The sequence below is a fragment of the Microcebus murinus genome, chromosome 28 (assembly GCF_040939455.1).
Source record: "Microcebus murinus isolate Inina chromosome 28, M.murinus_Inina_mat1.0, whole genome shotgun sequence".
Lineage (NCBI taxonomy): Eukaryota > Metazoa > Chordata > Mammalia > Primates > Cheirogaleidae > Microcebus > Microcebus murinus.
The window spans coordinates 11498071-11569756 of record NC_134131.1 but is presented as its reverse complement, the minus strand read 5'-3'; the positions used below and the strand labels follow the sequence as shown (position 1 = coordinate 11569756).

At 48.9% G+C, this 71686-nt stretch overlaps 1 protein-coding gene across 1 annotated transcript; it reads right to left on the bottom strand.

Annotated features, from left to right (window-relative positions):
* Positions 1-44616: 44616 nt before the first annotated feature.
* EDEM1 (ER degradation enhancing alpha-mannosidase like protein 1) lies at positions 44617-71466 on the bottom strand. The gene is made up of 12 exons (XM_012761161.3): positions 70808-71466; positions 64963-65035; positions 60473-60576; positions 59092-59263; positions 57910-58093; positions 55098-55272; positions 53360-53480; positions 52343-52513; positions 50059-50132; positions 49079-49175; positions 46564-46755; positions 44617-44916 (listed from the first exon to the last, which is right to left on the bottom strand). The coding sequence occupies exons 1-12, from the start codon at positions 71323-71325 to the stop codon at positions 44827-44829; spliced, it is 1971 nt and encodes a 656-aa protein (XP_012616615.3). The 5' UTR covers positions 71326-71466; the 3' UTR covers positions 44617-44826.
* Between the last annotated feature and the right edge of the window lie 220 nt (positions 71467-71686).

The window sequence follows — 71686 nt, the reverse complement described above, 5'->3', positions numbered from 1 at the left end:
ATCCCAAAAGTGGTCACGGGGATTTCCCGTTGTATAAGTATTTTTGCAAACATTGGTTACTACCATTAAAAATCAAGATATTGGCCGGGCGCTGTGGCTCACGCCTGTAATCCTAGCTCTTGGGAGGCCGAGGCGGGCGGATTGCTCAAGGTCAGGAGTTCAAAGCCAGCCTGAGCAAGAGCGAGACCCTGTCTCTACTATAAATAGAAAGAAATTAATTGGCCAACTGATATATATATATAAAAAATTAGCCGGGCATGGTGGCGCATGCCTGTAGTCCCAGCTACCCGGGAGGCTGAGGCAGAAGGATCACTCGAGCCCAGGAGTTTGAGGTTGCTGTGAGCTAGGCTGATGCCACGGCACTCACTCTAGCCTGGGCAACAAAGCGAGACTCTGTCTCAAAAAAAAAAAAAACAAAACAAAAACAAAAATCAAGATATTTCATATAAAACAGAGACTTACAGGTCTTGTTTAAATATCTGGGGAGCTGGCAGAACTGGACTCACATGAAGTTTCTGCATGGCAGCACTAACTAGATTCTTACCTTTGGAAGTATGGATTAGGGAATCCACATTGCAGCATCCCCTGGGAGCTGGCTGGAAATGCAGAATCTCAGGCCCTGCCAGAGACTCAAATCCCACAGCCAAGATGCCCACGTCACTCGCACGCACATTACAGTCTAAGGCAGGGGTCCTCAAACTTTTTAAACAGGGGGCCAGTTCACTGTCCCTCAGACCGTTGGAGAGAGCGGCGCATGTTCCACACATGCGCACCGCATGTTCCACGCATGCGCACTGCGGGCCTGGGACGCGTAGGCTGCTGAGCAGGACAGGCAGCGGCGGCAAAGACACCCGGAGGGCCAGATAAATATCCTCGGCGGGCCGCATGTGGCCCGCGGGCCGTAGTTTGAGGACGTCTGGTCTAAGGGGCCCTGAGCTAGACCAAGACCAGACCTTCAGATGGAAATGTGCTCTCTAGACTGGTACAGTCCCTGCCAGTCTGTCTTCCTTCACACCTGGTCTTCTTAACCAATCCTCTAATACTAACACACTCTTCCTACCGTCACTTCCCTAATCATTCCTCTTTGTTTTTTGTTTGTTTGTTTGTTTGTTTCGTTTTTTGTTTTTTTTTGAGACAGAGTCTCACTCTGTTGCCCAGGCTACAGTGCCATGGCATCAGCCTAGCTCACAGCAACCTCCAAATCCCGGGCTCAAGCCATCCTCCTGCCTCAGCCTCCCGAGTAGCTGGGACTACAGGCATGCGCCACCATGCCCGGCTAATTTTTTGCATATATATTTTTAGTTGGTCAATTAATTTCTTTCTATTTTTAGTAGAGATGGGGTCTTGCTCTTGCTCAGGCTGGTTTCTAACTCCTGACCTTGAGCGATCCTCCCGCCTCGGCCTCCCAGAGTGCTAGGATGACAGGCGTGAGCCACCGCACCCGGCCTCCTAATCATTCCTCTTGCCTCAGGTGCCCTTTCCTTAGGACAGCACACCTGACACACAGCAAGGGTTTGACAAGCGATTCATTCATTCATCCCTTCATTCATTCACATCTGAAAGCATGTATGCAGACTCAATGTGCATTCCTAATCTTGGGACTCTCCAATGTCACCGTTGTTTGCATCTGTACTCCTAGCACCCGGCACAGTGCCCGGCATAGAGCAGGCATTCTAGAAGGAAAGTATGAATGTAGGAGCAAATCAGCCAATGGGTAGTAGGAATGTCCGATAAAGCCAGAACTTCAAGTGGCAAATATTTATTACCCTCCAGGTACTATGCTGGGCCCTGGGGTAAAAGATAAATAAGACAGCATCTCTACTATCAAGGAGTTCCCAATATATCTGGAGAAGCTGATAAATAAGCCATGATTGCATCACAACAGAACTAGAATAGAAGTTTAACAATTATCGATTGCTTTAATAAGCCTGCATAACAAACAACCATAAAACCTCGGTGGCATGCGACATTTATTTCTGCACAAATGCATTCATGCATTTATGCATTTCTGCATTCATGCATTCACACATTCACACATTCATGCATTTATGCATTTCTGCATTCATGCATCGGGGTGGTCAGCCAGGTGGCTTTGCTGCTCTGGCTGGGCTTGACTGCGTATCTGGGAGCAGACTGGAGGGCAGATGTTGAAGGGCGTCTCGGCTGGAAGGAGTGGCTTGCCTCTGTCTCTCTCATGCTCCAACAGACCAGCCCGGGCACTTTCACGGTGATGGCAGAAGTATAATTTTTTTTTTTTACTAATGTTTACATTTTACTTTTCTAAGATAAAAAAATCATTTTCCCAAGGAAATAATACCATTTGCACGTGATTTTAAGGCCAGAGAGGCTACATCTGTCTTGCGCTTCGGGTTAGTTTTACAGCACGTGAACGGCCAGCCCTCCCTCTCTTTGCCCAGCAATACTTCCGGGCGACGCCTTTGCTCCAAACTCCAGGGCCGGCTGCAGACCCTCGTGAGACGATGCCAAAGTGCCGCCTGGCTGCCGCGCCGGGCTTCGTGAGACCAGCACCAGCTGGAACTGCGCCCCGAGGGCTCCTCCCCGGAATGTGGAGGGTGCCGTGATGTCATCGTGCCTCGACTAAGAACCAGCTTTTCAAGCCTTCCTTGGCATCATTTCTGCTGACCTCTCATTGCCCAAAGAAAGCCACATGCTGACTTCAGAAGCAAGGAGCAAGCAAAAGGAGCCCTCCTTGATGGCAGGAGTTTCAAAGTCGCATGGCAAAGGGCGCAGAGAGAGGAAAGGAGGAAGAACCAGGCCATTTTTGCAATGTACCATAACAGGCAAGAAAAAAGAAAAAAAAAAAGTGCTGTAGGCAGAAGCTTAAAATCAAAAATCTAAGCACAGGAAAGTGATTTGGGGAAGTTTTTCCATTCCACAATTCCAAGATCACTTTTTCTCAAAACTACCTAACCCAGAAAGACCACTGCCATTCAAAGCCATGATATAATATACAAAAATAACAAATAAAATTTACCGAGCTTTTTCAATGTACCAGGACTTGTGCTAGGCCCTCCACATGCACTAGCTCCTCTCCCCTTCCCCTAACAAGCCTGAGACGTGTATCATTACCCTGGTTACAGAGGAAGAAACTAAAGATAAGAGAAATTTGGAATTTGCTCAAGGCTGCACAGCCGGGATCAAGCACTCTCTTGCTGTCCTCACCACACCACATAAATTAAAGTTGTGCCCATACCTTGTCTTCCTTACTGAGAGAGTTCTATGTAATAGTTTTCACAGATAGATCATTTTTGGCCAAAGGTAGAGTCCAAAGAATTAAAATCTCAGTAAGTGAACCACACCAGGAGTAAATTACAGCACAGGTCAGCCATGAAATTGCAGTTGTGTATTTCTGGGGCCATTGTATGCTAACAGACAAGACCTATTTGTTTTCCTTTTCCTGCAGTATTGAATTTTGAAATTGATTCCTTGGTTCAAAAAGTTCTGATGCCATTTGTGTAATGTCAGTTGCAAAACAAATTCAAGTAGTCCTGAAGGAGCTAATAATCATGTGTCAACAAAAGATGAGGGCTGCGTTTTTCATTCTATGAATAATGCATTTTAATGAAACCACTTCACTCCTCACGTTTAAAAACTGTAGCCTAATCTTCCTTCCTACCACATTATTTTGTTCTGGGTGGTCATTTGCCGGCCTTCACTGGCAACTTCGAGATGCAGGGATGAGAAAAGTCAAACAGATATGAGCATTCAGGGTCACCTGGTGCTCATTCGCCATCGGAGAAAATTCTCCATCCTAAAAGATCAGATGCTCAGCTTGGCACAACCCATCTTCTTGCCCTGCTAAAATACACAATTTTCCATTTGTTCCAGGTGTTGGCTCCTATCGATGTCTGGCATGGGGTAAAAAGCCCAAAAACTAAAATGAAGTCTTGCCTCAGCAATCTTGTCAGAATTCTCCAGTGGAGCTTCTCAAATGGCCCACTTTTCAAAGTGACATAACAAGCAATGAGCCGTTTAGTGATTTACCTGGAAATACAAAGCCCAGGCTGTTTATCCTTAAGAATTTCCATAAGGTTAAAATAAAATAATATAAAAACAGCAAAGAGAGAAAAGAACTTTGCTCTTATGATCCACATCAAGGACGGCAAAAGACTTCAACCCAGTCTAAAGTCTCCAAGTAGTGGAGGGCGCTATGTGGAGAATGTTGATGTCACATCTGAACGCGATGGGGAAAGTGCGGCAATCAATTAGCAATGTCTGCCTTGTTACACAAAGGGGAGAGGCAGTCTGTGTGCTTTGCTGGCTTCGTGCTTCCAAAAGTCACAGATGTTTAAAAGTTCACCTAGAGTTATTCAGTATGTTTTACTGTGTGGAAGGACAATTTTATATGTATCTTTTAAAGCCCAGACTAATGGATGGCACTGAAGAATTAAGGTAGATGTCAGGGTCTTCCCACAGTGGGTCACCACTCAGCAAAGTGATCTCGGGCTTTTTTCCAGACAACCTCATAAAAAACCAATAACATACTTCCATATTTATTGTTCATGCCCAAGTTCTATAAAACTGGCTTTACACAATTGGACTTCTCTTTAAAAACAGTTGTTCTTTCCTATTCTCACCTTATCGTTGAGAAATTAAGTGTCATAAAATAACTACATAACCATGTCTTTCTGCAGCTCCACAATCAAATTAGTGGCTTTTTACTAAGCAAGAGGTCAGCCAACACTGAGAGCCGTGTTCGATAAAAGCACGACTCCAAAGACTGCATCAGATCATTAGGTAGAAATTAACTGCCTTTTGTGTCTGGTATCTCATTAAAGCCCAAAAATAATTGTTGTCCCTACTAGTTAGCACTTATTCCAGCATCTCCTCTCATCACCTTGCAGGGCCTGGGTAAGAGAAACAACCTTATTGATCACTGCCAGCAGAGACCTGGGAACAAACGGTGTTTTGTTCATTAAACGAAGGTAGGCATGCTTGATGAGGTGCTGGCCATTGGAACCAAACAGTTCTCGTTTTAACCAAAGTCTGTAAACAGGATGAAATCAGAAGCCTCCAATTTCTTTCTCTTTTCTCTCTTCTTTTCTATTCTTTCTTGTCCTGTTTTTGTTGTGTTTTCTTTCTTTCTTTCTTTCTTTCTTTCTTTCTTTCTTTCTTTCTTTCTTTCTTTCTTTCTTTCTTTCTTTCTTTCTTTCTTTCTTTCTTTCTTTTTTTGAGACAGTCTCGCTCTGTTGCCCAGGCTAGAGTGAGTGCTGTGGTGTCAGCCTCACTCACAGCAACCTCCAACTCCTGGGTTCAGACGATCCTCCTGCCTCAGCCTCCTGAGTAGCTGGGACTACAGGCATGCACGACCATGCCTGGCTAATTTTTTTTATATATGTATATATATATATTTAGTTAGCCAATTAATTTATTTGTATTTATAGTAGAGACGAGGTCTCATTCTTGCCCAGGCTGGTCTCGAATTCCTGACCTTGAGTAATCCACCTGCTTTGGCCTTCCAGAGTGCTAGGATTACAGGTATGAGCCACCGCGCCCGGCCTATTTTCTTTCTTTTTTACTCATCTTAACTCTCCTTGCCCTTTGTTTCCTTCCAGTTTTTCTTTCTTCCTTCCTTTCTTTCTGCTCTCTCTTTTTCACTTCTTTCCTTTAATCCTTTCCTTTCTCTTCCTCTTAACCTTCCCTCTTATCATTCTTTTTCCTTCTGTACCAAAACTACCCACTGCCCGCCATGCACACTCTGAGCTCCATATATACCGAGAGTCCTTTTGCACACGGTCACACGTGGTACACAATACTGTCGCCAGATCTTTTTCAGAGAGGGAATGCTGCTGCTGGTTGGGGAAGAGCTAGAGGAAGGAGGAAGAGGAAGAGGAAGCAGAGGACACAGTGGACTACTCAGCCTTGCCCCTAAGCATGTGGTAGCACCATGGCTAAAACAGCGCAAAAGAAAAGTCTGGTTTCCACAGTCCTAAAACTTTATCCAAAATTATATCATAAACTGTAGCACAAGGATGATTTAGAAGGAAAATAATTTTAATATTCTAGTTCATATTTTTATGGGATTTGGGGAAAATATTGTACCATATGTTGGCCTGATTAGTGGGTGAATCTTACCTTATGTAGCACCTTGAGCTACTCTCCTTGGAAAATAAACCAGTGGAGCTGGGCGTGGTGACACATGCCTGTAGTCCCAGCTATGGGGAGGCTGAGGCGGGAGGATGCCTTGAGCCCAGGAGTTGGAGGCTGCAGTGAGCTCTGAGCCAGCCACTGCACGCCAGCCTGGGCAACACAGCAAGACCACTTCTATGAAAATAAACAAACAAAGAAACAGAAAATTTTTCAAAGGAGAGAAAGAAAACCCAGCAGACAGAGGACTAAGAGGCTCATTCGGCCTTGGTTTCTAACCAGTGGTTGGTCATGGCTCAAAGCCTCCACGCAGAAAACTCACGGGAGCCCACACAACACATCAGCACCCGTTTCCGACAGATTCCTCTTTCGTCTTTTCCTGCTGAGTTCTCGGCCCCTGTAAGCCACATGTGACTTCCCTGAGAGAAAGATTAGGATAAAAATCTGAATCTTAGGCCGGGCACAGGGGTTCACGCCTGTCATCTGGGAGCACTCTGGGAGGCCAAGGCGGGAGGATGGCTCAAGGTGAGGAGTTTGAGACCAGCCTGAGCAAGAGCGGGACTCCGTCTCTACTAAAAAAAAAAATAGAAAGAAACTAATTGGCCAACTAATATATATAGAAAAACTTAGCTGGGGATGGTGGCACATGCCTGTAGTCCCAGCTACTCGGGAGACTGAGGCAGAAGAATCATTTGAGCCCAGGAGTTGGAGGTTGCTCTGAGCGAGGCTGAAGCCACGGCACTCACTCTAGCCCCGGCAACAGAGTGAGACTCTGTCTCAAAAAAATTAAAAAAAATAAAAGATCACCTTTATTAATATCAAGAGCTAGGCCGGGCGCTGTGGCTCACGCCTGTAATCCTAGCTCTTGGGAGGCCGAGGCGGGCGGATTGCTCAAGGTCAGGAGTTCAAAACCAGCCTGAGCAAGAGCGAGACCCCGTCTCTACTATAAATAGAAAGAAATCAATTGGCCAACTGATATATATATATAAAAAATTAGCCGGGCATGGTGGCGCATGCCTGTAGTCCCAGCTACTAGGGAGGCTGAGGCAGAAGGATCGCTCGAGCCCAGGAGTTTGAGGTTGCTGTGAATTAGGCTGACGCCATGGCACTCACTCTAGCCTGGACAACAAAGCGAGACTGTGTCTCAAAAAAAAAAAAAAAAAAAAAAATATCAAGAGCTTACCAGAAGATAAGATTTTTACATAAATTATCCCTTTCAATGTTGACAGCCATCTTCTGAGGTTAGAGCTCTTCCTCCCATTTAGCAGAAGTGGAAACTGAGGCCTAGATACGTGAGGTGGCCTACTCAGCCCACCCCAGGTCACACCGCCAGTAAGAGGCGGAACGGCTTGCTCGCTGTTCCCAGGGTGGGACCGTGTTTGGAGGTCGGGCCTCCAAGGCGGCATTGAGGTCAAGTGCAGCCCTAAGGGTGGGCCCTGCTCCAACTGCAGCGGCGTCTCTAGAAGAAGTGGCAGCCCAGGCAGATTAACAGTGTCTGGCTCCGTCTGCTAAAGTGAAACAGCACAGGCTCACACAACAGACATTGATTTTCTCACAGTGCGGAGGCTGGAAGTCCAAGGTCCTTGTGGCGGCAGGGCTGGTGTCTGGTGAGGGCTCTCCTTGGGCTGCAGACGGCCGCCCTCCTGCCGTGTGCTCACCCGGCCTGTCCTCCGCGCATGCACAGAGAGAGAGAGAGAGAGAGAGAGAGAGAGAGAGAGAGAGAGAGAGAGAGAGAGAGGGAGAGCGCTTTCTGGTGTCTCTTCTTCTTCTTATAAGGATCCTAAAACTGTAAGATCAGAATGCACCCTTATGAACTGACTTTTTTCTTCTTCTTCTTCTTCTTTTTTTTTTAAGAAAAAGTCTTGCTCTGTTGCCCGGGCTAGAGTGCCCTGGCATCAGCCTAGCTCACAGCAACCTCCAACTCCTGGGCTCAAGCGATCCTCCTGCCTCAGCCTCCCGGGTAGCTGGGACTACAGGCATGCGCCTCCATGCCCGGCTCATTTTTTTTTCTATATTTTTAGTTGGCCAATTAATTTCTTTCTATTTTTAGTAGAGACAGGGTCTCGCTCTTGCTCAGGCTGGTCTCGAACTCTTGAGCTCAAATGATCCTCCCACCTCAGCCTCCCAGAGTGCTACATGCATGAGCCACCATGCCCAGCCAATTACTTTCTGAAAGTCTTATATCCAAATATAGTCGTGTGGGGTTAGAGCTTCAAGAAACGGTCCACAGCAATCTCCCCATGGACTGTACGGATCGAAGAACACTACAGAACCTGTGGGACCCGAGCTGCAACTTAAAGAGTAAGGATGATTCTTGGAAAGAGAGGGAGGGCGTTCCAGTTTAGAAGAGTCCTTCCTCCAGCAGGGTGCCACAGTCAAACCTCTTTGAGGCCTTTCCTGCCCTGAACTGGGGCATGCAGCTGGGAGAGTATAAGGGCCGCGCATGTCAAAGAGGACACAAGTGCGTAAGATGTAAGAGAGACCAATTAACAGAGAAGAAACTTATGTCTTTAAACACCGTGCTTATCTAGATCAGGTGGAAACGCAGAGGTTTCTGGTTGTTTCTATTGCTCATAAATGTATTCAGTGAGAGAAAAAATATTTATAATAATCATTTTATGGAAATTCTAATCTTAGTGGGAGAGAGAGAAAAAGGGAAGGGGAGAGGTTGAGAAAGCTGAAGGTTCGTTTAGGCATTCACTTATTACATGCACAGAGCATCTGCTGTGTGCCAGGAGTTATTTTGGTTGTTGAGGAGACAGCCGTGCGGAAAGCAGCCAAAGCCCCCACCGTCGGTGAAGAAAGAGCGAGAATAAATAAACATGCAAATACGCAGCATGTCAGTTGTGCAGGGTGTCGTGAAGAGGAAAAGCGGAATAAGGAGGAGAGAGTACAAGGCTCCCCTTCATGAAGGGCGATCTTAGAAAGCGGAGACGGGAAGGAAGTCAGAGAACAAAGCACGCCCGGAGGCCTGGGGTTCCAGACAGAAGGAACAGCAGGTGCAAAGGCCCCAAGGTGAGGCTGACGGCAGCTTGTCGGAGGAGCAGCGTGTGGGGCAGAAGTCTAAGCGGGACCACGTGGTCTCCACCACCCTTGGGTTATTCCCGTAATTACCGTGTTTCCCCAAAAATAAGCCCTACCCATCAAATAAGCCCCGGCAGGATGTCTAAGCACTTGCGCCATAGAAGCCCCACCCCGAAAATCAGCCCTAGTGCCGGGCGTGGCTGCGCAGCATCTGCACAACCCGTGCGTGTCGTCGTGGAGCGGGAAAGAACACGAGCAGCCCTTCTCCTCCGCCCCGTGACAGCTCTAGTGCTCGGCAGGAGAGATCGGGGCCGGTGGCTCTAAAGGAAACAGAGTCGCAAGACATTCAGGATGGGATTCAGGGTTTGGAGAGTGAGGATGATGTTCCAGAAGAAGACGACTTCACTCTATTGGAATCAATGTAGATGGTTGTACCGTCCTTAAAAAAATAACACATCCCCTGAAAATAAGCCCTAGGGTGTCTTGTTGAGGAACAATAAACATAATACCCTGTCTTATTTTCGGGGAAACATGGCATGTAGGTTAAAGGAATTTTTAAGCTGTAATTAAGATTACTAATCAGGTAACCTTTAGTTAGCAATATTATCTACGTGGGCCTAACCTAGTCACTTGAGTCCTTTAAAAACAGAGAACTTCCTCTGCCTGGCAGCAAAAGGGGAAGTCCAAGAGATTCAAAGCATGAAAAGGCTCCAATGCACCCGTGCTGGCTGGAAGATGCAGGCCCCACATGGTAAGGAATGTGGGTGGCCCCCGAGACCCGAGAGTGGCCTTCAGCTGACAGCCAGCAAGCAATGGGGGGACCTCAGTCCTACAACCATAGGGAACGGAATCCCGCCAACAGCTTGACTGAATCCGGCAGTGGAGCTTCCCCCCACCCCACCGCCGAGCCCCCGAGATCCGAGCCCGGCCCAGCTACACCTTCATGTCAGCCTTGTCAGACCCCAAGCAGAGAATCTGCCTGTGCTTTCAACCTACAACACCGTGAGATAATAAAAAATGGGCATTGTTTTGAGATGGCATGCTTGTAGTGATTTATGCAGTAACAGAAGGCTAACAGGAAGAGCAGGAATAACCCCACAGGGCAGGAGTGGCGTGAGCAAGAGGGGCTGTTGAGCTGAAATCAGAGACAGCCAGAGGCCGGGTCATGCGGGCCTTCATGTGCCAGGGTGAGGCCACTGGGTTTTCGGCTGAATGAGTGGGAAGCCGCTGCGGGGTGTGAGCAGAGAAAACACAGGCTGTATTTGCTCCAGAGAGCTCAGCCCTGATGGATGAGCCGATAGCCAGAGAAAACAGACGCACTGATGGAGTTCCCGATGACCTCCAGAGGCACTGGTACATACTCGATTATAAAATATTCAGAAGGTGCCTGCAAAGCAGATGGAGGTGGAGAGATGGAGCATATCAAATGCAGCATTAAAGAAACGTTAGCAGCTTAGAGAGAAGAGCAAATCCATCACGAGAGGTCACATTAAGGCAGTCTGAAGTGCAATCGTGCAACTCCCACATTTGGTACAAAAAAAAAAAAAAGAACGCTTTGTGTAGAGTATCTGTGCTTTGCAGTCAGCCCGGGGAGTCCGGAAGCTTCCCCCATGCCATCCTGGCAAAAGGGGAACGTGTGATTAAACCTGGTGATTAGCAGTGGCCAGGAATGTAATTGCTAATAGTCGGAGACTCAGCGGGCGACTTTTGTTGGCTTTGCCAGAAACTGCCTCCCAGAGGGAGTCGGGAGATTGGGAAGTTGACAAGGGAGCCCCACGGTGGGAAAAATTAAGCCGGAGACCCAGGAGATAATGGCAGCAGCAGAGCGAGAGGCGGAGCCACCCCGCCCCCGCACAGAGTCAGAAATACCGCAGGTATAATTAACCCGACTCCAGAATTTAGCACCGTTTTGTAATAAGAAGCGTTCCTTGCAGGCCCGAGCATTCTGTTGCCTTGGCAGAAACCCTGTCTCTTGACATTTGAGAGGTTTCTGTCCCATTTTCAAAGAACAGCCCTGCTGAAGATGCCTTTAAAAGTGTGCTCTGCGTCTGCAGATGCCTGAGTCCTCCTCCTCTGGCCGGGCGGCCTGCTTGTCCTGGCAGACTCTGCTACACTCCGCCACCTGCCTTCTGTGCAGTGGGGGCCCCCGCCTCCATTTCCACCTGCACACTTGGGGTGGAGCCGACTGTAGGAGGGTGCCCCGCAGGAAACAGCCACGGTCTCCACGGCAGACGGTGCTTAGGGAGGGCAACTCGCGTGGCCCTTGCGGGCTTTGGTCCTGGTCCCTGGGAATGGCTGGGCTCCTGGCTCAAGTTGACCCGCTTGGGCGTGAGACTGGTGATGTCTGCTTCTTTTTCCTTTTACTCGTTTCTAACGGGTTTTATCCCAACTACAAGTTTAGAGCCCCTCCTAACTCCCACACTCAACTCCTACCTTCCACTTCCACCGTGGCCAGCGCTGTCTGGCCTCTCCTGGCTTCCTGCTGGCTCTCTCCCCAGATGCGTGGCCAGAGCCTAAGGCTGTGATCTGTAAAATGGGAACACGCGGCTGGTCTCAAAGGGTGGCCGCGATGCGCGGAAGATCACACATCACCCGCGCCAGCGCGCGGCCAGTGCGGATGAGCCGCGGCCGCTCCTCACGGGAAGGCGGGAGGGCGGGCGGGGGGACCAGTGCGAACGCGGGGAGCGTGTGCTGGCCAGAGGGGCTTGGCTGTGGGGACAGGGTTCCAGAATTCTCTTTCCACACAAGAGGCGCTGCGCTGGGCATCGAGCCCCACTGTCACGGCATCGATTCGGCCGCGTAGTCATGGAACCGCAGGACCTGGCGCTTGGGAGTTTGCTTCCAGCCATCTGCAGGTGGGGTGCTACGTTTGAAAATTCTCGTGGTGGGAAACTCACTTTGGTCCACGTTAGCCTTCCCGTCGCAGTGATGGCGACCAGGATCCGCCAGTAAATACGTCCTGCACACGCGCTGCGGGCCAGGCGCTAGGTACACCGCAGGACGCAGAACAGAGCCCCTGCCATCAGACACAATAAATATGTGCGTGACACAAAGACACATTAGTGACTACAGTCAAAGTGACCATGTGAGTAACGGGAAGGAATCTTTTTCAGATAAGGGGATCAAAGAAGTTCTCCTTAAGAAGGGGACGTTTGGGCCGGGCGCGGTGGCTCACGCCTGTCATCCTAGCACTCTGGGGGGGCGAGGCGGGAGGATCGCTGAAAGTCAGGAGTTAGAAACCAGCTTGAGCAAGAGCGAGACCCCATCTCTACTAGAGAATAGTAGAAATAGAAAGAAATAGTAGAAATAGTAGAATAGAAATAAATTAATTGGCCAACTAAAAATATATAGAAAAAATTAGCCAGGCACAGTGGTGCATGCCTGTAGTCCCAGCTACTCGGGAGGCTGAGGCAGGAGGATCGCTTGAGCCCAGGAGTTTGAGGTTGCTGTGAGCGAGGCTGACGCCACGGCACTCACTCTAGCCCGGGCAACAGAGTGAGACTCTGCCTCAACAACAACAAAAAAGAATCTGACGAGGAAGACATAATAAATATGTGCGTGACACAAAGACACATTAGTGACTACAGTCAAAGTGACCATGTGAGTAACGGGAAGGAATCTTTTTCAGACAAGGGCATCAAAGAAGTCCTCCTTGAGAAGGGGACGTTTGGCCTGAGATCTGGGGAATGGGAACAAGCGAGGCAGGCAGAGGCGGGAGTGAGGCAGGGGGCGGGCCCTGATCGGGGAACGACCGAGCTCCCTACCGCGTTTCGAGGCTCCACACCGGCCCCTGTACCTGTTGTCTCACCCAACCCACAACTCCACAAAGGGGGGCACGACTCTTCCTGGAGGTCCCCAAGGCCCACAAACCTGAAGCAGACCACCCGAGGCCAGAGGCAACTGCCTAGTGATGAGCCTAATGCGGATCGGCCTCTGGCCTGGTTCTGATCACCCACGGAGGAACCGGAACCTCCAAGAACCAAGAAGACAGGCCTTCCCGGCCAGGGGCAGGGCCGGCAGCCAGCACGATTGGTCACAAGTGACTCTCTTAAAGAGGATTACACCACCAGCCTCCGTGTTCTGCGGGACGGGACGGTGTTTGCGCCAGGCGCTGTACCCCTGCACGAGCATCCTTCCTGTCTGCACCTGCCCTCACGGTACCCTGCAGGGCCCCTACTACGCCCCCCGGGTTGTACGCGGGGAAAGGGTCACACCCTCCCTTCCCCGTGCTCCCTTCTCCCCATGCAGAAGCCAGATTTTCAATCTGGAAAATACTGATTCCAAAGGGAAGTGATGAGGGCGATTGCAAGACTTTAAGCCAGGGGGCCCCAAACTTTTTTAAACCGGGGCCAGCTCACTGTCCCTCAGACCGCTGGAGAGTGCGCACTGCGGGCCCGGGACGCGCCGGCTGCTGAGCAGGACAGGCAGCGGGGCAAAGACACCCGGCGGGCCGATGAATGTCCTGGGTGGGCCGTCGTTCGAGGACGCCTGCTTTAAGCCATGGCTCGCGAGCACTGGTGGAGCCTGATTGAACCTAGAGGAGAGGGGCAGCGGGGAGGAGGAGGAGACTGTCCCTGCGCATGTGGAGGCTGGGCGACATTTGCTCTGTGCGGCCTCAGGAAGCAGAACTGGAGTCAGCGGGTGCAGGTGCCCCGCCCAGATCTGCCCGCACCTGGCGGGTCCGCCCCGCCCTGTGTAGGGGCTGCCGCCGCCTGCCCGCTGCACCCTCTTCTAGAGGACTCCCACTGGGGAGGGGCCACGGGCATCGGAAGGTTCGCATTTTCCTTCTTTTTTCTTTTTTCTTTTTTCTTTTTTTTTTTTTTTTTTTGAGACAAGAGTCTCATTCTGTCACCCGGGCTAGAGTGAGTGCCGTGGCATCAGCCTCGCTCACAGCAACCTCCAACTCCTGGGCTCAAGCGATCCTCCTGCCTCAGCCTCCCGAGTAGCTGGGACTACAGGCATGCACCGCCAATGCCCAGCTCATTTTTTCTATATATTTTTAGTTGGCCAATTAATTTCTTTCTATTTTCTTAGTAGAGACAGGGTCTCGCTCTTGCTCCTGACCTTGAGCGATCCTCCCGCCCCGGCCTCCCAGAGTGCTAGGATGACAGGCGTGCGGCACTTCACCCGGCCTCCAGCCACTTTATCAGGCCTGAGTGTCGGCACCTGTCGCGACTGTCTGAAAATACCAGCCCCGCCCTAGACAGCTCGTGTTAACAATAACCAAAGAGCAAAACGACTGCAGTTTGAAGACAAAATGAATTCCACGGTATTCTCATTGTCCCCAAGCAGACAAGTCACAGAACAAACCGAGAAAGGACACACCTCACGCAGCACCCAGCAAACAGAGTCTCGCAGTTCTTCTCTGTTAATACTTCATTCGTTCCTTGGGGGCTTCCCTCACTCGCGCAATCTCCAGGTCACTTACGTCCACTCTCTTTTGCACGCTTCTCTTTCGCCTCCTTGATTCCATCAACAAAAATTGCAGGCTTGGCCGGGCGCGGGGGCTCACACCTGTCATCCTAGCACTCTGGGAGGCCGAGGCGGGCGGATTGCTCGAGGTCCGGAGTTCAAAACCAGCCTGAGCAAGAGCAAGACCCCGTCTCTACTATAAATAGAAAGAAATTAATTGGCCAACTAATATATATAGAAAAAATTAGCCGGGCGTGGTGGCTCGTGCCTGTAGTCCCAGCTACTCGGGAGGCTGAGGCAGGAGGATCGCTTGAGCCCAGGAGTCTGAGGTTGCTGTGAGCGAGGCTGACGCCAAGGCACTCACTCTAGCCTGGGCAACAAAGTGAGACTCTGTCTCAAAAAAAAAAAAAAAAAAAAAAATAGAAAAGAAAAAAGAAAGTTGCAGGCAGAAGCAGGATGAGTGCAGCTGTAGCCAAAAGCAGCAGCGAAAGACACCAAGATCAAACATTTATGCCGCAGCGAGCTGGCTAACTGATTGTAATAGCAAAGGATAATAAATCATTTGAGAAAAGGGAGGAAAAGGCGATCAATTGAATAGTGTAATTTGCCTTTCATCAGGTTGCTATTGCGATCCTGATTTCCTTTTTGTTCACCTAACAACGATCGTTTATGATTTTTCTTTTCTTTCATTTAAAAACACCTTCTTTCCTCCCCCAGGCAGCTGGGCTGTGCAGCGCCGTTAGGGGAGCTTTGTGAAGCAGGCCTCCAATTCCATAGTTTGCACCCGGGAAAGCGAGCATGTGGCGTCCACTGTGGCCCCATGTCTGGTTTCCAGAGCTCCCGCTGCGGTTACATGATTAAGACATTGATCGAACTCAGAGCGACTGGAACATTTCAAAGAACAGCCGTGTGCAAATTACAGATTTCGGTAAAGGGGACTTATGAAAAATTAACAGCAGCCAACTGGCCCATATTTCTCACTCCTTCCCGCCCCGACAGGCCCGCACGGGCAGCAGGTAATCAGGTAAAGGTAGACAACAGAAGAAAAGGGGTCATGAACAATTCGACACCTCTGTACCATGAAGGTTTTGTAAACTCTACCGTTTATTAAGCATTAGTGATAAAGAGCTGTCAAATCGTTCATTATCATTTTTAAATAGTGCCATCCGTCTTGTATTTTTTTTTAATTGTATTATGCGCTTCTATTACAAAATCTTCCTGGCAAAAGTCTGCGAATGAGGTCACGCTTACAAGATAAATCACTCTACAATTTATCATCAGCCTATTAATTTCTAATGAAGAAAACCTGATTATTACAGAAAACTTAGTACTTACCGAGTTTGGTCCCTCCATTTTTTTTAATTTATTGATGACAGTTATTGGGATATAATTTACATACCGTGAGACACACCCAGTTAAAATGTACAATTCAGTGGTTTTTCATATATTCACAGAGTGGATATTCTTTTGAGTAACCACGATTCTATTATTTTGAATTGTTCTTTTTTTGAGGGAAAGCCTTAGAGAAAAATCAGAAAGCACTTTTAGGCCAGGCACAGTGGCTCATGCCTGTAATCCTAGCACTCTGGGAGGCCGAGGCGGGCAGATTGCTGGAGGTCAGGAGTTCGAAACCAGCCTGAGCAAGAGCGAGACCCTGTCTCTACTAAAAATAGAAAGAAATTAAATGGCCAACTAATATATATATAGAAAAAATTAGCCGGGCATGGTGGCGCATGCCTGTAGTCCCAGCTACTGGGGAGGCTGAGGCAGGAGGATTGCTTGAGCCCAGGAGTTTGAGGCTGCTGTGAGCGAGGCTGACGCCACGGCACTCACTCTAGTCTGGGGAACAAAGCGAGACTCTGTCTCAAAAAAAAAAAAAAAGAAAGAACTTTTAACCTCATAAACGTTGAACTCAAAGAATCAACCACTACTTTTCTTCCGTCCCACGGCTTCTTTCTTTATAAATTCTCATCTTTACTTTTGGAAGAAATTCATTCCACCAGTTGAAGGGTTCTAACCCTAATATCAGCACGGAAGAAATTTTATTGGGTTACAGCTACGCCGTCACTTCGGAAAGCATGGTTGGATCTTTGCTGTTACAAAGGCTTTATTTCCCGTTTTTCCTTCCAGTCGTTTCTGGGCACAACTCATTGCAGACTGATCTTTACGACTTCACATTCGCTCAAGGCAAGTGATTTATTGGGAGCGGCACCGACATAAATTCATAGAGGAAAAATCTTTATAAAATATCAGCGAAGCAAGGTTCACTTTTCACACTTCACGATGCAGTGCATGCCAACAACACACACACACACACACACACACACACAGTCTTTCATAGGGTCTCCGGGTCTGATTCTGTTCCTTTTGTTTTTGGGTTTTCAGTTTGTTTGGGGTTTTTTCCCTTTTAGAAGAGGAGATAATGAAACGTGAGCGCTTACACCCATTGAATTCCTGTCCATAACTGCACTTCCCGCAGGAGCTCTGAGCCTGTGGGAGGGCCGGGCCCAGGAACCCGCATTGCAAACAAACTCCCCGGGTGACCCGGACGTTGCAGAGCCACGGCTACTGCCGCGTCCCGAAGGCTGGGCTCCGCGGAGAGTGGGGGCTTCCTGCTGGCAATGACAGCCCCCACCCAAGCACGTACCTTGCACAAGCACACACGCCCCACATGCCACACACACGCACACACGCCCCACATACCACACACACGCACACACGCCCCACATACCACACACACGCACACACGCCACATACCACACACACGCACACACGCCCCACATACCACACACACGCACACACACGCCACATATCACACACACGCACACACACGCCACATACCACACACACGCACACACGCCCCACATACCACACACACGCACACACGCCCCACATACCACACACACGCACACACGCCCCACATACCACACACACGCACACACCCCCCACATACCACACACACGCACACACGCCCCACATACCACACACACGCACACACGCCACACATACCACACACACGCACACACGCCCCACATACCACACACACGCACACACGCCCCACATACCACACACACGCACACACGCCCCACATACCACATACACGCACACACACGCCCCACATACCACACACACGCACACACGCCCCACATGCCACACACACGCACACACGCCCCACATACCACATACACGCACACACACGCCCCACATACCACACACACGCACACACGCCCCACATACCACACACACGCACACACACGCCCCACATACCACACACACGCACACACACCCCACATACCACACACACGCACACACACGCCCCACATACCACATACACGCACACACACGCCCCACATACCACACACACGCACACACACCCCACATACCACACACACACACGCACGCACGCACACACACACACACACACACACACACGCCCCACTCACAAACCCCACGTGCACACACACCCAGACACGCCGGCCACACACCGCACGCTCCCCACACTGGCTGAATCCGGCAACACAGATAGCAAATAAAGTACAGGGTACTCACTGTCATCCCAGCACTCTGGGAAGCCGAGATGGGAGGATTGCCCAAGGTCAGGAGTTCAAAACCAGCCTGAGCAAGAGCGAGACCCCGTCTCTACTATAAATAGAAAGAAATTAATTGGCCAACTAATATATATAGAAAAAATTAGCCGGGCATGGTGGCGCATGCCTGTAGGCCCAGCTACTCGGGAGGCTGAGGCAGGAGGATTGCTTGAGCCCAGGAGTTGGAGGTTGCTGTGAGCGAGGCTGATGCCACGGCACTCACTCTAGCCTGGGCAACAAGGCAAGACTCTGTATGCATATATATACACATACATATATATGTATATGTATACATATATAAACAAACAAACCAACCAGAAATGGGCGATCCCAGCGTGAAACGTGCATGCCGCCCGCCAACATTCTTGGGAGCTGGCAAAGCCCCAAGGGCCAGCCGGCGTGCACAGAGAGGGAGCCCGGCCAGGCCCCTCTGTGCGGAAAGACCCCTGCTGTGGCCGTGGATCAGAGTCGCAGGAGCATGTTCATGCCACCTGCTCGGGCACTATTCGTGGTGGAGCCCGCAGGAACAGCTGAGCCGCTCTGGGCCCTGCTTAACTTTCTGGGGGTTGGGGAGCAGCTCCAGACCTGTCACAGTCTTGAGTTGTTGATTTCTGCCCCCAACACTCCATGCAGGAGTCCTCAAACTTTCTAAACGGGGGGGCCAGTTCGCCGTCCCTCAGACCATTGGAGAGTGCGCACTGCGGGCCTGGGACGCGTCAGGTGCTAAGCAGGACAGGCAGTGGCGGCAAAAACACCCGGTGGGCCGGATGAACGTCCTCGGCGGGCAGCACGTGGCCCGAGGGCCATAGTTTGAGGACGCCTGACTCAGAGCCTCCAAACTGATAAAATAACCAGGGAACCCGGCCTTCCATAAGGCAAGGAATTTCCGGAGGCCTGCATTATAGACCAGCGCTGTCCAAGAGCACTTTACGTCCCATATGACAGCCACACGTGTCTACTGAGCACTCGTGATGCGGCTGATGCCACTGAGAAAGGGGAACTTTTAATTCTACGTAATTTTAATTAACATACATCTAAATAGCCACTGTGCAACTTTGGTCGACTGACTTCATTTCTCCAGCCGTCAGTTTTACTTCCTACAGACCTCCCAGATCAATCTGCTTCTCTCCCTCTGTGCCAGCACCCCAATCCTCTCGCGCCAGCCACTCAGACTGACTGCACGCTGGCACAGCCATAGTGTCCTCCTAACGAATTCTTGCTGATTGTGGATGGCGAGCACTTGTAAAAACAAAAACTGGATTAAAAAAATCTGTCGACGGCTTTCCAGTGGTCTCCAGATAAAGGCCACAGTCGCTCACACGGCCAATTTATGAGGCCTTGGTGGGTCGTCTCGGCCCTCCTACATTTCCAGCCTGAACCCTCACTATCACGCCCTGGCCCCTGGGCTCCAGCCTCTCTGTCCTTTCCCTGTTCCTTGAAGCTCCATGCTCCTCCTTTCTGCCCCAGGATCTTTGCACATTCTTCCTTTCCCATTTCTCCCATCCAAGTACTAACCAGGCCCGACCCTGCTTAGCTTCTGAGATCAGACGAGATGGGGCGCGTTCAGGGTGGTGTGGCCGTAGACTTCCTTTCCCATTTCTTTCCCTCTGGCATCCACTTCCTTCCTTTTGCCACTTTAACTCTGTTACCTCTTTTAGAAAATCAGCCTCGAGCATCACTTCTCCAGGGAAAACTCCAGTTTTGGTTTCCATCCTCAGTTACAAGGTATCTTAGGATTGTGCTTCACTCCTTCAGAGAACCGTCATCTGCCAGCTTCAAGTTCATTGCTTACCGAGCGAAGGGAGAGCACAATCTTATCAGAATCTTAGTAGCATCTCAGAGGTGGGTGGCAAAGTTGGAGTATTTAGGAGATTCGGGAGACTGGTTTAAGACAGTTCTTTCAACGCAAGGTCAGATGGGGCAAAGTTCACAATGCAGTCATTTAGGGCTGGTGACACAGCAAGGCAGGCTCTCAGAGCAGTCTTGAAAAGTCATTCGATGAGCCTAGTTAAGCAACCTGTTGTCCTGAGAAAGGGATATTTATCCAATTGAAAGCTGGTTGGGACGCCTCCAATATGGATAAATGGATTCTCCCAGACAGACATAAGGCTATGTGCAACACCAGCTTCTGGGCCATGAGTTTTCTGGAAAGGTAAACCATGTTAATGTGGACAGTCAATAGTAAAGTTTGTTAGTGAGGACAGTGAGCCGAGTGCTTGTGGATAAGAAACACAGTTCTCCTTTCCAGATGTGTGAGCCTCGTCGTTCTTCTGTTCACACCGGTTCTCAGCACCTACAAGAACATGTAACTGTACAGTTGGGTGGTTATTTGATTAATGTCTCTCTCTCCTTTTAGGCCGCAGACTCCACGAGAGCAGGGACAGTATCTGCTTCCTGAGTCACCTTTGTATCCCAACACTTAATCTAGCCCGATGTCTGGCAGTGAGTATTTGTTTAACAACTGTGAAATAAAAATAAAATCCTAAGCACCCCCCCCCAACTGGCTCAATGAACCCCCCCCTTGGCCGAGGGGATCCCAGGGAAACCTTACAACAGAGTTCCCCGCCGTGGCAGGACTGGAGGTCGGGCACGCCTCCTCACACCCCCTCGCTTGCTGGCCGCCATCAGGCTTTCTTCCCTAAGGGTCCGACGGGGCCAGCCCTCTGGGAAGACTCGCTCCACCACCGGTTCCAGCCGGCTTCCTGATGCTGCTGCTCCCTTTTCCAGTCTCAGCTCAAGGAATGACCAGCGTTCCTTCCTGACAAGGGACCGCTAGCCATGGAGTGGTTCTGGACGGTCCATGCGGGATGCGCAACGAGGATTTTTCGTGTCCTCTGCTCCTTTTGACATCAGAGGGCCAAAAACACCACCTTCAGATCACAGTGACTAACACTGCATGTGATCTGTACATGTGATCTGTACATGTGATCTGTACATGTGATCTGTACATGTGATCTGTACATGTGACCTGTACATGTGATCTGTACATGTGACCTGTGAAGGGGCATGAAGCTCGACTGCACACACACGCGTTTCCCCTTTCACAAACACTCACGGCTCCTCCTGTAGTTTGTTAGACATGGAGAGTCGGCCACCCAGCTCAACATCAACCCCTGTTCCCATTCACGGCCTTTCTTCCCAAGTACTTGCTCTCAGCTTCTGCCCAAGGCGACTGTGTCCCAGACTGTCAGAATGGCCACCCTGCAGGCTGCAACGCTTTACGAGAAATAACTCTCTCCTTTCCAAATGTGTGAACCTTTCTTCAGTTGACAGAATATAAGGAACATGAACTAAATGAATATAAGGAACTGACTGAGTATCAGGAAAGAGCGGACTTGTGAGGTTTTGCATAGGGTGAAGCAATTAATCATAGCATGATGCTGGGAGGAGGAAGAGGCGGCCACTTAAGGAAGGGGCAAAGGGGGTGGTACAGCATAGAGACCATGCTGCTTGGCTGACAAGGGTGTTTCTGGCTACGGAGACGCTCTCAAGCCCAGAGCTGCTCTGCCCTCTGTCTTCAGTTTCCACAGCTGCCTCTCTCTGTCCCTCACTCTTTCTTCCTGGGTATCTGGGCCCCCGCAGCACCCCCTTTCCCAACTCACCCCTTCCTCTGCCAAAACCTTAGACTGACCACATGCCATCCATCCCTGTAAACCAAAGTCACTACGGCCTTTCTCCCAGAAGCTTCTTCATCAGCAGCTTTGTTTCTTGTTATAGAATCAAAGGTTTCCCCCCTCATAAAGGGAACTCAGGCTGCCTCTTTCCCCAGCCTCAGGTAGGCAGAGGATCATTCCCCAAACCTGCAGTAAACCTATTCTGGGTCAAGCACAGTGGCTCATGCCTGTAATCCCAGCACTTTGGGATGCCAGGAATTTGAGACTAGCCTGGGCAGCGCAGCAAGACCCCATCTCCATGAAAATTTTTTAAAAATTATCTGGGTGTGGTGGCACACCTGCAGTCCCAGCTACTTGGGAGGCTGAGGTGGGAGGATCCCTAGAACCTAGGAGGTGGAGGCTGCAGTGAGTTATGATCACACCACTGCACTCTAGCCTGGGTGATGGAGTGACACCCTATCTCTAAAAGGAAAAAAACAGACTAAAACAACCTCTTCTGCTGGCCCAGGCATGGTGACTCACGCCTATAATCCTAGCACTCTGGGAGGCCGAGGTGGGCGGATTGCTCGAGGTCAGGAGTTCGAAACCAGCCTGAGCAAGAGTGAGACCCTGTCTCTACTATAAATAGAAAGAAATTAATTGGCCAACTAAATATATATATATATTTATAAATATATATATAAACATATATATATATATGTACATATATATATATATAAATGAGCCAGGCATGGTGACACCTGCCTGTAGTCCCAGCTCCTCAGGAGGCTGAGGCAGGAGGGTCACTTGAGCCCAGGAGTCTGAGGTTGCTGTGAGCGAGGCTGTCGCCACGGCACTCACTCTAGCCTGGGCAACAAAGCAAGACTCTGTCACAAAAAAAAAAAGTCTTCTGTGTGTGCGCAGGTACTTTTTGGCAAGGCTGAGATGTGGCAGAGAACTGGGCCGATGACACACCTGCAGAGAGCTCTGCTGACAAGCGTCCAGTGGTCAAAGTCTCTACAGGCCACACTGCAGTCCCCTGTGCCGGGGTGAGCACATGGCCTCAGAACCAGTGCTGGCAGGTTAGTCTTGGAATCCCCACGAGCTTACGGAGAGGCATCTACAGCAGGGCATTCTTGCCAACGTCCCACTGGCATCCTCCGCATTGCAGGTCACGGGAATCATGAGGCAGGCCTCTTCCACTTGTAAAAGACTGAAACCCAACTCAAAGAGGCTTAAGCAAAGGAGGAGCGTATCTGGTGCTAGATGGAGCTCAAACTCTGCCGGGGGAGGCTGTCTCTCTCTAGTTCCTCGGCCTTGCAAACTTCAGCCTCAGGAAATCTCCAGACTCCCTTGATCCTCTTCATGTCCAAACTCAAACAGGGCATTCCCTTTCTCATTCCTTGTCCATCTTAATCCCTCCAAATACGCTCTGAGTGGCCCTACCCAAGTCACGTACCTTCCCGTGGACCACCCACTGGTTCGCCGACCAACAGGGGCCCATTTCCACCCTTGTGCAGAGGTGTCTGGGCACTCCCGGCTGGCAGCCCCTCCCAAACCACAGAGGGTGTTGGGGAACAGACAAGAGTGGCCGACAAGCGACTGAGGTGCGGCCCAGGGACCAGCGGCATCAGCGGCACTCAGGAGCTCATTAGAAACCCGCACTCCCAGGCCGGGCGCGGTGGCTCACGCCTGTCATCCTAGCACTCTGGGAGGCCGAGGCGGGAGGATCACTCAAGGTCAGGAGTTTGAAACCAGCCTGAGCAAGAGCGAGACCCCGTCTCTACTATAAATAGAAAGAAATTAATTGACCAACTAAAAATATATATACAAAAAATGAGCCGGGCACGGTGGCACATGCCTGTAGTCTCAGCTACTCAGGAGGCTGAGGCAGGAGGATCGCTTGAACCCAGGAGTTTGAGGCTGCTGTGAGCTAGGCTGACGCCACCGCACTCACTCTAGCCTGGGGAACAAAGTGAGACTCTGTCCCCCCCCCAAAAAAAGAAAAGAAATGCAGACTGCAAGGCCCTGTCTCAGACCTACTGATTCAGAATCCCCTTGGATTGGAGCCCAGAATCTGTGTTTTAATAAGGCCCCCAGGTGACTGTGACCAATGCTGAAGTTTGAGCGCATTTCCACCCACCAGTCAGAAGTCCGAGTAGCAGCTGTCCAATGAGAAGTCGATTCTGTGCCGGGTGGTGGCTCATGCCTGTCATCCTAGCACTCTGGGAGGCAGAGGTGGGCTGATAGCTCAAAGTCGGGAGTTCGAAACCAGCCTGAGCGAGAGTGAGACGCCATCTCTACTAAAAATAGAAAGAAATTAATTGGCCAACTAACATATATAGAAAAAATTAGCCGGGCATGGTGGCGCATGCCTGTGGTCCCAGCTATGTGGGAGGCAGAGGCAGTAGGATCGCTTGAGTTCAGGAGTTTGAGGTTGCTGTGAGCGAGGCTGACGCCACAGCACTCACTCTAGCCTGGGCAACAAAGCGAGACTCTGTCTCAAAAAAAAAAGAAAAGAAAAAGAGAAGTCGATTCTGGACACAACGTAAGGAGTCTCAAAACAAGGATCATCCGGCACGTGTAACGGCCGTTCCATTATCTAGTCATCACTAAACGAACCCTACTATGTGTCAGGCACTGAGATTCTGCAGATGCAGAGACAGACGCAGAGCCGTCTTAGTAACGTAGAACCAAAGATGTCCAGTCTAGGGAGAGCTTTCTAAGTGCATTATCATATTCTGTCGGTGAGATTGCGAATTGGTGCAAGGCTCTGGAGGGCAATGGGGCGATATGTACCAGGAATCGTATCAAGCTCTGCTTCTAGGGAAACTGAAACTAAGACAGGGATGAAAGATGATGCCAGGCACTACTGAAACAGCTGGTCCTCCAGGATGTGTGCCCGGTGCTAGAACATTTGCTTGATTATGATTGCTGAAGGCCCAAACTATCCAACAACGGGGGTTACTGCAGCGTGGCAAAGAGTGCTTCCGTGGGGAGTACTTGTTACTGTTAAGTGAATTGGAATCGCAAACTCAGTTAGGAAAAACATGGAAGCCAGTTGCTCAGCAATGGTGCCCCTGTTCTTCTTATGAGTCCCAAGGTGGCAGACAAAGGTATTGATTGATTCCAGACCATTCTTGGATGGTTACCTCCAGTGGCTGCCAAGAGCATCATGTCAACCAGGGTTCTGGTCTTCACGTTCAGATCAGTTAAAAAAAAAAAAGAAAGAAAGAAAGAAAGGAAGGGGCAGAATCAGTTAGCAATGGTTCACTTCAGTGCAGGAGTGAAGCGCCAAGTCTACATGCGTTGAAGGAGCCATCTGTGGACTGGAGACGTGAGAACGAGGCTGACGCCTGGGAGAACAGCTACTTCCCAGCCCTGGGGCCTCAGGTAAATACTCAACTTCTCTCTCTCTTAGTGTATTCACTTCCCACGGCTCCTGTAACAAACTGTAACAAATCACCCCAAATTAGGTAGCTTAGAACAACGTACAAGTGTTCTCTTACAGTTCTGGAGGCCAGACTCCAGAAAAAAGTTACATCAGGCTAAAGCCAAGGCACTCGCAGGGCTGGTTTCTTCTGGAAGCTTGGAGGTAAGAGTTCCTTGCCTTGCCTTTTTCTGGCCCCAGTGGCTGCCTGAATTTCTGGCTCCTGGTTTCCGCCTGCATCTTGACGGAGCGTCACTCCAGTCTCTGTTCACACTGCCTTCCCCTCTTCTGTGCAAATCTCCGTCCGCCTCCCTCCCAGAACGGCACTTGTGATCACACTCAAAGACCACCCTGGCCGGGCGCAGTGGCTCACGCCTGTCATCCCAGCACTCTGGGAGGCCGAGGCGGGCAGATTGCTCGAGGTCAGGAGTTCAAAACCAGCCTGAACAAGAGCAAGATCCCGTCTCTACTATAAATAGAAAGAAATTAATTGGCTAACTAATATATATAGAAAAAATTAGCCAGGCATGGTGGCGCATGCCTGTAGTCCCAGCTACTCGGGAGGCTGAGGCAGGAGGATGGCTTGAGCCCAGGAGTTGGAGGTTGCTGTGAACGAGGCTGATGCCATGGCACTCACTCTAGCCTGGGCAGCAGAGTGAGACTCTGTCTCAAAAAAAAAAGACAACCCGGATGATCCAGGACGCCCTCCCCATCACAAGATCCTTAATCACATCTCCAAAGTCCATTTTGCGGCATAAACACTTGCAGACTCCAGAGAGTAGGACCCAGACTTCTCTGGTGCCATTAGTCGGCATGCCGTGCTCGGTTTACTCATCTGTGCAGTGGGAACGTGCCTGTCTGTGGTTGTTTTCATGATTATAGCACTCAAACATGAGTCCCTTCTTCTTCCCCATGGGATCACACTGTGTTCAAATCCTAGCTCCGCCACTGTGCAGTAAAGAATTTGGCCTTGCCCAGAGAGAGCTCTGGCCTTTGCTTCTTGGAAGTAATTTATGTCATACTTGAAAAGAGTATCTTTGTGCAAGTATGGCTGGGTGCGCTGGCTCACGGGTGTAATCCTGGCACTCCCGGAGGCCGAGATGGGCGGATCGTTTGAACTCAGGAGTTCAAGACCAGCCTGAGCAAGAGTGAGACCCCGTCTCTACTAAAAAAAAAAAAAAAATAGAAAGAAATTAATTGGACAAGTAAAAACATAGAAAAAATTAGCCGGGCATGGTGGTGCATGCCTGTAGTCCCAGCTACTCGGGAGGCTGAGGCAGGAGGATGGCGTGAGCCCAGGAGTTTGAGGTTGCTGTGAGCTAGGCTGATGCCAGGGCACTCTAGCCTGGACAACAGAGTGAGACTCTGTCTCAAAAAAAAAAAAAAAAAAAAATATATATATATATATATATATGAAACTATTCCCCAAACCTCTGCCGTTTGGCTGACTCTAGGCAACTACTGCATAGACTGCATGATTTGCATATTATTTGCTGGATCTGTGACCTTGGACAGGTCAACTTCCTGTGCCTCAGTGCGCCAACTTTGAAATGGGGACACCTGATAGGGTCTTTGTGAGGATTAAACGAGTTACTATATTAATAGATAAGCACTCGGAAGAGTGCCTGGGGCATACAGAGTATGCACTAGATCATGTATCCTTAAGGGGGGGGTGATGTCACCAAGGGGGCAAAAATGGTTCTTGGAGGCAAAAAGAACTCATTTTTTTTATGTATAAAGCACAGATACATGTACAGTGCATAAACAGGGATAGAGCATACCTGTGGCACTAACATTTGCCAGGCATGGCGGCACATACCTGTAGTCCCAGCTACAAAGGAGGCTGAAGCAAGAGGATCACTTGAGGCCAGGAGTTCAAGACCAGCCTGGGCAACATAGCAGGACCATGACTCTTAAAATAATAATAATAATAATAATTCATGAAAGGGGATTGAAGGGATTAGGAAAAAAATTCTAAAAAGGCTCAGGGAAGGGAGAATAATGACAAAAAGGCTGAGAAACTGCCCTCCGACTCTGTTAGACGGATGCTAACAGCGGTGATGGTGGTGACAGAGACCAACTGCTCCAAATGGCTGAAATACAGAAATGGTTATTTCTGCTACTTGGGCGGATTCCCAGTCTAAGGACTGGTCAGTCCCTGTTGTCTTTCTCCAGAACTCCCACCCCATCCTGCCTGTTCCCAGGCCGTCCGGGCTGCAACCTGGCTGGACCGCTCTCCGCTGGAGGAATGCTTCCTGCCTCCCCCAGCTCGAACCTCGTTCGTTTATACACAGCCAAGACCGGCCCTGCTCATCTCCACCCCTGTTTTGCATGTTATTAAAACCCAAATCGTTTAAATGTCTGGGCTGAGAGGATTTTACTTCTATCCTCATTGAAATCTGTTTTGAAATTGATGGATGTGTGTAGAAAAAAAAAAAAAAAAAGAAACCGTGCAATGTAAATTAGCCCCAGAATGACTGATTTTTGTGCAATTCTGAGAAAAGAGAACATGCTGCCCTAAGAAAGGTGTCATCTATTTGCATACAATTTGGGTTAGAAAGAGGAAATGCTTATCAGTACCTCATTATATCTCTCTCCACCCAGCGCCAGGAATCCCAGTGATTTGAGACAATGAACATCATCAACACCATGAATTCGATGTAAGCGTATTTCATTGAGAAAAGGAAAATGTCTCTAACTTGGCATACTTGCGCACTGTACCATCTGGACTACCAGAATAGAGATGAAAAAAAAAATAGAACAGCCACTTATTCTGTCACTGGGAACTCAGTCACATGTTTCCTGAACACAAAACATGAGCACCCTTAGGCTAAGGTGAAAGGAACCAGCTTGACAGCTTATTGTATTTTAGGGTCCAGCCACTCCTAACTGAGCACCTGCTCTGGGCCGAGGTGGCTGCTGGGAGATTCTCTCCCCTTGCTGAGTCCTCTGAGCCAGCCCTTTTCCCAGAGGGGGAATTGATTCAGCCTAAAAGTGGCAGCGTCAGGTGTTGAGTGCAGGTTTCCCGGGTTTAATGTTACAACCCTCTGAGTTTCAAGGGACCAAATGGGTTCCATCCAAAAAAATGTAATGTTTGAGCTCACCACACAAAAAAAGTCCAGGAGTAAAGGCTTCAGGCATGGCTGGATCTAGTAGTTCAAGCAATGCGATGAGGACCCTCTCTTCCTCTGGGCTCCACTTTCTCTTGGTGGGCTTTGTTCTTCAGGAAGACTCTTCCCTCTCGGTGGTCCCTGGAAACCCGAACCTAAACCTCACGGCCCAGTAACTTCTAAACTACTAAAAGAGGTTGTTTCGTTTCTCTCTCTCTTTCCAACAGTGTTTACAGGAAAAGCCCCAGGACTGAATCTCCTTTGGACAACTCATGCCCAGAGGAGCCAGATTTGCAAATGGTAATTAAATGAGTCCCTGACGACAAGCCTCCTGTAGGTCCCCCTAGCAAACTCACAAGGCTGTGGTTCTCAAACTGTGATCCTTTGAGCACCTGCTTCAGAACCCTCTGCAGAGACTGTCAGAAAGTAGATTCTAGCCTGGGCAGCATAGCAAGATGCCGTCTCTACTAAAAGAAAATATATGTTATAACATGTAACCAAAATGTCTGTACCCCCATAATATCCTGGATTAAATAAATAAATAAATAGAAGAAAATATAAAACAGTTAGCTGGGCATGCTGGCGCAGCCTGTAGTCCTAGCCTCTGGGGAGGCTGAGGTGGGAGGACCACTTGAGCCCAGGAGTTCGAGGCTGCAGTGAGCTATGACAGTGCAACTGTACTCCAGCCTGGGTGACAGAGCGAGACCCTTTCTCCAAGTAAATAAATAGCAGATTCTGACTGAGCCATCCATGAATTGTTTAGCAGTCTCCAGGGAATTCTCATTTCAGTTTGAGGACCACGCCACTGGGACCACAGAACCCACAGGCAGTGACAATATCCTGTGAAGTGTTCTCAGCACCAGGAGCAATGCGCAGGGAGGCAGCTGCTCTTGGGAAGAGGCAGGAAGAAGGGGAAGGAAGACTTGCTCAGCAGAGCCATCCACCAGACCCTTGGTATATGGTATATATAATTGCTTGAATCCCCCACAAAACCCTATGATAGGCCGGGCGCGGTGGCTCACGCCTGTAATCCTAACACTCTGGGAGGCCGAGGCGGGCGGATTGCTCGAGGTCAGGAGTTCGAAACCAGCCTGAGCAAGAGTGAGACCCCATCTCTACTATAAATAGAAAGAAATTAATTGGCCAACTAATACATATAGAAAAAATCAGCCAGGCATGGTGGCGCATGCCTGTAGTCCCAGCTACTCCGGAGGCTGAGGCAGGAGGATCGCTTGAGCCCAGGAGTTTGAGGTTGCTGTGAGCTAGGCTGATGCTACAGCACTCACTCTAGCCTGGGCAACAAAGCAAGACTCTGTCTCAAAAAACAAAACAAAACAAAACAAAACAAAACAAAAAAAAACCCCTATGATATACCTATAATTAGCCCCATTTTACAGATGAGAGAACTGAGACCCAGAGGCACTTACTGATTCCCCCAGCCAAGGAAGAACGCAGTCAACACTCAAACCCACGAAGCTGACTCCAAACTCTGCCTTCTGTCTGCCAAATCGAGCGATGGGAGTGGAAGGCAGGGCCGGAGCTAGCAGAAGGCTGCAAGAGGTAAAGCTCCACGCAGCCCCGAAGATTCTAACGCCCAGGGTAGACGCTGGTGGCAAGACGCTGCCTCAGGAAAGAGAGGCCACGGACGCGACATGTGCGACATCCCGAGCTTCCCCTTCAACTCTGCAGCTTCCCAATTTCATATCGCGCTGAAAGCAACTTCCTGGGATGAAAATCAAACCACCCACTCCAGTGCTGAGGACGGTGCTATTTGCAAAGCAGAGCTCTGCATTCCTCCCAGTTTCTTACTCAGCTCTGGTGCTGAAATGTCACCACCCAGTTGTGCAGCCTGTGTGTCATTTCCCCGAAGCTCGGTTTTGCTCGCTGGGAAACAACAATCCCAGGACACTGCGGAAGAGCCGGTCTTAACTGAGTAATACATGTGAAAGGTCTATGACCCCACAGAGACACAATGTCAGCACCCTCGCCATCACTGTTACTCGTGTTTCAATTAGCGGCATGCTCCAACAGTTAGATTCAAGGTTCCGAGGACCATGAAATTACATTTGTGCACAGTGTGTTTAAAACATGCAGCACTTATTTATGTTCTTCTATGCCACTGGGTTGTTTCAACTGTATTTGTTAAAGGCACCATTAGAAAAAGTGAAGCAATAGTGGTCTCTTGTGGAAGTGAAGAGTATTTGCAACAGTTTTTAGAACCTAAATTGTCCAAGATTATTGATTTTTGGGTTTTTTTTGAGACAGAATCTCACTCTGTTGCCTGGGCTAGAGTGCCGTGGAGTCAGCCTCGCTCACAGCAACCTCAAACTCCTGGGCTCAAGCGATTCTCCTGCCTCAGCCTCCAAGTAGCTGGGACTACAGGCATGTGCCACCATGCCCAGTTAACTTTTTCTATATATTTTCAGTTTTCTTTCTATTTTTTTTTTTTTTTTTTTTTTAGTAGAGACGGGGTCTCACTCTTGCTCAAGCTGGTCTTGAACTCTTGGCCTCCTAGAGTGCTAGGATGACAGGTGTGAGCCACCGTGCCCGGCCTTAATAATCATGCTTTTTTTTTGAGACAGAGTCTCTGGCCTCTGCCCAGGCCAGAGTGCCATGGCATTAGCCTAGCTCACAGCAACCTCAAACTCCTGGGCTCAAGCCATCCTCCTGCCTCAGCCTCCCGAGTAGCTGGGACTACAGGTATGTGCCACCACGCCTGGCTAATTTTTTCTATATATTTTTAGGTGGCTAATTAATGTCTTTCCGTTTTTAGTAGAGATGGGGTCTCGCTCTTGCTCAAGCTGGTCTCGAACTCCTGACCTCCAGCGATCCTCCTGCCTCGGCCTCCCAGAGTGCTAGGATGACAGGCGTGAGCCACCGCACCCGGCCCACTGGGGTTAAGTTTTAACATGTGGATTTTGAGGGGACACATTCAGTCTATAACGCACACCGAGAAGCATCTAAAATACGTGCACCGTATAAAACATAAAATAAAGTGAGCACCTGTACAGCCACCACCCAGGCTAAGAGAAAACACGGCTGGTGACTTCCTTAAAAGACCCCCGTGGACTTCTCCACATTCACGTCCACGCCAGCCAGCTTGGGTCGCCTGTGAACGGTGTATAAATGGACTCATTGTGACTCACTTCCCTGCTCTATAATATTCCATTGTACAAATCGATGGATCTTGATCAATACTTCGGTAGTTTTCCAATTTTTCCCTTTGCTTTCACAAGCCACGCTGCCTTCTCTGTGTCATCTGGTTCACACTCGCAAGGGAGCCTCCAAGGCCGGCGAATTTTTTCTGTAAAGGGCCAGACAGTGACGATTTGGGGCTCTATGAGCCATAGTCTTTCTTGCAACTGCTCAGCTCCTCCGCTGCGCTGCACAAGCAACTGCATGTGAACAAAAGAGCGCAGGAGGCGCTCCAATAAAACTTTATTCAACAGAACAAAACAAAAACAAGTGGCGAGCTGGATTTGGACCACAGCCCACAGCCTGAGCCGTCTGCTGGGTCACAGGGCATGTGACATTCAACTTTGCTGGGTGACGCCACGCTCTTCCCTGAAATGGTTTTGCCAGTTTGCAGTCCCGCCAGCAGGGGAGAAATGTCTCCATCTCTTGCATCCTCCCTAGTAATTAGTGTCATTCGCTTTTGTCCAACTCGTGGGTGTGCAATAGTTTTTTTTTTCTTTTTTTAAGTCACGCATTCAGTTTATTACCTGTGACAATTTACAGTGTTCAGGCAAAACTGTCAAAAATAAAGTATATGAGCGGAACTATGTATAACAGCAAACTCAAAACCAAGCTTTTGTGAGAGGTAATATTTACTAAATTTCTTGCACATTTAGCCTATTATTCTTAGTACTCTAAGATCAAGGTTTTGTCATTATCAGTTGTGCAGCATGATAAGATAACCAGGTAGAAAAACAAAAGAGAAAAACAGAGTTAACCACATAGAACAAAGGAAGACAAAACTCTTATAGAGAAGCGAGAGTCACATTAAAAAGGAAGTAACTAATTGGCCAGGTGCGGTGGCTCACGCCTGTCATCCTAGCACTCTGGGAGGCCGAGGCAGGAGGATCACTCAAGGTCAGGAGTTCGAGACCAGCCTGAGCAAGAGCGAGACCCCATCTCTACTAAAAATAGAAAGAAATTAATTGACCAACTAATATATATTTAAAAAAATAAAAATAAAGAAGTAACTAATCATCTTTTGTATATAATACCAATTTGCAAATTTGATGAGAACACAGTGTCTATCTATTTGAAATAAATTTATTTTTCTATCTCCACCCAAGGTAATGGCATTTATGATGTGATGGCCAGTTAACAGTTCAAATAACTTTTTGGCAAACAGCCAAAGCTGCAAGTCTTCACAACCTTGTGTCATCTTGAGGAAGTCTTAATGTTTCCTCTAGGTTTGTTTCCTTATTTTATAACCAATTTCAGAAACTAGTATCCTGATTCCAAACATCATGTGCTAAAACCAGAGTGCTTAAAAATTACTTAGAAAAATACTGACCTCCCTGAAGAGCAAGGGTGCCTGAAGAGAGACTGGACAGGAAAATCGTAATTTGAATAAGGATAGAACAATTCTAGAGCACTTACTGCATGTCAGGCACCGTGAATGTGTACTTGCTCTTTTCACCTTCCAAACGCGCCTAAGCAAGCGGTGGATTCTATCAGGATTCCCAGGTTTCAGATAATGAAACTGAAGCTCAGGTCGAGCGCGGTGGCTCACGCCTGCAATCCTAGCACTCTAGGAAGCCGAGGCGGGCAGATTGCTCAAGGTCAGGAGTTCAAAACCAGCCTGAGCAAGAGCGAGACCCCGTTTCTACTAAAAATAGGAAGAAATTAATTGGCCAACTAATATATATATATATATATATATATATATATATATATATATATAATGAGCTAGGCATGGTGGCGCATGCCTGTAGTCCCAGCTACTCGGGAGGCTGAGGCAGGAGGATCGCTTGAGCCCAGGAGTTTGAGGTTGCTGTGAGCGAGGCTGACGCCACGGCACTCACTCTAGCCTGGGGAACAAAGCGAGACTCTGTCTCAAAAAAAAAAAAAAAAGAAAAAGAAAAAAAGAAACTGAAGCTCAGTGAGATGAAGTGGCCCGTCCAAGAAAATCAGCAAGTGGCATAACTCGGGCAATCTGAGTCCAGGTGCCAAGCTCTTAACCGTCACACGATTTAACCAGTCTCCCCAGCTTTGCCACTGCCTAGCTGTGTGAGCTTGGGGAGGTCATGCTTCTCATAACCCTTGGGCCTCAGTTTCTCCAACTGAAAACACAAGAAATGTCCTGGAGGTTTAAGGTCGCTTCCGGGTCCTAAACTCTAGACCACAGGTGACCTGGGGGGCGGGGAGGAGGTGAGGTCAGGTCTGCACCTGCCGGGCCCCCGAGGCTTCCACGCCAGTGCACTTCTCCCATCACGTTCAGAGCGAGGTGCTCGGTGGTACAGGGACGCCCTGCATCCAGCAGGCACTCAATAAGGGCGCGCCCATCCTGCCCCCGTTGTGCAGCAAGACCCCCCCGAGCCTCGAGGAGTTACGCGTGCGCTGATTGCAGCCAGGTGCAGACCATCCGCCCCGCATCCGGCACGCGGAGGCACCTGGCCCCTAAATTGGCCAAGTGGCTGTTGAGCCAGGACGGGCCAGTCTTGCAGGCCGACGCCACGGCGCCCGTTCCTAAGAGCAGGTCACCCCACGAGCCCCCGGCGCCCCGAGTGGGCGCACAGGTTTTTTAGGTGTGCAATGGTTTAGCTTGCATACGTAGTTGAGTCTTGAGTTCGTGTATTTTTCACAGCTGTATTGCCTTTGTGCAAATTGAAGACAAGTCACATTCCTCTGGGAACTTGAGGAGAACAGACTCACGTTTCCATATCTGCCGTTAAGCTTTCCCCAAAACCATGCTCTCACACCACTGAGGAAATTATTTTGGTAATTCAAATCCCAATCATGCTTTTTCTTTTCTTTTCTTTTCTTTTTTTTTTTTTTTTTTTTTTTTTTTTTGAGAAGTCTGTCTCTGTTGCCCTGGGTAGAGTGCAGTGGGGTAGCTCACAGCAACCTCCAACTCCTGGGCTCAAGCGATCCTCCTGCCTCAGCCTCCCGAGTAGCTGGGACTACAGGCACGCGCCACCATGCCCGGCTCATTTTTCTATTTTTAGTAAAGATAGGATCTCGAACCCCTGAGCTCAAGCGGTTCTCCCGCCTTGGCCTCCCCGAGTGCTAGGATATAGGTTAAACTTTTTCAATTTTTTTTTCCCCAGCTACTTGTATGCCTTAAATGGGAGCTAAATGCAAGCCAAAAAGTTTAAAGAAAAGGGGCCACAGGGAGTCCATTAGGCCAAATATACAATCCATCTGATAGTTGCTTAGCACCTGGTTGTACCCACCTATCCTTTTTGGATTGTGGGCGTTGGTCTGATGATTAATGGTATCAGACAGGGATAAGGACAGGGTAGTAAATTGAGTGGGCAAAGGGTAGGAAGGGCCATTTTTGGCCTCACATTTAGCAGTCCTGTCTGCTCTATCATCTCCCAGGGACACAGCGTCCGTTTCCTTAGTGTGGGCTGGACAGCGAACAACACGATCTCAGGAGGAGGGTGCACAGCTCGTCATGGGACGGCCACTCTAGGCCCGTTGGCAAGAGGAGGGCCAGCGGAAGTTAAGAAACCGTGAGATTTCCAAATCGCGCCAACTACGGCAGACTCCAGAGGCGCGTTTGGAGTCTGTGCGCATAGTGGCAGCTTTCCCTTTTGCCCAAGTCGAGCCCGTGCTGCGCTGATCTACGGCGGACAGAGAACTTTCGAGGCCTTCACGTGGGGAAACGACAGCACGGCCACTGCTGCGCCTCCCTTGAAATCTCGTTCACAAGAGCCGCCGTCGCAAAAGAGGAGAAAGTCCGGGTTGCGTAAGGACGTCCGAGAGATCCTCTTGTGGCTTTGAAACCGCATCGACAGCTGTCACCACGTGAGATGGGGGGTGTCCCTCACCAGGGAGAGCTGGAAGGTAGCTGGATTTAAGGTGTCGCAGTGATGAAGAGTGGAGGGACTGGCCAGTAAGGCTTGGTCACAGGTGGTCTGTCGCCTGGCAGAGACGGGCAGTGTTTTATGGACGTGTAGAAGAGCAGAGCACGTGGGGACAGAGAGGCGAACAGGGGACCCTGACGAAAGAGTGCTGGCTGTGCCAATTAGCACGGCGCCCCGCCACAGGGTCCGACTGGCATGAGAACTATGCCGCAGGACAGATCCCAGAGGAAAAGGGCTGTCCTAATGGGACAGAGGGAATGGCTTAAGGAAAACAGCACAAGTGTCTTCCTCTCTGAGAAGAAAACCCTGCAGCCCTGCCCAGGCCGGTGGCTGGGACAGGCGCCGTGAATCTTTTGTTACTTGTGCCACCGAAGATGGCTCAGCCAAGACTTGGGAAAGGGAGGGCCCGGGCGGAGGCTGTGGGATTGTCTTCAGCAGATGGGCGACCGCCGGAGCGTCCCTGTAGCTGGACGGCAACTGCCTGAGGCTGCGGCCCCACCCTTTTCGAGCCTCTGCATTTCTGCTCATTATTAGGACCCGGCATTTGGGACAGGCGCCTCCAGCCTCCTCCTCCTCCTTTGCCAGCGAAGGAATAAACTTCTCTTTCCTTCCCCTCACCCCCTTGTGCTCCTTCTTCCCACACCGCCTCGGGGACAGGTGCCAAGCTTTGGGGAACAGCAAAACACCGGCGGCAACCCCATGGTGTTCGGGCCACGTACGTGGAACGGCGCATCCCGCGCAGGCAGGCGAGCCCAGGGCAGGAGGTGTGCATGGCGCCGTTTTAGGAATTTCGACCATCCGACGCCTGGAAGGGCCAGAGAGCAGCTCGGGGACCCGCGGGAGGAGGTCGCGGTCGCGGGACAGCCCGGAATTAGGGCTCCGCTGGCGGCAGGAGCCAGCTGCCCCACGAAATGTACCTGGTTGCTTCCTAGTTTGGGGACGAGGGATGGGCAGGATTGACTCCAGGCAGTTTGTTTGTTTGTTTGTTTGTTTGTTTGTTTGTTTGTGACAGAGTCTCACTCTGTCGCCCTGGCTAGAGTGAGTGCCGTGGCGTCAGCCTAGCTCACAGCAACCTCAGACTCCTGGGCTCAAGCGATCCTCCTGCCTCAGCCTCCCAAGTAGCTGGGACTACAGGCATGCGCCACCATGCCCGCCTAATTTTTTCTATATATATTTTTAATTGGCCAATTAATTTCTTTCTATTTTTAGTAGAGACGGGGTCTCGCTCTTGCTCAGGCTGGTCTCGAACTCCTGACCTCCAGTGATCCTCCCGCCTCGGCCTCCCAGAGTCCTAGGGTTACAGGGGTGAGGCCCCGGCCCGGCCTCCTCCAGGCATTCTGGAGTGAGCTTTTGAGTGCCCTGAGATACTTCATGTCCTAAGGAGGTAACAGCGGTCTGTACCCACTGGAGTGTAGACTTGGAGGCTTTATGGCCTCAGCTGAATCTTTAGCCACTTGGGTGCAGCGCTCACCGGCCGGGCGCGACGCCTGGCCCGCAGTCCCCAAGGTAGTGTGCGCTGCGCGTTGACGACGCGACCGTCTTGCTCTCGTGTGACGAGGAAGGCTTGACAGCGCCGCGAGCCTGTTTGGCTTCACGGGCGGCTTTCCTTGTCATGCCAATCAGAATAGGGAACACAGACATGCATGTTTTCATCACGTTATTTTTAAATGTTCCCAATTTTATTTTGATACATGAAAAATTAGAAGAGTCAATTCAAAATTATAGTTTTATTTCATTCATATCATAAAGAAATAAGGCAAAATTTTGAATATGACGATAAATTTTATTCTTTGGGTACGATAAATTTCGAAGCCTGGGCTATACGAGGCAGCATCACGCTGTTTACAATCGTATCCAGCACTGCGCCTTTCATTATTTTTTGAGCATACAATACGTCTTCCTAACGGATTTGTCCTTTTTGTTTTATCATTATTGTAAGGTGCTGAAAAATGTCTTTCTCTAAAACGCATGAGGCTGGGCAGGGTGGCTCCCGCCTGTCATCCTAGCACTCTGGGACGCCGAGGCCAGCGGATTGCTCAACGTCAGGAGTTCGAAACCAGCCTGAGCGAGACCCCGTCTCTACTATTAAAAAATAGAAAGAAATTAATTGGCCAACTAATATATATAGAAAAAACTAGCCGGGCATGGTGGCGCATGCCTGTAGTCCCAGCTACTCGGGAGGCTGAGGCAGGAGGATCGCTTGAGCCCAGGAGTCTGAGGTTGCTGTGAGCGAGGCTGACGCCACGGCACTCGCTCTAGCCTGGGCTACAAAGCGAGACTCTGTCTCAAAAAATATAGATAAATAAATAAAATAAAACGCATGAGATTTTCTGACGTGGTGCAAGGGTCGTATCGCCTCGATTCGGAGCAGGTCGTCGAAGTCTTGTCACTAACGCTGAAGTCGAGGCGGCCGCGGTCACCTGTGGCGCCCACCTGTCAGGCTGGCACCCTCGTGGTTGGAGGAGCGCGGAGTGCAAGGGGCGCCTGCTTGGTGGCTTACACAGCAAACGGTCGCCGATGTCACCAGAAAGGGCGGATCCTGCACAGAGGCCGAATCAGCCTTGAGGATGGAAGGAGACTCACGGTAGCCCTGAGCTACGCGACCCCTCAGCCTCGCCCCTCCCCCTCAGCCTCGCCCCTCCCCCTCAGCCTCGCCCCTCCCCCTCAGCCTCGCCCTCTCCGCCTCAGCCTCGCCCCTCCCCCTCAGCCTCGCCCCTCCCCCCTCAGCCTCGCCCTCTCCGCCTCAGCCTCGCCCCTCCCCCTCAGCCTCGCCCCTCCCCCCTCAGCCTCGCCCCTCCCCCCTCAGCCTCGCCCCTCCCCCCTCAGCCTCGCCCTCTCCGCCTCAGCCTCGCCCCTCCCCCTCAGCCTCGCCCCTCCCCCCTCAGCCTCGCCCCTCCCCCCTCAGCCTCGCCCTCTCCGCCTCAGCCTCGCCCCTCCCCCTCAGCCTCGCCCCCCCAGCCTCGCCCCTCCCCCTCAGCCTCGCCCCTCCCCCCTCAGCCTCGCCCCTCCCCCCTCAGCCTCGCCCCTTCGCCCCCTCAGCCTCGCCCCTTCGCCCCCTCACAAAGCGTCACCCCTTCCGCCCTCAGCCTCGACCCTCCCTCCGCCTCCACACCCCAGGGCCTCCCAACATCTGCAACAGCGCGCGCTGGGGGTCGGGCGTGCGCGCGCCGGGGGCGGGGCCTGCGCCTGCGCAGACCGTGGCCGGCCGCCGGGCATTCCAGCGGTCCCGCGCGCGCCGGCAGGTGGCGCCCTTGCGGCTGCTGCTCTCCCTCTGGAGAAGCGCAGCTGCGTCCCTGCCTGGGGCGGAGGCCGCGGAGGGAGGCCGGTCCTCTGTCCTCTGTGCCCCGGAGACCGGCCCACTGCGCCGTCAGGGCGGAGGCCGCGGAGGTCCCTCGGGGAGGAGGCCAGGAGATTGCCTCTGCCCGAGGTGTGGCAATCGGAACCTTCTAGAACGGCTCCGAGATAGCCCCAAGCTGGAAACCCTCCCTTTGAAAGCTCTGTGTTGGCCAGCGCCGTGGCTCGTGCTTGTCATCCCAGCACTCTGGGAGGCCGAGGCAGGAGGATCGCTTGAGGTCAGGAGTTCCAAACCAGCCTGAGCAAGAGCGAGACCCCCGTCTCTACTATAAATAGAAAGAAATTAATTGGCCAACTAATATATATAGAAAAAATTAGCCGGGCATGGTGGCACATGCCTGTAGTCCCAGCTACTCGGGAGGCTGAGGCAGGAGGATCGCTTGAGCCCAGGAGTTGGAGGTTGCTGTGAGCTAGGCTGACGCCACGGCGCTCACTCTAGCCTGGACAACAGAGTGAGACTCTGTCTCAAAAAAAAAAAAAAAAAAAAAAAAAAGCTGTGAGACAACGGTGCTGTAAGATGGGAGTCTGCCCTTCTCATCTGCGGGCAGATCCGTAGACCTCTCTGTCCTTCTCCCCAACCACTTGTCGCCGTTCTGGTGCGGCCTCGGGGACAGGTGCTGGTGCCCCACCTGCTGGTTCTGGGGCGGGCTTTCGTGGAGTCTTCCTTTCCTTTACGGGGGACAAGTGTGTGCCCACAGTCCGGGTCTCTGCAGTCTGCAGACAGCTGGAGGCATGCTTTGTGACTGATGAGAAACAACAGGATCTTCCTCCAGTTCCAGAGTGCTGCTTTTGCTTCTGCAGTGATTCCACTTGCAAGGCCTGCACATTTCAAATCCTCCCTTTTTTGTTCTCCTGCAAGCTACTTTCAGAAAAAACAAAGAAAAAACTATATAACTGCTTCCATTACAATGCTTAGAAACTGACCAGCCAACTATACTGTTTTGAATTTTTACAAATAAAATTTTTACATATAAAAATTCTTCTGACAAGAAAAAAAATTAAAAGATAATAAAGTATAAATAAAAAAAGAAGAGAAAAAAATTATATATAGAGAGAGAAGTAGATTTCCAACTAGGGCAGAAATTAAAGGACTTCTGTGCTCTGGTGCTTCACGATTTAATTATGCCTCTGAAAAACTTGTGTAAGTCTCTCAATAAAAGTTTTGGGTGGCCTCCCTCCTTCTGGGTGGAAAATTGCTGTAATTCCTAAAGCAGCCTTGTGTGGAAAACGTTTAACCCTGCTATCTTTGCCTTCTCCTACCTAAGCAGGACCTACGTTCCCTGGCTCTGTTTCCCAGATGGCCATTCCCAGCCTTGGGCTCCATAATCTCTATACTTGATCACATTTCTGACTCCCGCTGTTCAGGGTTGACAGCCCCCGACAGAGCGCCTGAGGCCGCTGGCTGCAATGGGTCAGCTGTGACCAGAAGCAAGGCTTCCCATTCCGCTGTCCAGCTGCACACATGGAGTGACAGGACTTAACCGGTCAGGATTCGGTGGAGGTGTGAATGTGATCGGCTTTTAAGCCACCTGTGTACACACACAGACACACACACTCTCTGTGTGGGTCCATCCGGACACTCCACTGTGGTGTTGGCACAGGGCTGCTTGGTCCCCACCCCGCAGATGGGGGGGAGCCGAGGCAATACCTGTGGCTGTCACCTGGCCCCTTGGCATACTGGGCCTGCTTGGCTGTGTCGAGAGGATCAGCAGCCCACGGGACTTCATGACCACGCCACCCCTGCCACTCCCGTAGGGGCAAGAGCCGTGACTTTAGCAGCGGCTCCGAGCTCAGGACTCACTCTCTGCCTCACCCGGTCATGCTTCACCTCTTTAGAAAGGTCCATGGGCACTGCCGGTGACCCCAAGCAAGGACACCGAGCTGCCACAGGGCAGGAGCAGCTCTCTCCCTCAAGATCCCACCGCACCCCTGGTGGCAGAGCAGGGAGGGGAGGTGGCCTCTGAACTCTCCACCCTCACGCTCCCCTGGGTCACTGCTCCCCTCTTAACTGAGAGTGAGGAGAGAGAAAGGCCACCCTGCGGCTCGGGACAAGGCAGCACTACTGGGTCGCTGGCAGCAAGAGCTGAGAACTGAGAAGGAGCCAGTGCCCGGGAGGAAGGAGGCAGAGGGGACAGGACAAACATCGTGGCAGGTGGTTCTGACCCGCAGGGGAAAGGCATTTAAATGGACAGGCAGGTGAGAGGGACAAAAATGGAGTGGAGCCCCACGGGAAGGCATTAGCTGTAAAAAAATAAGATCTAATTTTTATTCATCTAGATTTAGTTTTCGTTAAAGACTTATTCTCTTGTTTGCCCTGCAATGTACAGTGTATATATGAGAATATAAAGGAGAAACAAGATGACAACTCAAAAAAAAGAAACTTTTAATAAAAATTACTTATAAAAATCCTAATAAATTTCAAAGAGCAAGATATCTCTTATTACATTTATAAAAGAACATTTGGTCCTTTTACAAAAAGCTCCCTTTTAATTTAAATACATTTCTTATTTACAGATTAAACATATTATCTATAGTCGCAAAGCATATTATTGCACATGACAAAGAGAAGCATTTGTGTATCTCAGTTAAGTTTTCCCAGAGTTTCCAACTCTAGATTTTGTAAAAACAGATTTACCTTTCTTGTGCATAATAAATAAAAATGCAGCTTGTGTTTTGCTATTTCAAACTAAAACAAAATAATCTTTAAAAATAGTATTCCTCTGCCTCTCAGAAAGAGATGGGGGCGGGGGGTGAGGGAGTCCCACAGGTTCTTGACGCCCACGTTCAAGGGGAGCCTGGGCCCCGCCCGGCCCCCTTCCCACCTCGCAGGGGCCCTGCCCTGCAGGGAAGAGGCACTACAGTAGGAGCTGGAAGTCTGGGGATGCAAAAGGAAAGCTCGGGGGTTTCTTCCAGAGCCCTTGCTCAGCCACCCTGTGGCTCCTCCGGCAGTCACTCAGCCCTGCCTTTCAACCCGCACGACACCTGAACGGATTTTTGTTTTTGTCAGAAGAGAAAGGCCTCTCTGGGGGCCTGTACAAAGAAAGGAACGTCTGATGTTGAGCCTACAGAACCCTAAGAGGGGAACTGCAGTGAACCGAGCTGAGAAACAGTCAAGAGGGGCTTTCCTTGGGTGGAGGGGGAGGGGCTCACCCAACTGCGCTCACCAACCCGGTAACTGCCAGCTCTCCTCTCAGTCACCTGCACAGACACCGCACTGGCGCAGTTTTCTTTAAATACACAGAAAACTCTTCAAGTGTCATCAGCACAGTCCCTGAGGCAGGACAAGCAAAGCCCGGGTCATCATCGGGGGTTCAGTCGCAAGGAGAAAGGCCTGGCAGAGGAGCTGGAAAACAGCTGGAGGAAAGGCCTGAAAACAGCAGCCGGAGACCGATCCTGCTCTTCCGGAATAGACTCCCCGCTGCGCCACCCAGAGCAGGGGAGCCTGCTGTGTGCCGGTCTGGAACCCTGCTGTGGGGAGTTCAGGTCCATCAAGCCCAACTTTCTAGAACGGCTCTGCCGTGAGCAGAGCCGACACCAGACACTGGCCACCCGTGCGCACAGGAAGACGGTCCAGGCTCACAGCTGTTGCAAAAGATGGATTCCGTTGGGATCTGGGACAGAACACGGAATAGAGGCAAGGGCAAAAGCCCTGCCAGATAGTTCACAGTTGTTGACATTCTGATTTTCAAAAAGAAGACAAGTAATGAGCTGCTCTGAACTTGGCTCAAAGAACCTTCTTTTACTAGACAGCGTTCTAGCATCAGCATCAGCCCCACAATCACTGACTACACAGCATCAAACCTTAGACTGGGCAGTCTGGAAGCTCAGTAGCCAGGATGAACAGGCAGAAATTCACTGCCCCTCAGTCTCCCCAGTGGCAATTAACTCCGGTACCCGGGAGTCAAGGACCGAGCTGAGCTGAGACCTGATACGAAGCATCTGCGGCACTCGGCCGCCACGGGGCTGCCAGGCGAGGTCCCTATTCCAAGGGCGCAGGAGGACGAGACAGCCACGCTTGCTCAGAGCGACAGGCGCAGGGCCCAGATGAGAAGAGGGACACTGGAGTGCTCACATACCACTGCGGCCACAGACGCCAGGGAGGGAGCGGAAGAGGCCGCCAAGAGAGAAAGCAGAGCGAAGAACTCACTTCCTTCCCTGACATGTCACACTCTCCCCAACAGGTCCCGAACAGTCACACCTCTCTTTGTCCAGAAAAGTGGTACAGGTATGTGTGTGTGTTTAACATTGGAAATATATAAAAATATATATAGCATTCTCAAAGTTTTCTATTCAGTAGCTGAGACACTGCTGATAAAGGGAATAATGCTTCTGAAATGACAAAAAAGCAAAATAGAAGTGTTCAGTTGTTCCTACTTTACAACAATTTGCATAGTGAATGTCTAAAAGATAGAGATGACACATTTATTACTACAAATCACCTCTTTTGAAATCTCAAAGAACTGAATTATACATCTATTTTAAAAACAGTCACTTAAATTTTCAAGGAGGAATAAAATTTCTGCTTTTTGACTAAAAATGCCATGTAATCTTACATGGCGCTTATTTCCAGCTTTAAAAAGAACAAAATGAAATCGTTTGAAGTGTGCAAACGGTGACAGTGAGAAATGTGCTCCGTGAGGCTGGAGGTTTCTGCACACCTGCCCTTTCTACCAGGTGCATTTCCACCCCTGACAATGCCTGACGGGCAGCCCAGGAGTGAAGGCAGCTCCGCTCTGCACACGTGGCAGGTGTGTGTCAGTGCTGGTTCACAGAGAGATGCTTCTGTTCCAGCTAAGGAAATGGCAACAAAAAAGAAAGAAGGCATTTTAGCACAACTTCCTCCTATCTGCTTCCTTAAACCAACAGGTTGAAAGGCAAGGACTGGCTAAGCAGTTTCCAGGATTTTCCTAACCAACACCCACCCCACCCCAACCCCCTTTCCCTGTGTCCCGCCACGCGGCAACACCAGACAAGCCCGCTAGACCACAGCAACGGCTCCGACATCCGGGGCCCAAACCAAACCCGTATAAGGCACTAATCTAAAGCCTGTATCACACAGAAAAATGGCTCAAGAATGCTAGACAGTCATCTGATCGCTTCTTTCTCCCTGACTTCGCTAATTGGCACTAGACACAGGAAACAAAAATAAAACAAAGGCTAACACTAATACGGTCAGAATTCAGAATCCTTGGTTCAGAAATACGAGAAAGATGGAAGCTCAGACAATCTTAGGTATTTTTCTCTCCCTAAAAGGCACCTGGTTCTGGAACTATGGGAGTTCATCAGGTAAGTTCATGTTCAAAATAAACGCGAAATGCCATCCACAAGATCTGCTAACCTCTTATACTATGACGTAACAACTTAAGAGAATAAGACCAGTAAGACAATTATTCTTAAGCAAATAATCTATAATACTGTGAAGATTATGTGGGCCATAAATGAATAACGGGATGGTTTTTTTTCCATGATGTGATCCAAGATCATGGTTGGATATCTGGGGGAGAGCCCGAATACCCAGTAAGAGGAAGTATGACATTCTCAATGCAATTAAGTAGGGACACCAAGTGAACCTCAGGCCCCTTTACATGGAAATTTCATTCCAGTCCTTTAACAAAGAAGTAGCTAGCTGAGCGTGGTGGCGCATGCCTGTTAGTCCCAGCTCCTCAGGAGGCTGAGGCAGAAGGATCACTTGAGCCCAGGAGTTCGAGACCAGCCTGGGGAATACAGTGAGACCCCATCTCAAAAAAAATAAAAATAAATAAATAGCAATAATAAAGAATACAAAGGTAGCAATACTGCAGGATAGCAGGTGCCTGAAAAGTGAAGAGTCTTAGATTCTAAAGTAGGAAGCTGTGAACATCTTCAATCCAAAGATGCTCCAACTATTGTGCTTAGCAACACCAGCATGTCATAAGAAGCCAATTTCCATATACCTTCTCATTTTAAATTATATCCTTAGGAAAAATAGGGCATTTTATTGAATGGAAAAGGAACACTGAAGTGAGTAAGAATTAACCAGATGTGAGTGAGGAGTTGGCCAGAAACTCCTACACCATCACGGACGGCCGGACAGCCATGCCCTTCCGCTTCAGACTGGATTTGGGCGTGGTCTGGGTTCAGCTGTTTAGGTCTGCTTTACGACGAGGCCACACAGAGCGGAACAGATCAAATCAGGCCAACCATCTGATCAATCTGTCGCATGTAGATACTCTTTAAGGGCAGAGAGTATCTCCTCTCATCAGGAACACGATTGCACTAGAAGACAAAAATGAGGGAAAGTGTGAATTTTGAATTAAAACCCCACGTGTTGATCTCACAGGAAATACGGTTGGATGACTTGATCTAGGGTTTCTCAGCCTGGGCACCGCTGACACTTGGGGGCAGACACCCGTTGCGGGAGCTGTCCTGGCACTGCAGGGAGGTCAGCGGGACCCTTGGCCTCTCCCACTCGGTGACAGTGGCAGCTCCTGCCCTTCAGCTGTGACCATCAGACATGTCTCCAGCCACTGCCCAGTGTGCCTTGAGGAACAAAATCACTCCCAGTTGAAAACCACTGAGCCGATATACTCACCCTACAGGTAACGAAAAAGGAGACCCAGGGAGGCTAAAAGACATAACAGCAAGAGCTTAGCCCGGGCCAGGACTCAGAGCTGCAGCCCACGGCTCCTTAATCCACCCAGAATTCCAGAAAATATTTTAGCTAGTTGAAAACACTGTGTTTTTCTGAGTTATGTTCTTCACTTTGTTGCCCAGGCTAGAGTGCCGTGCCGTCAGCCTCGCTCACAGCAACCTCAAACTCCTGGGCTCAAGTGATCCTCCTGCCTCAGCCTCCCGAGTAGCTGGGGCTACAGGCATGCGCCACCATGCCCGGCTAATTTTTTCTATATATTTTTAGTTGACCAATTAATTTCTTTCTATTTATAGTAGAGACATGGTCTCGCTCTTACTCAGGCTGGTCTCAAACTCCTGACCTTGAGTGATCCCCCCGCCTTCGCCTCCCCAGAGTGCTAGGATTACAGGTGAGCCACCTCACCCGGCTCTCCCCTCCTTCTCGATTACGCTGTCACCTAATCAACACTCCGAGGCCTGTCGGGGGTACGGGGCCTGTCTACTGTCTGGCCTGTCAATGTAGCCCAGAGCTTGATGCTGCCGACCCCCCCGGCACCAGGGGAAGGGGAAGCGCAGCCTGTGACGAAAGGGCGCCCCCAGCCATGGCCAGCGGCCTGTGGGGAGGTAGCCGAACTCTGACAACCAAGGCACTGTAGGACAGCAACACTAGAGAGTGACTGGGTCCTCATGTCCCTGTCCTCACTCCCAAACCATGCTACTTGATTCAGATCAGCACAACTACCTGAGACTTCCACTAGGGACACAGGACTTCATTTCCAAACCTGCCCCACTGCCCGCCAGGACAATCTAAGCGTGCCAAGTGAAGCCCGACCTTAAATGAAAGCGAGTGCTTGCTGCGCATGGGAGGATTGTCGTCAAAAGACACAGTGACTCTGACTGCTTCCATTCCCTCTACAAGCCACTGGTGGGTTCCGCCAGCAGCCCCTTGGCCCTCTGGCTTCCAGTGGGGGCTGCCAAGGACAAGCTCCAGCAGATGAGACAGGGCCGAGGACAGACAGGGTCACTGGAGCCAGATCTGAGCAGTGGCTCCTACCACCCCCTCCCTTGGGACTCCCTCCGTCCAGGTTCCTCTGACCTCTCTCTGCCGGCCTCTGCGGCCAGGAGTGACAGGGCCGCCACTGCCTCTGCGGTTCGCCTACACCCTGACAGCTCGGAAGCTCTTCAAATCCCCCCACCCGACTGTGCCATCAATTTGCGGTCAGGAATTCTGAGCAACAAAGGAACTGGGGGCACTTTCTCTTCCTCCACACACAAACCACCCCCGGAACTCACGTTGGAGCTGGAGTTGATGACTTTTAGCTCGTGAGACTTGGGCCTGTGCACAGACTTGCCCTCTTGGTCCTCCCAGAAGAATTCTTTCCAGGGTGACTCCCGAAGATGCTTGTCCACAGACACGACGTGGCCCTCTGTCGTAAACACGTATCTGGTTCCAGATTTGTGCACCGGATTCTCCTCGTCAAACAGCTAGAGGGAAAGAAAGAAAGAAGAGGCACCGTCAGTAATTGGAACAGCCTGGAACTGACTCACAGGCGTGTGTCCCAGCCGCTCGGGGAATAGAACTTGCTCGGGTCTCACGCTTTTCCCTGATGACCAGATGAAAAGGCATCGAGTAGCAACCGCAGCTCCCAGCCCAGGCTGCAGGACAGAACCGCCGGCGTGCCTGGAGCTGCCCCGCCCACACACACCCAGACCTACAGACTCAGAGACTCCGGGGCTGACACCAAGCGCAGAGAGTCTACGCAAGCTCACTGGCTGATGCCCATAAGCGAACCTATGAGTTCTCAGGCTGGAATTCTAGAACTATCCCCGCTGGCACACACACCTAGAACCTGTGGGAGGCATGAGGGAGAGGAGGCTCACATCTTTTTTGTCACCCGATCCCAGGGCCAGCACAGAGCCCAACAAGCCTGCCGACACCAGCTCATCTCTGGCGTCAGAACGCGGGCTGGGCTCTGAGGATGCAGCAGCCCCGGGGCCGTCCCTGCCCTCACCCACGGACACAGCGGGATAAAAGAGGGTGAGGCAGGTGCCTAGAAAAAAGCCCTAACCCAGAATCGGGCGAGGCAGAGCAGAAGGCAGGCGTGTGGTGAGCGCTGAGTGGATGGACACTTAGAAATCCTCAGAGACGGAAGAAACCGTATGTGGTCACCTAACTACTTCGCAGACGAGGGACACGGAGACTCTGTGCAGCTTGTCAGAATTTACACAGTAGCAGGAGGAGAACGGGGTGGGCCCCGGGTTTTCACCCCAGCTCTGCGTTCTTCGCCCGCACACACCCTGCGGTGTCTCCTTCCTTCACTCCAGAATTTGCCCTGTCACTGTCCTTCTGACACCGGTGGCTGCTGGGCGGGGACACTTGGCCAGGCTCTGACGGGCCTCTTCAGCCGGCCTGAGCCGAGTGAGGACCACGGCGCACCCGAGGATCTGGCGGCGGGACAGCTGCCCCCCACTGGCAGGACCTCATGGGCTGCGGGTGGACACCCCTCTTTTGTGAAAAGAGGTTTCAGACACAAAGGAGTCGTCTCAAAGGACTAGACCCATAGCTCCAAAACCTGGCTTGTATGGAATCACGGGAGCTACTTGTCAAAATTACAGATTCCTGAGACCACTTACTCTAAAGACTCGAACTCAAGGGCCCCAGGGTGGCTCTGACCCGTCCAGCCCCAGGCCGGGGAACCACAGAACTGAGCGACGCAACTTACCACAGCTGCTGTCCCTGAACCTCGGCCCCGGTTCTGGTTCTCAGTCCACACTGTTTCCTAACCAGAAAACCCCAGCCCCCGGCCTTTGGAAGCCTGCTCTTTCAGAAGCCACACACAAAAAAGCAAGTAGAAGGCCGGGCGTGGTGGCTCACGCCTGCAATCCTAGCACTCTGGTAGGCTGAGGCAGGACGATCACTCAAGATCAGGAGTTTGAAACCAGCCTGAGCAAGAGCGAGACCCCATCTCTACTATAAATAGAAAGAAATTAATTGGCCAACTAAAAATATACAGAAAAAATTAGTCGGGTGTGGTGGTGCATGCCTGTAGTCCCAGCTACTCGGGAGGCTGAGGCAGGAGGATCGCTTGAGCCCAGGAGTTGGAGGTTGCTGTGAGCTAGGCTGACGCCCCAGCACTCTAGCCAGGGCAACACAGTGAGACTCTGTCTCAAAAAAAAAAAAAAAAAAAAGCAAGCAGAAAGAAGGCAAGAGAGCGGGCACAAGTGCACAGGCACCTACACACATGTGCCCACCAACAAGGTGGGAAGAGCGCTGGACAGAGAGTCAAGACCGGGATTCAGGCCTCAGCTCTGCCGCAGTCACCCCAAGACCCCAGGCAAGTCACCCGGCCTCCCTACACAGGCTGCAGTTCCCGCGAGGGGAAGAATGCACGCTGCCTGGGTGATCCCTGAGGCTCCTCCCTTCTCTCCCGCCTCCCGACACAAATGTACGTCTGAGGACATGTGTACGGGAAGAGGTGGCTGGGCTGGGGGTCTCGAAGGTCACGAGAAGGGAAGGGCCATCAACCCCGCTCCCTCCCTCAGACAAGCCCTCCCGACACTGCACTAACGCTGGTCCTCTAGCGACAGCACCGGCACTTCACACCATCTGTGACTGCCGTCCGTTTCTTTGTCTACTTGAGAAATGACTCCTCCATGCGTTGGAAACCATGAAGGACGGTGGCAACACCCTTTTGTTCTGGCAGCGCTGTGTCACTGGGAATGCACAGTGTCGCCGTGCCCAGTAAAATCTGCCAGGAGACAGCCTGCTCAAACTAAACATCCCCCGTCGCTCCTGCCACACACTTACCAGATACAAGTATTTGCACGTCTCGCTGAGGAAGAAGCTCTCCATCCGGTCCTCCGTGGACTTGTCGATGACGTGGTGCAGCGTGGCGTACCCACATCTACGAGACAGTCACCCCGTCAGTCCCGCCTCTCCTCCTCCCACCTGCTGGTTCATTCAAAAAACGGGAGTATTCTCTTAACAGGATAATCAACCAAACCCTCTAACACCGCATGAAAAAAAAAAACGACGTTTACACTAAAGGGCTCTCCTGAGTTATCTATGAAGTTATTTCAAAAGCGCTTTGGCTGCTAAATCACCAGGTCAGCTGCAGTCTGGAGAGGGGGGCAGTGGAAGACGTTGGCCAAAGGCTTAACATGGCTCCCAGGGAGTGACTGGCAGCATATTTAGAAGGACTAATTTAAATTTTTAGTACCGATACTTGTACAACTGACTTGCTGTTTGGGTATTCTAAAATAGTATTTTGTAAGAAAATAGTGGGTAAAAACTCATAGTGGGTAAAAAAAAAAAAGCAGATCACAAAATTGAAATATAGAGTATGTTTTTTATATATACATATATATACACATCATATATGCAAATATATAAAAAAGATGGTAAGGATATATACTTCAGTGCTGACTATGGTTATCTCTGTATGTGGAGATTACGGTGAAAATATTCTACCTCTTTATATTTTCTGTACTCCCCAAACAGTTTAATGAATGCACTGTTTGTATAACTAGGGGAAATAAGTTACTTAAAAGGAACACACATAATCTGCTGGAACCTCACAAAAAAAAAAGGCGGGAAGGGCAAAAAAAGCAATCCCCACTATAATGGAAAGGTTCTACTACACCAAAAGGTAGACAATTTCCCTAGGAAATTAACATTAATGAGCTGTTGTATACATCCAAATGCAAACTAGGACAGGATTTCCCCAGCACAATTCAAAGTAAATCAAAGGTGGCCGACAGAAAAAGAAAGGAACTTAGGAAACTGACTTGACTTTTGTGTACTTTTCCAGACTCTGCAGAATATCCATTCCTACATGGAGGTAGAAGGGATTCTTGGTCGCCTAGAGAGAACATGAGAGAACGTGATCCAGCAGGGCGTGGGAGACATGCCTCGGACAACCGCCACGGTGACCGGTGACCGCAGGGATCCCCCGAGGACAGGAGCCACCGGCCAAAGGAAGACACAGGCCGATTCACCTTATCTTGTAGTCACAAAGGTTAGAGGACTAAGGTACGTGTCATTCACATCAAAGCATGCCGATGACTTGTCTACTTTAGCCAGGGTAGGACAATGCGCTCCAGGGTAAGACAATAAATACTCTCTTTGGTTCTCCTGCGCCTCACCGTGGTTAGAAATAAAACAATACCCACCCTGACAGTACCATATCTGAGAACAAATCCAGTTTCTGTCTTGCCTCAGAACTCTCCAGAAACTCACAATGCAGGCACAGGTACAGGACCTTGTCCCCAATTCCAATCACAGCCCTGTGAGGAAAGGCTAATGAGAACAGACTTTGAAAACTATCTAAAAGAGGCCTCCACACTTTCCTCTCTAATCACCCTAAGAAATCAGTCTTGGGGTTGCTTACTCTTCTTGGCACGTGCTCTCAGATGATTTTGTTAGGGAAAAAAATTGTCTGAGAAGACGACAAGCCTTTTGCCCAACAAACAGTTTAAAAGTCGGGGATCATCTTTAATTCATGCCTAGTGACAACCTGCAGCAGCAAAAGCAAACAACGACAAGGCTGCCCATCTCTGGATTAAAAGAGGAGGGGTGTGGCTTCAAGGGGCAAAGCTGTGAAGTGCAAGATTTCTCTGGATCCTAAGAAAATAGTCAACGTGAAGAAGAGGCTGAAAATAGCAAAGAGGCAGCGACAGAAACAAAGAAGTATAAACTCACGGGCAACGGGACTAAGCTTAAGAGGAGCCATCAGACAGCATCGGACGACTGTCCTCAGAGTGTACAGCCCTGCTCTACACGGGGCCCAGAGAGGCCAAATATCATCTTTTCCCTTTTTGGAGAGATTACCTAAAACTCATGAGGTCTCTCTTTAGGCATAAGGACTATTCCTAGTTCCATAGGATTTTTCCCTTTCTTCATCTAAAAGCAAATGGCAAAGATTCAGCATTAAAAAACTATTGAATAAACCCAAACCATAGTACTAGTCCTACTAGCAGAGCACGTAAAAATCAGGTTTCCCTTGCCAGGGCTTACCCGCTGTGGGAGTCTGTCGTAGGCCTACTGAATTACACTGAAGGCCGACTTCTTAGAAAGCTAACAGCTTATGCTGCTGTATTTGTGAATGGATAAGGACTTTCCGTGTGTATATATATGTATGGCTTATACATATGAAGTATAAATATCTGGCTTCGACAATCAGGGAAAAGACATTTCACAGTTAAAGTGACATTCCCTCTGGCACTAAGTAATTTCACAAAAGATGAACACTGTATGTTGTTTTCTTTTTCTCCCCTTCTTTTTTTTTTTTAGTAACACTAAACAAAAATAGGCATTCAGATGAATCCAAGATTATTTCCTTTATCACCAAGAAAAAAACATTTTCTTTTTGTCTGAATAATTAGTACACAGACTAGGGCTCCATAGCATATTAGTACAAAATTGTATCCCAAAAAGGTGTTTTTTTTTTCTAGACAGAGTTTCACTCTGTTGCCCAGGCTAGAGTGAGTGCAGTGGCATCATCATAACTCACAGCAAACTCAAACTCCTAAGCTCAAGCGATCCTCCTGCCTCAGCCTCCCGAAAAGCTAGGACTACAGGCATGTACCACCATGCCTGGCTAATCTTTCTACTTTTAGTAAAGATGTGGTCTCATTCTTGCTCAGGCTGGTCTTGAACTCTTGAGCTCAAGCAATCCTCCCAACTCAGCCTACCAAAGTTCTAGGATTATAGGCCTGAGCCACTATGCCCACCCACTAAAAAAGGGCTTTTTAATCAAATAAATTTAGAACACACCTGAACACAAAATCTTCCTGTTGAATATTTAAAGATGTGAGATATAAGTCCTATGGTAAAAACATGATTCAGCTTGCAAAATATGAGGTTAAAAAACATTGGACTGCAGACGCCTTCTCTGTCCTGTGAAGCCATGAATGACACTAAGCACAAATGAGACTATAGATAGGTGGTGACTCTATCAGTCATTATGAAACAACATAATTCTAAATCAATCAGCTAATGCTTATTATGAACCAATGGCTACAGGTCTTCCTAGTGTTTACATACAAGCTACTATTCAGCAACCTCTAGTACCTGGTAGAGGAGATAGGTGGATTCCACTAACTCTGGTCTCAGCGGATAGAAGAGAACATCAGGGGCCTGTAGCTGCCAGTTGTACCTCTCAGGGAGGGCACCATAGCGCTTCCAGATGGCATAGTAAAAGGCATGGAGGCAGATGGCATCTTCCACATCTCCTATCAGCACCTAAGAAGAGGACCCAGGTCATCGGGCTGAGACACTATTCCCAGAGTGCCAAGACATGACACAAACGCCCTGAGCTCTTCTCCACTGCCCAGTTCTGTTTTTTTTTTTTTTGAGACAGAGTCTCACTTTGTTGCCCAGGCTAGAGTGAGTGCCGTGGCGTCAGCCTAGCTCACAGCAACCTCAAACTCCTGGGCTCAAGCAATCCTGCTGCCTCAGCCTCCCAAGTAGCTGGGACTACAAGCATGTGCCACCATGCCCGGCTAATATTTTTCTATATATATTAGTTGGCCAATTAGTTTCTTTCTATTTATAGTAGAGACGGGGTCTCGCTCTTGCTCAGGCTGGTTTCAAACTCCTGACCTCGAGTGATCCTCCCGCCTCAGCCTCCCAGAGTGCTAGGATTACAGGCGTGAGCCACCGTGGCCGGCCCGCTGCCCAGTTCTTATCTGACCTACAAACATGGCTGAAGATAAAACCAATCCAAAAGTGACAACTCAGACAAACAGATGCCCTCCCTATCTGGCAACCAATGCCAAATTGATGGGGACTGCACATGAAGAGAGGTTAAATGTACCAATGAACAAATAAGCAACTGAGAGATGGTTATCCAAACATCACACAGTTACATTTCGAGCATGGTTTGGCACTTACATAGTATGTCTCTGTTCAATATTCTGCGGACTAATTTCACAAAAACAATGATCAAGACATGTTGTGCTATTAACCTCTAAAATCCAAAGGAGCTAATAGAATGCTCTGGTATCAAAAAAAAAAAAAAAGGGAGGGGGGAAGGGGAGGCCCTTTCTAACGATGGTTTTATTCTCAGCAAATCTGACTGCAACATACCTGCAGTCCAGGGAAGAAGGCCTGCAGAGAGTCAATCCAGGTGTTCATCAGCTGCCCACTGAACATGTTCACATTGACATAGAGTGGGGGGTCTCCTTCTCCTTCATTGCAGGCCTCCCGCCTGCAAACCCAAGCAGCACATTCAAGGGTGAAAAGAAAGCTCACCAACAGACCTCTGTTTCTCCAGCAGCCCCTGGCAGTTCCATTTAAATGGAACCGACATTAACTTTTTCCAATTCATTCCTCAAACTCTTGGAGATAGACTGTCTCTGTCTATACTAGACTCTAGCAGAAGACAATACTTACCATAGGATAAGACTTCTTAACTCAACCACTGTAATATATCAAGATTTCACAGTATTTTGCAGAAAGCTCTTTGACAGTCAGGTTTAAGAACCCTGCCATGTAACAGAATTCAGTCTAGAGCATGGGCCTAAGTTAGATTGGGCCTGAGCAGGGAAGCTTGGTTCTTTCAATACGAAAAGTCTCTTCTCTACTAAGGTCTTATGGCAAAGGGCTGGAGGAAGGTATCAGATCGAGACACTCAGGGATTACTACTCAGTTTAGTTTGGAACTTAGAAAAGCAAAAATAATTCAACTCCAGCCAAAGGCCTCTTACTTAACCTCAGCACTCACACAGGTGGGTCCTACAACAGCTGAAGTAAAAATGGGCACAAGAAAATCCTACCAAGCGGAAGGCTCAGTGACTGTAACTTGCACTGGCCATTTACCATATAAATGCATGCACAGACAGACCCGGGCAGGCGAGCATGACACCAGGGTAGAACCACTGGGGCTTCTTAGGGCTCTCTCTCTCCTGCACAACTGAGAAGTGGCAAACAATCTTGTTTTAAACAAACTCAAGAGGGGGAAAAAATGTGGCAATTGTCCTTTCTTTCATCAAGTGTAAAGACCAATCCTAACAATTCTTTGCTTCCGCAGACATAGCCAGAAAATAAGAAAAAAAACAGTTCTTTGCAAAGTAAAAGAACCAAAATAGCTCTGTAATTGTCCTGCATTACATACAGCTCTACCTGCAATTAAAGCCACAGCTAAACACTAGGAATGTGTCACCCCTATAGGAGCTGGTCTCCAAGACAGCCCCCATAACCTCTACCTCCTGGTGGTCACAACCTTGTGTGGTCCCCTCCCACGCTGTGTCAGGGATTCCGGGTGACCGACAGTCTGGCAGAGGTGTGGGCACAGCATTCCCAGACCCGGTCACGAAAGCACCCTGGCTTCCATCTTTGTCTCTCTCATATCGCTCACTCTGCGGGCAGCCAGCTACCACAAGCTACCCACAAAGAAACCCCGGTGGCAAAGAGCTTCGGCCAACAGCAGGGAGGAGCGGAAGCCCGCCAGCCCTCACCTGAGTAACCCCATTTGGGCCTGGACATGGCTGCTGCCCTGGCGAAGAGCTGACGACAACCTCCCGAGAGACCCCAGGGCCTTGGCTTGGCTGCTCCTGGATTCCTGTCCCTCGGAACCGGCGGGAGAGGATATTTGTTGTTCTAAGCCACTAGGTTGTGGAGAACTTCACTGTGCAGCAAATAGATGCTAACACAGTTCCTCCCCAACCTCCCCCCCAGGATGACTGACAAACCAGTAAGGTTTGAGAGGCAGTAAGGTGACAACAGGTGAACAGACCCTGTAAAGTTTACATTAAAAAAAAAAAAAATCAAACATTTCAGAATGCATTGCATTTGCTTTATACGGAAGAGATGTTAAGGAGACATACCCTCTTCTTAAGTAGTTCTGAATACTCTGATATGCAGCATTAAACATTTCTAGGTCTTCTTTTTCTCCAAAGAGAATGTAAGATTTCAAGAGGTATTCGTAGAAGGAGTCCAGCCCAGCACCCAGGCCACTCTGCTTTCCAACCCAGTGGCCCGTCTGAATGTTGACAACATTGCCTGCAAAAACAAACAAGGCACTTCAGGTCCCAGCTGTCTTAGAGGACAGGCAGGGAGAGGGGACAGGACCCCAACACCAACATCACTGCTCCTCAGCACCTTTATCAGCAGCCTGGACAGCCTAGAGATCGTTCTGAACATATCATGTGGAACTGCTGACACAAAATGGGGATAAACATTTAATGCAAAATAAAAATAGGTTTGTCGTTTTGCTTTTCCCAGATAGAGGATACATTTTAAATCCAAAAAGTATTCACAGCCTTTAACCCAGTACTGCAATTCCTGGGAATTTATCCTAAAAAAAAAAAAATTTTTTTTTTTTTTTTTTTTAGACAGAGTCTCACTCTGTTGCCTGGGCTAGAGTGCCATAGCATCAGCCTAGCTCACAGCAACCTCAAACTCCTGGGCTCGAGCGATCCTCCTGCCTCAGCCTCCCAAGTAGCTATGACTACAGGCATGTGCTACCATGCCCGGCTAATTTTTTTCTATATATTTTTAGTTGACCAATTAATTTCTTTCTATTTTTAGTAGAGATGGGCTCTCGCTCTTGCTCAGGCTGGTTTCTAACTCCTGACCTTGAGCAATCCACCCACCTCGGCCTCCCAGAGTACTAGGATTACAGGCGTGAGCCACCCCGCCCAGCCAAAAAAAATGTTTTTAAGAAAAAGGATTATGTCGTTTACCAGAAAATTATATGTACTACACAAAAGAAAAAAAAGAAAGAATCTAAGTGTCTAACATGAGAAGGAGTTAATGGATGATTGTGTGGCTTTTAGAAATGGACACTTCTGTAGCTTTGAAAACAAGGTAACAACTTGAAAATACTTGAATGACCTGCTAAATGTAAAGCAGAATAAAAATACTCGTTTATAATTGAAAATATATAAAAGTTGCACATGTCAGGCTGAAAGGGCGTATGGAAAGCTAAGAAGTCGACAATCTGGAGTGACACTAGTCAACCATTTGGGGACAGATTTACAGTTTGAGTGACTTATTTCTATTGCTATTGTTAAATACAATAAATTTGCACATGAATTTACAACTTTAGCAGTTATATGAAGTAAAAACCCATTTTAAAGTAACATCTTGAGTTAGCAAAATACTGATAATTACCGAAGAAGAATGAGTACATAGGAGTTATTATTCATTATGCTTTCTCTTTACTATTACATATTTGAAATTTCCCATAATTTTTTAGCTGGGCATGGTAGCTCACACCTCTAACCCCAGCACTTTGAGAGGCCAAGGCAGGAGGACTGCTTGAGCCCAGGAGTTCAAGGCTGTAGTGAGCTATGACAGGGCTACTGCACTCCAGCCTGGGCAACAGAGTGAGACTGTAAAAAAATAACAATAATTTGTTAATAGTATCTTGACAAAACATTCTCAAGCAAAAAGAAAAAAAAAATCCCACACCTAACACAGATATAATATGGTCTTTCAAACTACTACCACATGCCTCGATTTTTTTAAAGCTTTTTTTTTTTTTTCTGTAGAAATGGGTTCTTGCTATGTTGCCCAGGCTGGTCTTGAACTCCTAACCTCAAGTCATCCTCTGACCTCAGCCTCCCCAAATACCGGGATTATGGCAGTGAGCCACCACACCTAGCTCGCATGCCTAGATTTTTCAAAAGGAGAAATCTGCTCCACCAGTAACTCTAAATTCCTATATTTAGAACTTTATATTAAAACAATAAAATCTGCCTCAGAAGCAGTTCTTTTTATAGCATTTCCATTAACAATAATTTTCAAGTGAAATATGCCAAGGGATCCAAACCTCAAGGGAGCCTTCAAACTGCAAAAGCTTTATTCTTTTCCATCAAACTGTACAGCTTCACTCTAATAAAAGGTCACATAAATAAATTGGACATGGGCTGGGCACGGTGGCTCACGCCTATAATTCTAGCCCTTTGGGAGACCAAGACCGGAGGATCACTTGAGCTCAGGAGTTAGAAACCAGCCTGAGCAAGAGTGAGACCCCCATCTCTACAAAAAGTAGAAAAATTAGCCAGAGGTGGTACTATGTACCTGTAGTTCCAGCTACTCGGGAGGCTGAGGCAGGAGGACCACTTGAGCCCAGGAGATTGAGGTTGCTGTGAGCTAGGCCGATGGCATGGCACTCTAGCCCAGAGACAGAGAGATATGTCTCAACAAAAAAAAGAAGAAAAAAGAAAAGAAAAAAAAAAAGAAATTGGATGGGGGGAGGGGGTGCAGTGGCTAACGCCTGTAATCCTAGCACTCTGGGAGGCCAGGGCAGGAGGATCGCTTGAGCTCAGGAGTTCAAGACCAGCCTAAGCAAGAGCAAGATGCCATCTCCACTAAGAACAGAAAAATCAGCCAGGTGTTGTGGCGCACACCTGCAATCCCAGTTACTGGGAAGGCTGAGGCAAATGGATCGCTTGAGCCTGGAAGTCTGAGGTTGTAGTGAGCTACAATGACGCCACTGCCACTCTACCCAGGGCAACAGAGAGAGACTCTGTCTAAAAAAAAAAATTGGCACACGGCAGACACTGAGGGCCATTCTCTCTGAGTTATCAATTTTAAGAAGGGAGTGGAAAAGAGGGAGATCCCCAGAGAAGATGAAAGGAAAGGGGACCAGAGGGGACACAGTACCAACAGCAAGCAAAGGTGCCACCACACCTAATAGTCCTGTATCGTTGCTCCGGAGATTCCAAAGGGCTTTCACTGCTCGTCTGGCCACCCACTCAAACGTGGAATCCCCCAGCAGCCGGCTCAGAATCCCAAACTCCACCAGGAGGGAACCAGCTCCCGCCGTGCACGTCTCATTGTTGCTGTCAGGAGGGACTCCCGTCTTTAGATTCACCTGGGGACAGGAAGAGACAACGGCTTCATGGCAAAACCCAAGGAACCCACGGGGCTGCAAGGAGAGCTCACAGACACTACACGTGGTTGAGGAACCCGGCTGATCATGGTGACAGTCAGCCCCAAGGCACATTTGAGATGAACATGAGAATTATGTTTAAAAGACACAAACAAAATAACACCACCAGACCCTGGTCTTACTAATAAAAGCAAGTCTTCGGGGAATAATTTTAACACTGTTCACTAAACTACCTACTTCCAGCAGGTTTTCTTCATGGTTACACAAGCTTAGGTGTTATAAACAAATGCAAACTACAGAATCACTTCTAAATTTTAAGTGAGCTACTATGAACGCGCTCCTGCTTAGCAAACAAAAAGCAACCTCAGACTGGGACAGAGAGGAGGCACAGGGAGGCTCTGTGGTCTGGCAATTCTCTGCTGGTTGCCTAAAAGGCTGACTCAATTCCCAGAGGAGGCCTAGGCTTGGCAAATCAGATGCCAGCCACAAAGACATAATCTCATTCCAGATCTTGGCATTTAAATCAGCATCTCACTTGCTAGTCTGTGCAGACTTTGATTTGGAAGCTCCATGGGAAGCATTCAAAAGAACGCGCACTGAGCTCCTACAATACCCACGTGAGGATCTCTGGGGAAATATGCCCAAGTGAGAAATGAAGACAAATTCCCCACACTATTTTGCAGCAGAGAATATAAATCACACATGTAAAAGGACTTAAGAGTACTGAACACAGGAACATGAATTCCTTAAGTCGAGGATTAATTCAGATATGTCACTGTATGCCCAGCATAAAGGAGGTGCTTGATAAATGCTAAATGAATTAAAAAAACATGTATATCATATTTAGGTCCAAATTCTCCCAAGAATACTGCTTTCCTCTTTTATCTTAGCCCCATTCCTTCCCCCAAATAAATTAATGAAGAGAAAATTCAGGAAGATGCTGTGATGTCAAACACAAAAGGTCGAACCAGTCTACCTACCCGAGGATAGGGGATCCCTGTCTTGGTGTTTTCAAAAGCAGGGAGAAGCCGCACGGCCAGGTCATGGGCCATGTGCAACAATTCATTATCATAGTCCTTAATAGTCATGTCACCAAAGGGCTGCTTGGAGTCAGTTATGATTCTGTGGGCAGAAAGGAGGCTTCCCAGGACCCTAATAACAGGGAGAACAAAAAAATAATCAAATCACATTGCTTGTAAGTGCGCACAATCCAATTTAGAAGGAGAGAAGTGGCCTCTATTTCCTGTGGAATCAGAGCTGCCTGGAGTCAGAAAGACTTGATTTAATGGCCTCTTGAAATCCCTTCCAGCTCTAATAAGAAATGATTGATTCTTAGTTAACCACATTACTGAACAGGAGAAAGCAAGACAGAGGCTACAAGGAACAACACTATTTAAAATATCTTTGGTGATCTGAATCTTAAGGCAGTAAGAAAAGGGGTTATACTAATTGGCAGTGTTCTAATGGTTCTCGGAATAAATATTCTCTATTAGTATTATTAAATTACTCTTGATTTATTTCACTTCGGGGGGAAAAACTTAGTCACAGAAGAAAAGGAGAAAGGAAAGACAATACATACTAAGTAACTTTTGTAGTTTTGGCTGCCAAGCAACTGATGCACTTCCCCAGCATCTGGTAAAGAGGCAAGGTGAGCAGGAGGAGGAGGAGGAGGAAGCGAGAAAATGACCCACTCAGAGGCTGGAGGCTGCCAGCTTAGATCAACGGCCGTATAGACCTATGAATGTTCCATTCCAATGAATGAAGTGGATTGTGACATTTTTCAGAACGAATGTTCTCATAACTTTAAATAAATATTACATCTATAAACTGGAATGTCATGCAATAATGCAATTTTCCAAATATTTAAATTAAACCCATGAAAATAGTCACAATATATCAAACTAAAGAAAGCAACATACAAAACTGGGAATATATGGGAGCATGATCGCAATACATTAAACACTGAGAATGAGATTAGTGAAGAAAGAAACACAACAAAATGGTAAACAGTGGTCTTCTGTGGGTGGGAGTTGAGATGGGAAACTTTCATTTCCCTGACAAATATGTGGTTTTCCTAGGACACAGTGAAAGAAAGAAATGAGACCAGAGACAAAGGGAAACCATGAAACTCTGTATTAGGTGGATACCAATCTTACACCCACTGAAACATAAATGTCTTTCTCTTCAGTCCAAAATGTGATCACTTTGAAACATCAATTATTCCAGTTTTGATAAATATAAAATGAACATGAACACTGCAAACTGCCCCCATAAAGCCTGTATAGACTCCCTACCTTACGGGAATTATTCTCCTCACACACAGAAAAAGAAGCCTTTAATCCATTTTATCTGTGATTTTACCTTATCGTGGCCTCGAAGACTTGCACGGTGGAATCTTTGTCAAATGAAACTGTGTCGATCACTAACTTGACTGCTTTCTGGAACTCGGATGAATTGCCCATTATCTTTAAAAAGAGGAACACAAGTCATTACGGCAGCTTGAAATGAAACCAAGGCTCCGTAATCACGGCAGCCAGGCCGGCTCACCGCAACGTCTGTATGTGGTTTTGCCACCCTGGGAGTAGACGCACAAAAAGTAGGAAAAGCACGGTTTTTCTCAGAATATATTCCAAGACAGATGGCAAGCCCATTTCCTCCAACTTGAGAGTCCTACCTCAAATGGCAAAACCGTGAAAATAATTCTTTATAAAAATCACTGGTACTTCTCACCTTCCTACTGCACCTCCTAAAAACTTCAGTCTAATCTCATTTAACGGGCAAGGCACTGCAGTTCCTAAACTTCTGGAATGGGTAAAAGTAAATCAGCAAGTTGAAGAAACAAAACTTTTCCTCCGCTCCTCAAATAAATCAACAGCTTGAGTGCTTGGCTCCCAGAAGACCAAAATATCTGGAAAACTGAACGTACTTGTTGCTTGTTATCCAAATGTCTAAACACTTTGAGAAACGATGCTAATATCTTTTGGAGCATAATGTAAAACCAGTCACATTTAAAACAAATAAAACATACGAATAATTAGCTCTTTGTTCTTTTTAAAAAGCGATTAGAATTACAATTCGTATTTTAAGTGGGTGAATATGATGTTATACTCAGCTGTCTCCTATATGAAGTGCAAATTGAGCACAAAATTTTATATATAAACCTGAACTGAAATGAGTTCATTCTTTTTAAAATGCTGTGATAATCCTGGGATCACAATGACATCATAAGGAAGCACATGAAAAAAATAATTTTTTAATTTGTATTTTATTTTATTTTTTTGAGATAGAGTCTCACTCTGTTGCCCCGGCTAGAATGCTCACAGCAACCTCAAACTCCTGGGCTCAAGCAATCCTTCTGCCTCAGCCTCCTGAATAGCCGGGACTACAGGCATGCGCCACCATGCCAGGCTCATTTTTTCTATATATATTTTTTAGTTGGTCAATTAATTTCTTTCTATTTATAATAGACACAGGGTCTCGCTCTAGCTCAGGCTGGTTTCAAACTCCTGACCTTGAGCAATCCTCCCACCTCAACCTCCCAGAGTGCTAGGATTACAGGTGTGAGCCACCACTCCTGGCCAAAATAATTTTTTTAAACCCAAATAATTTCTTTGAAGTATGTCTTATTTCCCAATATTTATTGGTCTGCTATATCTTTTCTCCCCACTCATTAACATTCTGCTGTAACATGCAGAGCAAGTACAGACTTTTTTTCTGGCTTTCAGTTCTTTCTTTTTAAAAGATTATGCAATAATGCTACAAATTGGGCCGCACGTGGTGGCTCACGCCTGTAATCCTAGCTCTCTGGGAGGCTGAGGCGGGAGGATTGCTCGAGGTCAGGAGTTCGAAACCAGCCTGAGCAAGAGCGAGACCCCGTCTCTACTATAAATAGAAAGAAATTAATTGGCCAACTAATATATATATATAGAAAAAATTAGCCGGGCATGGTGGCACATGCCTGTAGTCCCAGCTACTCAGAAGGCTGAGGCAGGAGGATCGCTTGAGCCCAGGAGTCTGAGGTTGCTGTGAGCTAGGCTGACGCCACGGCACTCACTCTAGCCTGGGCAACAGAGTGAGACTCTGTCTCAAAAAAAAAAAAAAAAAAAAAAAAAATACTACAAGTTGCATCCAATGGCCAGGAGATTGCTATCTTCAGACTGTTTCTGTAGCACATCTGTTAAAGCCTGTTTAAAATGTTAGTAAAAGAAAAGGAAAACCTCAACATAAGTAACACCTGAAGCACTAACACGTTAAAAGCCAGACATTCAACAATGAAAACCATAGAGACGGGTCTGCTTCCTGACAGATGTTCACCAGCAACAATATCTCGTGCAGATGCAGGTGCTGACACGATCTCAGATCGAGTGGAGGATAGTGAAAGAGGCCAACAACTCTTAAGTACATCTTGAATTTACCATTGTGGTCAGAGAGCTACAGACAGAGCCCAGAGTAACCAGGCTATAAAGTCACTCACTAGTTTGAGAAAAGCTAGATTGGACAGAAGAGTTAAATAAGTGGGGTTTATTTGGTTTCTTGGCTTTTTTTTTTTTTTTTTTTTTTTTTAACTGTATAACTTCCCAGAGCCTTGAAAATGGTGATGTGCATTGTGGCCCTCCAATACCGAGACAGACATGAAGGATTTCTCAAGTTCATATGGGAACAGAACTCTTCTTTCAGGTATTGGCCAGGAGAGGTGGCTCATGTCTGTAATCCTAGCACCCTGGGAGGCCGAGGCGGGAGGATGGCTCAAGGTCAGGAGTTCAAAATCAGCCTGAGCAAGAGCAAGACCCCATATCTACTAAAAACAGAAAGAAATTAGCTAGACAACTAAAAATATATAGAAAAAATTAGCCGGGCATGGTGGCCCATGCCTATAGTCCCAGCTACTCGGGAGGCTGAGGCAGGAGGATTGCTTGAGCCCAGGAGTTTGAGGTTGCTGTGAGCTAGGCTGATACTACTACACTCTAGCGTGGGCAACAGAGTGAGACTCTGTCTCAAAAAAGAAAAAAAAAAAACCTCTTCTTTCAGGGAGTATACCCTTGAAATCTGTGTTGGGAAATGCTGGATTAGTGGGAATTCACTTTTTGAACAAATATTTGTACTCCTACTGTGTACCAGACACCATTAAGTTGGGGAGGAGTAAGGTAAATAACAGAGATAAGGTCTCCATATTCAACAATGGGCAAAAAACCACAAAGCACTCATGGAGAAGGAGTGAGCTTTCATAAGCTATGCATGAATCTTAGGACTTTTCCTTTTAAGCAACACTCGTAGGCTGAGTCAGCCTGCGGTATCTTCAACAAGTTAGCTCTAATGAAGGCCGCACGTACTCGTACGTGTCTGGGCACATTCTGATCGGTGATGGTGATGACTACATGGAAGCAGGAATAACTTCAGCAGGAGCTACTAGGAAACTGAATTGCTCCACAGCTGAAATCTGTCAGAATGAAACCCAACACTCCCAATTTCTTATTAGGCCAAGGGCCTAGTCCTATTTCTGCTACTTATTTATTTTTTTTTTTTTTGAGACAGAGTCTCGCTCTGTTGCCCCGGCTAGAGTCCCGTGGCATCAGCCTAGCTCACAGCAACCTCCAACTCCTGGGCTCAAGCGATCCTCCTGCCTCAGCCTCCCAAATAGCTGGGACTGCAGGCATGCACCACCATGCCTGGCTCATTTTTTCTTTTTTAGTTGGCCAATTAATTTCTTTTTTATAGTAGAGATGGGTCTCGCTCTTGCTCAGGCTGGTTTCAAACTCCTGACCTTGAGCGATCCTCCCACCTCGGCCTCCCAGAGTGCTAGGATGACAGGCATGAGCCACCATGCCCAGCCTCTGCTACTTATTTATAAAACGAGGATGCAGAAGGATCTCACAAGCTCTTTCCAAGTTCTGGTAATTCTACTACTAGCAAGACACTGGACAGTTGTAACACAAACTTAGCTAGCATTACCCAATGCTAACTCCTAACAGACAGCTCTAAACTTTTCTATGGAATGTTAAAAGAAATAAGAAGAAATGATTAAATACAGGATTTGGGCTAGAGTACCATAGAAATTTTCCCATGGTAAAGGCTTGCTGGACAATGAAGGAGAGCAAAGAGTTGTAAAATCACGTTTACTAAGGAGATTTAAATCCAATGCTATGCTGAGACACAGACCCTTGGAAACTGTGTTCTGTGGCAGAAGGTCATGGAGCAGATGCAGTGTAGACACAGCCTGGCAGTAAGTCCCATGTCCCCAGGGCTTCACTGCCATCAGAGTGCTGCTGCATATCTACTCAAAGGTCTCCAGCTCCCAGAGTCAAAGAGCAAAACCACAGGAGGAGGAGGTAAAGTCAGCATCCATGCTGGCAGCTCAAGCATGGAGTGGAGCATCCACAAAACAGGAAGTGGCAAATAACAGAGGCGTGTTTATAGACAGCCCCACGTAGGAGCTTGCACCACAGCTCAGACGTGCCCCTGAGGAGCCAGTGGCTAGCTAATATTTAGGGTACCAGTCAACCCCGAGATCTCTGTCTTACTCCTGGAATATGATTTTTAGTGACTGTCAATATTAATGAGAGTCTCTATGGATTCCTTTAGAGAATATGATAGTGGAAAACTGAGAGAAAAGCAAGTTCTCTAAAAACAAACATACATTTCTTCTCCATTTTCTTTAAGAAGAATCACATTTCCCCTCATTTAACCTTCAGTGCTTTTCTTGTACTCCCTATTAAGGTCATTAAAATAAATAATAGCTAACAAAGCTATCAGTACATTTTGTTCCCTGGAATTCCCACTGCTGGGGTAAACTAGGGGTAATCAACTCCGAAACACCTTAACTAATTAATAAAAAAGGAAGGCTGAGCACTTACTGCAAGTGTATCCAACGCATCGACAAGGGTCAGTGAATAGTTCCCTAGCACATCGTTGATGTTCAGATTTGAACTGAAAAAGAAATAAAATTAAAATCAAACAAAGGTACTTTAACAGAGGAAAAAGACAATAAAGCTAAATACCTATCAGAAACTAAAATTGCCAGAATGCTTAACTTATTTAGGAACTAATTATGGGAGAATAAGTATGGCAAAGGTCTTTTTTTCTTTGGTAGTTTTTTTTTTTTTTTTGAGACAAGAGTCTCACTCTCTTGCCCAGTGGCATTGTCATAGCTCACCAGAACCTCAAACTCCTGGGCTCAAGCGATCCTCCTGCCTCAGCCTCCTGACTAGCTGAGACTATAGGTCCACGCCACGACGCCCAACTAAGTTTTCTATTTTTAGTAGAGACAGGGTCTCACTCTTGCTCAGGCTCATCTCAAACTCCTGATCCTCCCACCTCGGCCTCCCAGAGTGCTAGGATTACAGGCATGAGCCACTGCACCTGGCCAGCAAAAGGTCTTTCTATCTCAAAAGCAACAGTTTCTATACTGTCTATAAGTAGAATCGAGTCATGGAACTGCAGAGACACTTGTACTATAAGTGGAAAGAACATCAGGGGAAGTCAGCAGACTGTGAACCAGAGTCATCTGCCCTTTCTAACAGTTTTATCACCATAAACAATCTCTTTGATCCTGTCCAATTTCAAAAACCTGATTTTGCAATCATTAGGAAGTAAAGACCTTGTCATATGACCTACCTTTAGTACTTTCATACAGAAATGAGACACTACAGCGCATTACACACAAAAAGAAGTAAACACCTTAAGTTACGGTCTCATTATTACTCATCTGTCCTTTGGTTCAGGGAATAAATTAACTTCCATGCACTATTTTTTCATTAACATCTCGTCCAAAGAATCCCCATTATTTCCATTGGTGCTGAGCCGATGTCTTTCAACATGAACCAAGGCAGGAACTCCTCTCCCTTCTTGACTGGAGCTGCATAAATGTTTCTGCCACACACCTCTCACCCCACTATCAACAGCAAGTTTCCATTCTGGAACAATCTCAAGAGACCAATTTCTAGATGACAATGAGGGTAACACTCCTCAGGCACTCTGATATTACTTTATAACACTAAAAACTGGTAACAACAACAAAAACCAATATATCTGGGAGGACAGGGATGGAGTAGTAGTGCAAGTAATAAAGCACAGCTTGAGAAATTCTGGGGACTTCATTTACTCCTTGGTCCCATTCCCATAAACCAAGAAAATAACTGCAGGTTCTTGGGGGGAAATGATAGTAAGACAAGAAATAAGACAACTGGCTAAAGATATTATTAGAGACCGAACAGACAATGCCCCAATTTCATTTCCAGCTACAGATACACTGATGTCTGTCGTCTTCCCTCATGTCCCCAGAGCACTTTACCTGCTCCTTAGACCAAGCGCCCTAATGGGGGTCTGTCTCACTTCCCTGGGGAGAAGCCTCAGGTGAGCAGCGAGGCCTCCCGTGTCGGGGCTGGCCTGCTGTGCGCTCTGGAAGGCCTCCTCCCTGCCTCAGCTGCAGAGAACTGTCCCTTAGGTGACACGGCATACACACCCTCAATGTCTGATCTCAGCCGAACCTTCAGTTGCCTTGTTTTATGCTATTATTCCACCTAAACTAGGGCAAAAATATTATAGCATAATTTTAGATGCATTTTTAAAAACAAGCTATATCGAGGGGGCTATCTAGGAAGTAGGGCCAGCTCATCTCGCACAAGCCAGGAAGTCAACAAACTGCATGGCTGACAACTGCACCTGCTTCTTCTATATGTTGATTCTTTTTAAATAAATTTATATTTAAAAATCCATAGCTCTTGGGGTGAGAGCCATGCATTCAAATACGCCTCTCAAGGGCAGAGCCAGCCAAAAAGGGTACAAGAAATGCCAAAGGTTGGAGGAGGAGCTAAAAGGAGACAGATACCCATGCTCAATTATGCCAACTCAAGAACATTCTGCTGGGTATAAATATTTAACTATGTTGCTCTGCTGCCTGGAAACAAAGAATGGGCTCCAACAACCCACTTCATCAGAACATAGTTCCCCCATCATTAAGCATCCAAGCTAGGCAGCGATCGAGAGAACCACGTGTAACTACCCTCTCCTGAATGCCACCCTCATCTGCGTGCGCCATGTGTCATTCTCTCCACCTGCACAGGCCCATTGTAAATTGTGAGCACTGTACTCCTTCCTATGTTTCAATGTGCTTCTCCTCCCAATCTATAACTAAAATGGACCCAGTTTTAAAATACTTCCCGATACAATGAATGCCCAGTCACTGATGACTTGCCACAGCACAAAAGAAATAGGAAAAAAAAATGAGTATTTGCAGTAACTATGCAATTCCTCCTTCCCCTCTGGTCAGAGCCACTTGAAAATCTGGAGTGTTCGTTAGAACACTTTTAAATTCATTTCAACTAAATAACTGATATACTCTTTCAAATTGTGCCAAAATTAAAAAAAAAAATGGGGAAAGGAATGAAGGGGGAAAATAGACTTCATAAAACCCTCAATAACAGTGTGAAAATATGACGACTCCTTTTTATGTCAGCCTGCTACGCAGGTAAGACTACGGATTTGTTCTTTGTACATATTCTTATCAATGTAAAGGCTGACCTGATACCTTTAAGTGCCTCAAGCCAAGAACTCAACCTTTCAGTATAAGATGAGGCTCAAAAGTACACGTTTCCACATGACCAGCTGGCTGAACCACAATTAAACTCTCCGCCTAATTCACCATGTGTGAATGTTCATGGCACTCACTCCACTGTGAATTTTCCAAGTTCTTATCACCTCAAAGCAGAAAAGATAAAGAAAACCAAGGCCTTTGATAGAAAATTTTTGATGAGGTAGGTGACAAAAACCAATTCTATGTGTTTTTAAAAAGTTCTCACATATACCTAACCTGTAACAGCTGCTCAGAAATCTACCTGGTGCTGTGGAGCAGAAATAAGCTAAGAAACAGTCCCTGCGCTCAACGGATTGACAGTCTGGAGAGACTAGATGAAGGGAAATGAAGGTGAACACACAACAATACTCAATTTTCAAGTAACATTAAAATGTGTGAAAGCAGCTCAAAGAAAAGGAACCAAAAGGAGAAATGAGTAAACCAAAGAGAATCACCTCCACTTAGATGGTCACAGAAAAAAGACGTGACCCCTTACTCTGGAGGAGGGCAGGATTTCAGAAAGAAAGAGGGAGGCAGGAGCCCATCCTACACCACGTGTGTCTAGGAATGAGTCCCTTTAAAGGCCAATATTTGTTGGATTCATTACTTTGAGATTTGCTTTTTTGTTTTAACAGCAATATGGTTGTGGAGAAAGGGAGAACGGCTCACCATGCCCAAGGCTCACCATGCCCAAGGCCGGAACTATAGTTAACCATTCAGAGGATTGCAAAAATGTCATCTCCAAATTTACACGATGACACTTTGAATGTGGATCCCCCAACACAACTTGGGGGTGTGAGAGGTACTGACTGCAGAGAACTCTGCAGCTGGACAGAAAGATTCGCTGTTTTTAAGTGTTTAGGTTTTATTTACTTCAAGATAACTCCCCACCCAACCCCCAGGCAAACAAGACAGGCAAGATAATAAGCCTCAAGTTCATGTGACTGCAAAGAAAAGACACACGTGTTTAACACCCATATTTTGTACATAATATTCTGATGGTGATGTCACTCTATTTTTTAAGAGAATCATTGGAACACATCTGATTTTTGCTTAATCTGGAAGATTTTTATTACAGGTTGTTTATTTTGGGGAACATCCATGTGCCCTCCTATTTGCAAGCCAGAATAACAAAGCTTTGGTTCTAAAGTTTCTTTGAAAATACCAAAGCATGAGGAGTTAAAGGAAAAGGAGCACAAAAAATTAACTTTCCCACCTTTTGTAAGCGGCCAGGGTGTGTACTCAAGGGTGTGTACTCAAGTACATGAGGGTGTACTCAAGGCCACCAAAAACCCAGAGCTCTTTCACCTCCTCAAAGACAACAAAGGCTTACTAAGCTCACACGCTATTTCTGACACCATCTTTCCAACAATATATCTGACTCGAAGCAACCTGATCTTAACTTACTCAGACTGCCAGTGTACAACCGAACCGAAACACTCAGCAGGAGCCCTCATCCTGAAATGAAGGCTGACGAAACCACCCGGGCCAGCAGGTTAAATCAACGTTCTTAACGTTCATTACAGAAAACATCGAAATGTCATCAAGTCACTCTCAGGCCCACAATACTCCCAGCTGAAAGTGTTATCACAGTCTCCCCTTAAACTGTTTTCTTCAAGGCGCTTACTGAGAGTGCTCTCTCTCCTCTTTAATACTAAGAGCATTACTGAGAAAGCACAATCAATATCCAAAATACGTACACACGCTTTGATGGCAACTATGTGAAAAAATGTGTAGGCATGTGGGCAGAAGCTGGAAGGAAAGATAAATTAAAAATAACTGTCTGGTGGGATTTTATGCTTTCTTTTCCCCCAAAACTTAATGACGTTTATTCTCCCTCCAAAAAAAAACTGAGATGGAAAGAAAATACATTTTTAGGTATAGAGTCCCCTCTCTAGTTAAGTGAAACAAACAATTCATTTCCTACAATCTGGAAAGGTCCAATTTTTCTTTCAGAATTTAGTATTTTTTTTCCTCAAAACAACTGAGACAGAAAAAAACACTCTTTATATATAAATGCTGATATGGTTAAGCAAGAAAAACTCCCGAGTTTCCCACAATTTTGTAAAGGCCCAGGCCTTTGAAGGGCCTTAGTGAAGCAAGGGGCTGGGATGTACCCTTCTCTAAAAATCATGCTCTCACGCTGCAAAATTTAAGGCATGAATTTGTGGATCACCACAAATTTTTTTTAAAAAACTTCTCAAGCAAAGGATTAGAGACTCTGCCCCAAATGTCCAAAGGCACTCACGTGTGGTGGGTCACAAGACCTAGAGCAACACTCCCACCTAAAGGGAGGAAAGGGAGGACGCGGCCACCTATCTGGACTGACAGGGTTGGTGGCAATGCGCATTCCTTCCCTCCAGGTAGGAGGTCCTCAGCTGGGCTCCTGGACTTTGATGTCAACAGGCCGGAGCCCTCGGCCTTTGCAAACAAGGCTGGTGTGGACTGCGAGGGCGGGCTGGCCTTCCCTGACAGCCCTGCCGCCGAGAGTGGGGGCGCTTAGGGGACAGCCAGGACAAGTCCACGACGCTGACAGCCAACTCAGCACCCCAAGGAACCTCACCCCAGATCTAGCCGGAGAGCTGGCTTCCCTCCCTGCCCCCCAAACCAGGCCTCAGCCTACGGTTGTGACCCCGCTCTGCCTCCGACTCACCGGACGGCTTTGGACAGAGAGGTCCTGTCTCAGGACCAACTCCTGAATTTCTGACTCAGAGGAAGACCCGGGGGTGGCCCTTGGGGCAGGGAGCCGCGTTTACACGGGGAGCAGAGACTTCGTTGAGATGTTGCGTTGATCCGGAGGAAAGGCTCGAGCCGGGAGTGTGAAGACCGCCCCCGTGACCCCACTAACCCTGACCCCACTAACTCTGACCCCACTAACCCTGACCCCACTCCCCAAGCCAGCTCTCGGCACTGCCACAGTCCCCGCTTCAGGCCCCTGGGCCTCAGTTTCCCCATCTGGACAGCTGTCCCGAAGTTCAGGGGTCCCCTGACTCGAGACACGGGGGACGCCAAAGGGGTCGGCGGCAGCCGAGGCAGGGCGCTGCCCCCAGGCCGCCAACGGCCCCGCCGGCCTCGGGGCGCCCGGGGACGCGCGGGCGGGCGGGCGGAGGGCGGCGCGGGCTACTCACGGGTCCCCGCGGTCGGGCCCCCGGCCGCGGCAGTGGATGGGGTTGAGCTCGTCCTGCGGGAAGGCGTGCGCCATGTAGTTGTCGTAGCCGAAGGCGAACATGCCCCGCGCCAGGTCGCGCATCTGGGCGCGCAGCTGCGGCGGGAAGGCCCGGCTGTAGCGCCGCTCGTACTCGTCGCGCCCGCGCCCGCGGCCGCCCAGCACGTAGCCCCAGTGCGCCGGGCCGCACACGCCCGGCCCGGGCCGCCGCGGAGCCCGGCGCCGCCCGCCCGCCGCCCCGCCGCGCGCCGGCGGCTGCAGCCACGACGGGCCGGACGGCGGCGGCCCGGGCCGGGCGGAGAGCGCCGGGGCGGCGGGCGGCGCGGCGCCGTCGGGGCCCCTCAGGCGCGGGAAGCCGAAGCTGAGAGGAAAGCGCTGGTAGAAGCCCACGCTGGGCCCCAGCCCGAAGACGCACCACAGCACGCCGTGGAGGCCCAGCCGCAGGAGCACCAGCCCCAGGACGAGCGCTCGCCATTGCATGGTCGCGCGGGCGCCGCGGGCATTATCCCAGAGCGCGGGGCCTCCCCGCCGGCCGCCGCTCCCGCGCCCGGCCCGCAGCCCGGCCCGCCGCGCCTTTAAGGAACTCCGCCGTGACGCACCAGGAACTGGCCCATTGTCCCCAACCCCCACCCACCCCCACCGCGCCCCAGGTCCTCGGGCCGGGCCCGCCAGGCCCCGCGTTCGCCCGCCCGGTCGCCCGGGATTGGCCCGGCCTGGCGGGGCGCGGCCGGGGACTCCCTCCCGCGCCACTGGCCGCCGCCGCCCGGGCGTCCGCGGCGCCGCGAGGCCACGCCCCGCCGCCGCGCTGGCCACGCCCCCTGGGCGGGGCCGCAGCGGGCCC

Coding starts and splice junctions, on each gene's coding strand:
- EDEM1 (XM_012761161.3), bottom strand. CDS start 71,325: ATGCAATGGCGAGCGCTCGTCCTGGGGCTGGTGCTCCTGCGGCTGGGC. Junction 59,264..60,472: donor GTCTTCGAGGCCACGATAAG/GTAAAATCACAG, acceptor CCCTGTTATTAG/GGTCCTGGGAAGCCTCCTTT. Junction 58,094..59,091: donor CAGGGATCCCCTATCCTCGG/GTAGGTAGACTG, acceptor TCCTGTCCCCAG/GTGAATCTAAAGACGGGAGT.